The 72,089-nt window shown below is 44.9% G+C and overlaps 2 protein-coding genes and 1 pseudogene across 2 annotated transcripts; all 3 read left to right on the forward strand.

The window, feature by feature from the left end:
• Positions 1-7,836: 7,836 nt before the first annotated feature.
• LOC136471767 (ABC transporter G family member STR-like) lies at positions 7,837-10,980 on the forward strand. The gene is made up of 4 exons (XM_066469522.1): positions 7,837-8,400; positions 8,491-8,670; positions 9,028-9,296; positions 9,426-10,980. The coding sequence occupies exons 1-4, from the start codon at positions 7,837-7,839 to the stop codon at positions 10,978-10,980; spliced, it is 2,568 nt and encodes an 855-aa protein (XP_066325619.1).
• A 33,758-nt stretch (positions 10,981-44,738) lies between these two features.
• LOC136468943 (noroxomaritidine synthase-like) lies at positions 44,739-54,059 on the forward strand (annotated as a pseudogene).
• A 3,873-nt stretch (positions 54,060-57,932) lies between these two features.
• Positions 57,933-59,070, forward strand: LOC136471768 (xyloglucan endotransglycosylase/hydrolase protein 8-like). The gene is made up of 2 exons (XM_066469523.1): positions 57,933-58,265; positions 58,348-59,070. The coding sequence occupies exons 1-2, from the start codon at positions 57,996-57,998 to the stop codon at positions 58,915-58,917; spliced, it is 840 nt and encodes a 279-aa protein (XP_066325620.1). The 5' UTR covers positions 57,933-57,995; the 3' UTR covers positions 58,918-59,070.
• The last annotated feature ends 13,019 nt before the right edge of the window (positions 59,071-72,089 follow it).

Genomic DNA, 72,089 nt, shown 5'->3' on the forward strand with positions numbered 1-72,089 from the left:
AGCCGGCTTATATCAGCCAAACAGCTCTGCAGGACGTGCCGTGGGGGCCCAATGTTCTGGTCCGGACGTGTTATCCGTATATTGTATTTGTATATATACTATAGGAGGAGTAGGCAGTACTAGGACTGGTACGTAGAGTAGCTATTGTATACTAGTAGTAGTGTATTATGATGATTTGGCGGCACAAAATCTGGTGCGATGAAATGCTTCGATCCGTTTGCAGGTTCCCTATAGCATAATAAGTACATGTACATGTTGGAGTAGCATTCATTGACTTGGCATCGTGCCCACCGCCTCGCAGCCACTAATTACGTTGCAACGATCTGCATGTTCGTCCCAGGAGAGGATGCGGGCGATTCTCTCTGTGCGTGGCAACGAACGGGGCGGCGCTCGCGACATGCTCGATGAAATGCATGAAAGATAAAGGTTAGATTATTATATATAGGACTAAAGCTTAGTCCAGCGTGGGATGATAGATTGAAGATGGACCAATCATGAACTAATTTTTTAGTAGTTCTAACTACCAATTTTTTAGATGGACTAACTGACATTGATCAGTTCATATTTGGCCCTCCAATTGTTGATATCCAAAATCAGTACTGATTTTAAGTCGAGGGCCGGACTTCATTCTTCAGACCTAACGTCCTTCTCAACCTCACTACGCGTGTCTTTGGTTTTGGGACGACGTGGGATGGGTTGGGCCTATCTCAGTTTTAAGGATTGGGTTGAACCCATTATGTGTTTGGTTTGAAGGATGGAGCAATTTCAATTTTTATGGATTAAGTCCACTTTTGCCCTCTTAACTATTGCTAAAATGAACAGTTTTGATAGTTGTAGTACTGGTACTAGACGGTTTTATAGTTAAGGATTAAAATTAGACCGACACAATAGTTGAGGGACCAAAAGTGGACTTAATCCTTTTTTTTATTTGGTGTAAGGGATAGAGTGAGATGGAATTGATAATTTTTTCAACACCGTTAGTTGCTTGTCATCATGGGACCAAGCTGTCATCATGGGCCCATGTTGTCAGCCACTCCTATGTGTTCTTCCACCTCTAGCAGGAGACAAAAGCCGATGACGAAGCTGCCCTGCGTCGTGCCACCATGGACGGAGCTCACGGCGCGCCATGGCTGGGGGCCTAAGCTCGCACCGCGTTGCGCTACCCTGTAGTGCACCGCCTTGCGCCATGGTTGGGGGCTGGAACTCGCCCTACGGGGCTGTGCCGCCATGGCTGCGGGGCCGAGGTCACCCCGCGCCGGGGGGCCGAGGTCACCCCGCGCCGCCGAGGGTCAAGGCTGGAGGTCGCCCCGCGCTGCGCCACCCCACACCATGGCTGAGGCTCGCCTCGCGTGTGCCACCCCACGCCATGGTCGGGCGCCAAAAGTTGCGTCGCGCCGACATGCCTAGGAGCCAGAGCTCGTCCACGTCGGCGATGGAGAATGCCCCGAGCAGCCTTTCGCCCACGCTCGCCAACGGAGGAGTCGACGGCGTCCATCTGGGTCGAGATGATTTCTCTGATTTAGAGTAACCATGTGAACCCTCATCTAGAGGGAATATTCCCTGTGCGGGATGAATCCAACCCACTAGTCATAACCAAACACTTTAGAAAATGGTCTAACCCATCCCAACCCACTTGATCCAAACACATCGGGACAGAAGGTGATCCAATGGTAGAAGGTGAAGCAAATTACAGGGGATTCGAATTTAAGAAACAGGAACAAGAATTAAGAAAACATATTGAGGATCAAACGAAGCTTGAAGATTGCACTTGCTGTAGAGTAGAACAAAAGAATTCATAAAAAAGAGTAGAACAAAAGAAGAGGTTGTGATCGTCGCATCGAAAGCCAACCAACTAATTTAAAGAGGATTAATAGATCTGACACACAAAACTCTCGGTGGCCCTTTGTCGACGCTAGATCGGACGTTGTCGAGGTAGGGAGAGACCGAAGAGATCTTACTCCAAAACATCATCATTGCCACCACCTCGCCGATGACACTAGAAACCAAACCCTAAATCAATAAAGATTAGCAAACCTAACCAAAAATTGTAAAGGAAATGGATTAGGTCCCTGCTCCTCTATCTACCGGCAAGATCCCTGGTTAGGAGAGAGGAGGGGGACCGAGGCTGTATCATGGGGGATGATAGCGGTGGCAGCGGTGGCAACAGTTGGGAGACATCCGCTTTTATCCGCTTGTGCCAGAAGTACTATTGGGCCTTGAGAAATTGATTTGGGGGTAAGGGGGGGTTGAGAGCCTAGTTTTACATCTATTGGGCTCTGGCCCTTGTGACCTCGTCAGTGACCTCCCCGTCTGTCGTCCACCCTCCACCGTTTCTTCCCTAACCTTCCCTAATTCTAATCGGCAACCTCATTGGTAACTCCTCACTCCTGGCGTCAGCTCTAGCTAACTAGTTGTCCCCCATTGCCCACTCGCCATCCCTCAACCCATCACCGCCCATTCCTCTTCTAAGGCCACCGGTCTTGGAGTCCTCTTGAATTCCAAAATCCTAACCTAAATCCGGAGACGCCACCTCATCCACCGTTGCCAAGCCCGCGATGACCTCATCAACAACTCTACCCATCGCTCCCTCCCCTAATTCTAGTGTCATACATGTGCGTGCGTCTCCTCCGTAGTGTAGCAACGCACGCGCGCTCAATATAATAAAGATTTTGTTCAAACACCTCGTTGATAGCTAGGAAAATGTAGCCTCGCCTCACCTCGTCAGCATAGTAGATAACAAAGAACTTGCATTGCAAGGCCAGGCGAGCACGAGCTAATTTGGCTCACTAGTCCACCGGCTCAACATCCAAAGGATGGCCTGATCGGTTGGTGCTGTAATTTGCCACGTAAAACCTTCGGCAAACCGTGGCTATGACAGAAAGTTTGGCGAGCAAAATTGAAGCCACACTTGTGGCGAAAGTTTGGCAAGAAAATGAGTCTATGACATGTGCGACATGGTTTCAAAAAAGTGTGGTACGCCGTAATTGTGGCAGCAAACCAAACAGATGCACAAAAAAACCATGACATGACTAACTTGTGGCGTGACAGTTGTGGTCACGAACCAATCAGACAAGGTATACAACGCCGAGCGATGGAACTAAATACACCCATAGGTATCCCGTCCAAAGAGCAAGGGAATTAAATGCGCCTAATCCATAAAAAATGCAGGGATGATACCATCCCATGTCATCTTATGCCTAAATAAACTTATATCTCCCATATATAGCATTGTGCATACAGCTCTGATCGTACCTTTCCGTGGGTTAGTTTAGAGTTGACTTCAAATTCGTCCAACATGTCAGAGATGTCCAAGGCGGCGTTCTTGAGGCGCTTCAGCCACAGGCGCACTGAATCCTCCCTAATTGACCTCCTCTCGGCGTACTTGAGCACTGCCGCCATGGATTCCAAGGTGTCCTTCATGTCCTCCAGATCGCGGCTGAAGTTCCACACCAAATTGGCTTGCTGTCCGATGGTGGAACCCAGCTTATCGCCCACGATCTTCACTAAAGCTGACGTGAGTAGTCCCGCTACTCCCGCCATGGCTGCACAGCTCTGAATCGCCCCGAATAGCAATAATGAGCTCGAGCCGCTGCTGTTCTTCAACACCTGGGAGTGATTGCTCACCGTATCTGGACTCTGGTGAGCTCCCTGAAAAAAATCAGAAAATGTACAAAACAAACAAAGTGCAAGGAGATTAGCAACCTCAAGTAAAGGATAACGCTGCGTCTTTGGTCGAAACGCCCGTCACTACTTACAAACACAAGCTGGAAGAATCTCAACACCAGTCTATACTCTATAATCTTTGAAAACTCTTACAAACAAATTAATCTGCATATATTACATAAGAATGGCCAACAACAGAACCCACTCAAAAGGAGATCTCCCAATCCGCAGAAGATTACCAGGTGCTAGGTGAAGAGCTTTGAATCAGCTCGGACAGGAAAGGAGAGGGCGTCCCGCGTCCGTGCAGCCTTCGGGTTCGGGAGGAGCTCCGGCAGTAAGGCACCGATCGGCAAGGCTTGTTGACCTAACATTCGATGATACACGGAACAGGATGGGTGGGGTGGGTTACAGCTCACTCAGAAAGGCGCTGCTTGATAACATGCCGACATCACGACATGCTGTGTTGCTCTAGTCACGCCTCACGCGCTCACGGCCTCATGGCCATTGACTTTGACTCCACAGCATGCGACAAATTAATAATGTAATGATTTTAACATTTATAATTTAAAAACAAGCAATAATAATATATATCAACAATAAAGTAGCAGTAATAGTGCATTTGTGCTTACTATTTCTCAAAATATAGTTAGAGAATCCCACAGTTATTACAAACAAAAGATTGTAAATGTCAATAAACCAAGTGTGTATTCACCGATCCGGTTACTAAGAGATGTTTCACAATCTTTATCTCCGAAAATATTCTCTCCACTATTGCAGTAGTAATTGGCAATACCAGCACAAGTTATAAATGTCGATAAACCAATGGATAACAATGATGTTTTCTTGTTTCCACCATTTTTTTGTGAAAGCTCACCGATAGTATTTATGTTGGAGAATTGATTATCTTCTCTCACATCAGCAATGTAGAGGCCAAGGTGGTGGCTAAGATCCCTCAAATCTCCAGAGTTATAATCACTAGGATGTAATGTTGCTAGGTTTATCAAACTCTCTACATTAAAATCATGAAATGATTATCTTGGATTGAAAGCGACTGAACAAACAAGCAACCGAGAGCTTATCTCATTAAAGCGACTATAAAGCTCCTGAACTAGCCACTTTATAACCTCATTAAAACAATCCACTTTATAGTGATGCTTGTTTGTAATTCTAGATGCCTTCCTAGATTTTGTGGGATCCATATATGCATCTTCCATTTCTAACCTTGCAATATCATGCATCTCACAATACTTGTTTACTTCATCTAATATTTTGCCCCAACCATCTCTTCTAAGGTTACACATATGTAATCTAGATGATTTCAAACACTTATCATAGCATTCACAATGTCTTGATCCTTGCATTGCAATGCTAATGACAAAGTGTTTATGATGGTTAATGTGGTCAATAAGAGATGCAGGTAAAATACAAAGTCAAAAGATTGGAAGTAGACTAGAAGATTTGATGCTTGGTCTCTATCTTTCCAATCTCTGTCGTCCTTGTCCTTTTACACCGGCCTCCCAACCAGCCAAGCCGGTTCCTTCAGGGGGCCAGCCAGGGCTTCAGCAGGGCATGTAGTAGAAGTCAGCCGGCCTAGCCGGTCAGCAAGGGGGGCGGCCACAACAACCAACCGGCCTAGTCTGTCCACTAGGGGCGCAACAGTGGCAGCCAGCTAGCCATGCTGGTTCCATGGCCGGCTAGGCCGGTTTAAGGGGAGGCCGGCCTGGCCGGATTGAGGACTAGCCAGGCCGGTTTGGTAGGGTCTTAGATGTCCCCTTTTTCCCCCCTTCTTTTCTCCTCCGGATACTTGCACAACGTTGCAAATATACTTGACTTTTGTTACTATATTATCACCAGAAACATTGTTCGAATGCCATCATATGTCTTCAGTCATTTTTTTATCATCAACATATGTCCCCCTGTTTTTAGGTGAAGCATTAGATGAACCTGAAACATAAGAAAAACTAAATAGCAACGATGTCCAACTCATCGGCTACCTAGCAACTAAGGGCGATGTAAACATCGGCCATATTTGTTCTATGGGCAATAGACGTATCGGTCATTGCCTAGATAGTTTTCAAGCTTCTTGCCAGACACTTGGAAAGTATTGTTTCAAATACCTCCCATTAATTGCTCTTGGTAGACACTCACCTTGCAAGGTCTCCAGCACATATGAATTTCCAAACACCACTTTGATCACTTTTAATAGACCCACCCAGCTAGGTGACCACTTGCCAAACTTGTTACTTTTCACCCCAAGAGGTAGAATAGTTTTCCACACTAAATCTCCAACTTGAAAAGATTTGTTTTTCACTTTCTTGTTATAAGCTCTCGCAACTTGTTGCTTTCTTGTTATAAGCTCTCGCAACTTGGAAAGATTTCAAACTTGTTGCTTTCTTGTTATGGGCTTCACAGAGGAAGAGTTCAGGGTACGAGAGTTGTGCCAAGGAGGCCGTGAAACTGAATCAACACCCATTGCATACAAGTATATATGAGCTTGGCAAAGATTTGGTGGACCCAAAAGAGCTCCATAACTTGTCGACAAGAACGCATGATTTGCACGATTGGTACAATTGGCAGAGCAATGTGTGTCAAACTATGTTCAGGGCTAGAGTCTCACCTGAGTTATATCATAGAGGTGTAGATACACCGTGGGTTGGTCCAAATACCTCTTTCATGTTTTGTAGAAGTGCGGCCGTGTCGTTAAAATATGAGAGCTTGTGGACCATGGTGATTGGGGGTTTAGAATTGACGTTGGAAATATATGTACAGCAGTGATGGGAAATAAAAAAAAACTAGATATGATATTTTCTAATATAATTTAAAGAAGGTTAAATATTTAAACAAAATCTGTTGATTAGTTTGATTTGCCTTTAATGTGGATGCATGCATCAATCTTTTCTTCGTCATCAAGTTCAGCAAGCTAGTGTGGTGGTGCAGGACCATATGGGGAGGTGCCTGATATGCAATTGTCAGTCTTTTCATTGTATCACTTCGCTGGAGGTTTTGTAGCAGCACTGGCTCTTTGATGTGCTATGCTTTTTCACTGCAGGTTTAGGTTCCCGCAAGGCGATCTTGCTGAATGATTGCTTGATGATGATCTGAAAAGTGGGTGCTTCCGATTCGATTACCGGTGATATTGTTGCTTATATGTCAAGTTTTTGGCAAGCAAGTTTAATTTGTTTCGTTCTCTTTTCTTAAGACGTGGCGTGACTGAGATGTGGCACATCTATCGGCCAGAGCGAGTGAGTGCGTTGCTTAATTACTTCAACCATCCAGCAGTGTGTTCCTGTTTGCATATAGGATGTTCTAAACTCCAAATGTTTGTGTTAACGAATGAAGGCAGCCTTGATTTTTTTTGGGAAAAAAAGAACACTACAATCGTAGTCAGTTCAGAACAGTGGGGCATCGAGGCATGCAGAGTGCGTCCAGGAAACCGCATTGGGTTAGCCAATTCTAGTCTAGAAACAAAAAAGATCCATGCCATGTGTGTCTCACTGTCTGTCTCTAGAGTAAAATCAAGTCCAAGCTGTAGCAGTAACTATCACTGCTGTTACAAAACCACAAGCGGCCAAGCGCATTGTTGCAGATCCCAACGATCCGGAGCTATGCACCAAAGAGGCTCCTGCAAAACCAAGGCCAGCGGAAACATCACTTCCAATGCTGCGAATACCAGACAAAACACCCCATTTTTGGCTGTGTTCGGCCGCGGCCAACACCACCACATGGCAGACTCAGAAACCTCCTTGTTCGCAGGGAAAGCAAGGTAGCACCAATATAATTATAATATATATAATAATTAATAACCCCTATAAGATCAGAGCATACTAGCAGAGCAACAGCTGCAGCGCAGGCTAAGCTAGCACAAGCATGCATCGCCAGCAGCAGCAGCAGCACGAGGTGACGGCGGGCGCTCGGAGGCACGGCCGGGAGCATGCCAACGGAGGCCACAGAGCGGCGGCCGAGATGCCGGCTGGCGGTCACCGCGCGGAGCGGGCAGAGAGGCCAACCGGGCACCGCGTGGAGCGGGCCGAGATGCCGGCCGGCGGTCACCGCGCGGAGCTGGCAGAGAGGCCAGCCGCGCACCGCATGGAGCGGGCCGAGATGCCGGCCGGCGACGGTCAGCGCGCGGACCGGGCAGAGAGGCCAGTTGGGCACCGCATGGAGCGGGCCGAGATGCCGGCCGACGGTCACCGCGCGGAGCGGGCAGAGAGGCCAGTCGGGCACCGCATGGAGCGGGCCGAGATGCAGCATGCCACCCACCACGCCACGGAACGGGCGGGCGACGCTCGGAGGACTACGACTACAGCTGCGGCTGAGATGCCCGCGTGGCAGACGACGGAGCGTAAGAAGAGCCTCGAGAGCCTCCTCGATGCCGCGGGGGACGCGCGCGGCAGGCAGCAGCAGCACCACCACCACCACCACCGCGGCGGCGGCGGTGGCCACGTCCCCGTACGGCCGCCAGTGCCGGTCCCTGGGGAGAAGGTGATCAACTTCCCCGGGCAGGGGCTGGAGTTCAAGGAGCTGTCCTACAGCGTCATCAAGAAGCAGAAGAAGGACGGGGTGAAGATCAAGAAGGAGGTGTACCTGCTCAACGACATCTCCGGCCAGGCGCTCCGCGGCCAGGTCACCGCCATCCTTGGGCCCAGCGGCGCCGGCAAGTCCACGTTCCTCGACGCGCTCGCCGGCAGGATCGCCAAGGGAAGCCTCGAGGGGTCCGTCAGCATCGACGGGCGATCGGTAAGAGCAACATCGTCACAGTGATGTTCTGTTGCATTGCGTGTTGTATTGAGGACAAAAGAAGGTTTCTGATGATGATCATTCATCCAGGTGACGACGAGCTACATGAAGCAGATTTCATCCTACGTGATGCAAGATGATCAGCTGTTCCCCATGCTCACGGTGTTGGAGACGCTGAGGTTTGCGGCCGAGGTCCGCCTGCCTCCGTCGCTCTCCAGGGCTGAGAAGCTCAATCGGGTCTGGGAGCTCATTGAGCAGCTGGGTTTACAGGTTAACCCCTTTTGTCCTCTGCTCCACTAGCATCCGTTTCTTTTTCTTTTTTTTTTCCAAAAAAAAGAGATTAATTGTACAGTAGCATTTGGTACGTTGTCCACTCAAACTAAAGACGTCCCATATGGCATGACTAGTTCAGAAATTACACAACATCATATTTTTCATCGTACAGTACAATTGACAACATGCAGTCAAACTGATGAATTGTCACTATGGACTTCATATAGTGCCCATTACCTGTCCAAATGTGATCAATAACACCTCAACAATATAATTTCATTTGTTTCCCTGCTGTAATTTCACTTGATGGTATCATTCACAATCTTGATTAAGTTCTGAATGTCAAAATAACAGACAACAGCTCACACATGCATTGGCGACGAGGGGATACGAGGTGTCTCTGGCGGGGAACGCCGTAGGGTGTCGATTGGCACTGACATAATCCATAAGCCATCTCTGCTGTTTCTTGATGAACCCACCTCTGGCCTTGACTCCACCAGTGCATACAGTGTGGTAGATAAAGTGAAAGAAATTGCAAAGGGGGGAAGCATTGTGCTAATGACAATTCACCAGCCATCTTTCAGGATTCAGATGCTTCTCGACAGAATAGTCATCCTCGCAAGGTAATTACAGACAAAAGCCTTTACTTTGAGGAAAACTAAATTTCTGAAAGGACATTTAATTACTCATCAGTTGTGTAGGCACTTCTTATGGCATTCTAATTAACTACCTACTACACTTCATGCATGCAGAGGAAGGCTAATCTATCTAGGAAGTCCTATCACACTCCCCGCACATCTTGCTGGATTTGGCCGACCTGTACCTGATGGTGAGAACAGCATCGAGTACCTCCTGGATGTCATCAAGGAGTACGATGAATCAACGCTTGGACTCGAGCCTCTAGTTGCCTACCAGAGGGATGGCAGCAAACCTGATGAAGCTGCCAAGACACCAATACCCAAGACACCAAGAACACCACACCAGAAATCAGTGCAGTTCCGACAGATGCAGCTCAAGAGCAACCAGTTTTCGGTCACAACGGGAACACCTCATGCTAATACTTTCTCAAACTTCGAGTCCTATAACATCGATGACGAGGAGGAAGAATTCGACAATTCTCTTGAGAGAAAGTCACATACACCCTTGCATACCGGAACCTCAACCTACCATCCAAGGCTTGCATCACAGTTTTACAAGGATTTCTCAGTCTGGGTTTACCACGGTGTCACAGGGACGCCCCACCGTAAGCCTACATGGAGTACTCCTGCTCGAACGCCAGCTAGGACCCCAATGTCGAGCTACCAGCAGCGCAGCCGTTTGGCTACGCCACACCATGCACCTCCTCCTCAATCACCCCATGAACCAGTTTTCAAGCCGGAGGAACCAAGCTATCATGAGTACCAGCTTGAACTGGAACCACCACTAGATGCTCCTCAGGATGGCCCCAAGTTTGCTAATCCTTGGCTCAGGGAGGTCGCTGTGCTCTCATGGCGTACTGCTCTGAACGTGGTGCGCACGCCGGAGCTATTCCTCTCCCGGGAGATTGTCCTCACAGTTATGGCACTCATTCTTTCGACCCTGTTCCACCGCCTCAGTGATTCCAACTTCACAACCATCAATCGCCTCCTCAACTTCTACATCTTTGCAGTCTGCCTTGTCTTCTTCTCCTCCAATGATGCTGTTCCCACATTCATCCAGGAGCGCTTTATCTTCATCCGTGAGAGGTCCCACAATGCTTACCGTGCATCATCCTACGTGATATCCTCTCTAATCGTCTATCTCCCATTCTTTGCCATTCAGGGGTTCACCTTTGCAGTCATCACAAAGTACATGCTCCATTTACGAAGCAACCTGGTTAACTTTTGGATCATCCTGCTTGCATCACTTATAACAACCAATGCATATGTGATGCTGGTCAGTGCACTTGTTCCAAGCTACATCACTGGATATGCTGTCGTGATTGCGACAACAGCTCTCTTCTTCATCACTTGTGGATTCTTCCTGAAGCGGACGATGATCCCTATGGCATGGAGGTGGCTCCACTATATCTCTGCCATAAAATATCCATTTGAGGCATTGCTTGTGAATGAGTTCAAAGGAGACCATTGCTATGTTGGCACACAAAATCAACTTTCACCTGGACCTCTGGGGCAAGTCAGTAACCTGAATGCCACCTCAGCGACATGCCCCCTGGTAGGCCAAGATGTGCTGTCCACCATGGACATACAAATTGATAACATCTGGATAGATGTTGCAATTCTCCTTGCGTGGGGCGTGCTCTACCGACTCATCTTCTATGTGTTATGACGGTAGGATCATCGATCTAGACTTTGACCATTCTATTCGGTACAACATGTAAAACGGTAGATCCTAGGACATGTAGAACGGTCTACAGAGAGACATGGAGAGAAAAGGAAGGGTACCGAACCTGAGACCGCAGGGGTGGAGGATCCAGTAGCCTCCATCAGGTTCGTCGATGTAGGCTGCGCACGGGCAGCGACGGTCGGTGAAGAGAGGCGACGCAGTGGAGACGATGATGACGGTGGCGGCTTCCCGTCGCTGGCTGCGCGCCCTCTTCGAGATCGGACTAGGGTTTTGTCGGTGGGTTTGCGGCTCACGGCGAACCTCGTGGTTTGAGCCGCCGGCCCCCACCTCTCTATATAGCGCAGTGCGACGGGGGCCCACCAACCATGTAGGGTTGGGCGCCCCCGATCAGGGCGCGAAACCAAGGCCCAATAGGCCGTTGGGCCTATTGGTCAGGAGATCAATCTAACATTCTCCCCCTTGATCTCACTATTACTTTTATCTTTAAACTTTAAACTTCAATCCTTTAAACCTTACTCATTTCTTCACAGATGATGCATAGAGCATGTTTCATCGTCTCGGTCAATCGCTGATAGATTTGACAGCTACAATGCACGTCTCTGATCTGAAATAGTTACTTTGACTTTTGGGCCCTTTATAGTCCAGGAATCATAGGCTTTCCCTTAAACCCATGCCGGCTACATGTTCTCTGAACACGTTGGGTGGTAAGCCTTTTGTAAGCGGATCCGCGAGCATCTTTTCGGTACTTATATGCTCAAGACTTATCATTTGATCCCGGACTTTATCCTTCACAACATAATACTTTATGTCAATGTGTTTGGCAGCACCACTTGACCTATTGTTGTGAGCATACTGTACTGCTGGATTATTATCGCAGTATAACTTCAGTGGTCTATTGATGTCGTCAACCACCTTCAAACCGGGTATGAACTTCTTTAGCCAGTTCACCTGCCCCGTTGCCTCATAACATGCTACAAACTCGGCATACATTGTGGACGATGTAGTGACGGTTTGCTTTGAGCTTTTCCATGAAATAGCTCCCCCTGCGAGAGTAAACACATATCCAGACGTGGATTTTCTATTATCTCCCGCATAATCAGAATCTGAATATCCCACTATATGGAGTGAATCAGATCTTCTATACGTCATCATGAGGCCTTTCGTTCCTTGCAAATAACGCAAGACTTTCTTTACCAATTTCCAATGTTCTATTCCAGGATTGCTCTGGAATCTGCCAAGTAACCCGGTAACAAATGCCAAGTCAGGGCGCGTACACACTTGAGCATATTGCAAGCTTCCGACAGCTGAAGCATATGGAACCACTTTCATTTGATCGATCTCATATTGGTTCCTGGGGCATTGAAAATCCCCATATCTATCGCCCTTGACTATAGGAGCAGGTGAGGGACTACATTTGTGCATACTAAATTTCTTTAAGACTTTTTCTATGTATGCCTTTTGTGACAGTCCTAATACCCCTTTACTTCTATCTCGGTGAATCTCGATCCCTAGAACGAATGAAGCTTCACCAAGATCTTTCATATCAAACCTTGAGGACAAAAACTTCTTTGTTTCCAGTAGTAAACTGACATCACTACTAGCAAGTAAGATATCATCCACATACAGGACAAGGAAGATAAACTTCCCATTCTTAAACTTTGCGTAGACACAATTGTCCTCAACATTATCTTTAAACCCAAAATTCTTTATTGTCTGATCAAACTTCAAGTACCACTGTCTTGAAGCTTGTTTTAATCCATAAATCGATTTCTTTAGGCGGCATCCCAAACGTTCTTTTCCTTCCATGACAAAACCTTTCGGTTGTGCCATGTAAACATTTTCCTCTAAGTCTCCGTTGAGAAATGCCGTCTTTACATCCATCTGATGTAATTCCAAATCGTAATGTGCCACTAATGCCATTATGATTCTGAAGGAATCCTTACATGAGACTGGAGAAAAGGTCTCATTGTAATCAATCCCTTCTCTTTGTGTAAAGCCTTTTGCCACAAGTCGGGCTTTATATCTCTCTATATTCCCTTGAGAGTCAAGTTTTGTTTTGTAGACCCATTTACAGCCTACTGTTTTGGCTCCTTTAGGAATTATCTCCAAATCCCAAACTTTATTTGCATTCATTGATCTCATCTCATCTTCCATGGCCTCAAGCCATTTTGATGAATGATCACTTTTTATGGCTTCTTCAAATGAGGTGGGATCATCCTCCATTTGAAATTCTTCAGTGTTGTACACTTCATAATCAGCAGGAATAGCTGATTTTCTAACTCTTTGAGACCTTCTAGGGGCCTCCTCAATTGGCACATTTTCTGTTTGAGGCTGTTGCTGCTCCCCCTCATGTGTGGCAATAGGTTCTATAGGATCCTGAGGCACAAGTTCCTCATCATCATTCATTGTTGCCACAGGCGGGATAGCAACAGGTGCTGGCACCACAGTGTCTTGTACTGTTGGTGCAGCAACAGCAGGTAGTGAGAAAAATGGCTCATGAATGATCGGAGTGGGTGCAAACACCCGCTTCTCTTCAAGGTCAATTTCTCGAGCTACCATGCTCCCCCTAATCATTTCATCCTCTAGGAAGACAGCGTGTCTCGTTTCCACAAACTTTGTATGTCTGTTAGGACAGTAGAAACGAAAACCTTTTGACTTTTCTGGGTAGCCAATGAAATGGCAACTCACTGTTTTGGGATCTAGCTTCCCAATGTTTGGGTTAAAAACTTTAGCCTCAGCAGGGCTCCCCCACACACGCAAGTGGTTAAGTGAGGGTACTCTACCTGTCCACAACTCATACGGTGTTTTGGGCACCGACTTACTTGGTACTCTATTGAGAATATGAATGGCGGTTTTTAACGCCTCCATCCACAGACTCGTGGGTAAAGTGGAGTAACTTATCATACTACGCACCATATCCATCAAGGTACGGTTACGCCTTTCAGCTACTCCATTCTGCTGAGGTTCGCCCGGTGTTGAATACTGGGCGACTATACCATTCTCCTGTAAGAACCTTGCAAAAGGTCCAGGAACTTGTCCATATGGGGTATGCCGACCGTAGTACTCTCCTCCACGGTCAGACCTGACTATCTTAATCTTTAAATCATGCTGATTTTCTACTTCTGCTTTAAATATCTTAAATTTATCCAACGCTTCTGTTCTTTCTTTAATTGGATAAATGTAGCCAAACCGAGAGTAATCGTCTGTGAATGTTATGAATGAATCATAACCATCCACACTTTTCACAGGAAAAGGACCACATATGTCTGTGTGAATAATCTGTAGAATTCCTGCGCTTCGTTTGGCATCTTTCTTAATTTTCTTTACATACTTTCCTTTTATGCAATCTCTACATTGTTCTAACTCTGAGAGCTCTAATGGAGGAAGAATATCATTCTTAACTAGTCTTTCTATTCTCCCCCTCGAAATATGGCCTAAACGACAGTGCCATAATTTCGACAACGCATCTTGAGCTCTCTTTCGTTTTCTGTTTCCATTGTTCGATGAGGATACATTTTCATTCACATCACATATGGAATTAACATTTTCACGAAGTGATAACAAATAAAGCTCGTCTTGTCGGAAGGCAAGACCAATACATTTATTATTAAACAATATCTGACATTTGCCATTTCCAAAATGGCAATCATAACCATCATGGTCCAACTTTGAAACACTAATCAAATTTCTTTGCAAAGAAGGTACATAAAGAACATCTCTAAGAATAATTATGAAGCCATCAGCAAGCTCTAACGGAAGATCACCAACGGCTTCAACATCTGCTTGTTCTCCATTTGCTACTTTAATGAAACTTTCGCTTCTTTGCAAAGTTCTCATCGAACGGAATCCCTGTAATGAATTAGCAACATGAATAGTTGCACCTGAATCAATCCACCAAGTAGATTTTGAAAACTTTACATACAAGGATTCATTTACGAACGTAATAATGTTCTCACCTTTATTCTTCATAATCATCTTTAAGAAATCAGGACAATTCTTTTTATAATGTCCTGTCTTCTTGCAGTGGAGACACTGGTCTTTAGCCACTGGGAATTGCTGGTTCTGAGACTGTTGCATGGGACCTTTTCCAGATGATTTGGAGGAAGAACTGTTATTATAGTTCTTTTTCTTATCTTTTAGGTAGTTGACAGAACCACCTTGTGAAACTTTTATTCTTTCCTCCTCCTGCACACACATGGCTATGAGCTTTTCTAAATCCCATTTTTCAGGCTGTATGTTGTAATTAACAACAAATGTGTCAAATTCTTTGGGCAAAGAAGCAAAAATCAAATGAATAAGAAACTCATCCTTGAGTGCCAAATCCATTGGTTTGAGCTTAGATGCCAGATTGCTCATTCTCAGTATGTGCTCTCTAATGCCACTGCCGCCACCAGAGTACCTTTCTGTGACCAGCTGCTTGATCAGCTGGGTTGCATATGTCTTTGAAGAGCCAGTGAACTGACTCTTTATTCTGTCTAGGTACTCTGTGACCGTGTCACAGTCTGGAATTGAGCCCACTATAGCAGGCTCAATCGTGTTCTTTATCACCGCCAGACACTTCTTGTTGGCAGTGACCCATTTCCTATGCTCAAGGTCATAGGACATCTTTACGGGAGCAAAATCCCGCTCTCTGTGCTGCCATGCAGTATCAGTCTTATCTGTCTCCCTCACCGGTGCCACAGGTTCTTTTGGGCACGGTGTGGTGACAACCCAGTCTACCTCAGCGAGGATAAAGGCCAGGTCTATCTTTTTCTTCCACTCAATATAGTTATCACCTTTTAGAGTGGGGATCTCTTTGATACAACTCATTAAGTTGTATCCTCCTGAAAACATAATTCAAATAGGGTGAGAACAGAAATAACAACAATAATTGCATGCCTTAGTTTAACGTTGGTCAAAATTAAAACATACAATTATTTTCTACACTAATTCTACATCACCGTTGGGCAGAAATAGAATTAATGTATAACAAAAATATTACAATATTGCCATTAATCAACGTTGGTCAGAATAACGACAATATTGTAATCAATTTAAAACATATCCATTTTCAAAATTAAATTCTCCCGTTGGTTCGAATTTAATAATGAAAATTACATCTTTAAATACGCAGCGGAAACTTTAACATTTAATAATCTTTTTCCTATTTTCCAGAAGCAAATTTACTATTTACTGAACAAAAATTATCATTGGATAAATTTTGTACAGAAAACTATCATGAAAATTCAATTCAAATTGATCAAATTGTTTTCTGGAAAATAAGAAAATCAAAACTGTCACTGTACTATTTTTATTTAGCCATTTCGGCCCGATCCAGCACACACGCGGCCCAGCAGCGCGCAGTCACAGCGCGGCCCACGGCCTGCTCGGGCGCCCGCGCGAGCCCTCCTGGCCCAGCAGCGCGTGGCCCACTCGCATGGCGCGCGCTCCCCCGCGCCCAGGCCGCAACCTGGGCCTGGGCCAGGATTTCGACCGAGCGCCCGATCCCGCCTGGGCTGCGGCGCTGGCCCAGTCGCTCGTGGCCGTCCATCTCCATCCGACGGCTGCCCGCGCGTGTCGCGAGATCAAAACCCCAGCGACCGGCGCGGCGCCCTTGACCTAGCGTCATTCGGCTTCGCTCTCTCTCTCTCTCCGCCCCTCACTGCTCTCTCCTCTCCACTCAGTCCCGCCTCAGCAGACACCGAGCGAGGAGCTACGACGGCGAGAGAGATCAGCAAGCCCCGGCGCCGTCTCCGGCCCCCTCGCCGGCGTGCGCGCTCCCCAGCGGGTGAGCGCGCCGCCGTCGAGCGGCCTGGTCGCGGCACCCTAGTGGCTGTTCCGGCGAGTAGTTCACCCCCGGCCGGCCCTTTTCTTCCTCGCGCGCCGGCGTGACTGTAGTGCCGCGCAACAGCGAGGTAGGCCACCCTCTTACCTTTCTCCCCTTTCTTTTGATTCTTTTGATTTGTTCGGTTTTCACCCGATTTGACGATTAGGGTTAGGGTTGGGGTTTGGGATGGCCTCTGTTTTGCTTTTCCCGAAACGATTTCGGGTTTTAGGGTTCAATTTTGTCATGAAAACGAGCCCTCAATTTTCCTTTAACCCAGTTAGGGTTAGGGTTCATCCGAACCCACTGTCGGCCGAAGCCCCTTCTAGGTTCTAGATCCGCACTGGATCTCTTCATCTTTTGCTTTTCAAACCGATTTATCCGTTCTAGATCAAAACCCTAGCCATATCTATACCTAAATCGTGGCTCCGATACCAATGTTATGACTGTAGGATCATAGATCTAGACTTTGACTGTTCTATTCGGTATAACATGTAAAACGGTAGATCCTAGGACATGTAGAACGGTCTACAGAGAGACATGGAGAGAAAAGGAAGGGTACCGAACCTGAGACCGCAGGGGTGGAGGATCCAGTAGCCTCCATCAGGTTCGTCGATGTAGGCTGCGCACGGGCAGCGACGGTCGGTGAAGAGAGGCGACGCAGTGGAGACGATGATGACGGTGGCGGCTTCCCGTCGCTGGCTGCGCGCCCTCTTCGAGATCGGACTAGGGTTTTGTCGGTGGGTTTGCGGCTCACGGCGAACCTCGTGGTTTGAGCCGCCGGCCCCCACCTCTCTATATAGCGCAGTGCGACGGGGGCCCACCAACCATGTAGGGTTGGGCGCCCCCGATCAGGGCGCGAAACCAAGGCCCAATAGGCCGTTGGGCCTATTGGTCAGGAGATCAATCTAACATGTTATGACTGTAGGATCATAGATCTAGACTTTGACTGTTCTATTCGGTATAACATGTAAAACGGTAGATCCTAGGACATGTAGAACGGTCTACAGAGAGACATGGAGAGAAAAGGAAGGGTACCGAACCTGAGACCGCAGGGGTGGAGGATCCAGTAGCCTCCATCAGGTTCGTCGATGTAGGCTGCGCACGGGCAGCGACGGTCGGTGAAGAGAGGCGACGCAGTGGAGACGATGATGACGGTGGCGGCTTCCCGTCGCTGGCTGCGCGCCCTCTTCGAGATCGGACTAGGGTTTTGTCGGTGGGTTTGCGGCTCACGGCGAACCTCGTGCTTTGAGCCGCCGGCCCCCACCTCTCTATATAGCGCAGTGCGACGGGGGCCCACCAACCATGTAGGGTTGGGCGCCCCCGATCAGGGCGCGAAACCAAGGCCCAATAGGCCGTTGGGCCTATTGGTCAGGAGATCAATCTAACATTCTCCCCCTTGATCTCACTATTACTTTTATCTTTAAACTTTAAACTTCAATCCTTTAAACCTTACTCATTTCTTCACAGATGATGCATAGAGCATGTTTCATCGTCTCGGTCAATCGCCGATAGATTTGACAGCTACAATGCACGTCTCTGATCTGAAATAGTTACTTTGACTTTTGGGCCCTTTATAGTCCAGGAATCATAGGCTTTCCCTTAAACCCATGCCGGCTACATGTTCTCTGAACACGTTGGGTGGTAAGCCTTTTGTAAGCGGATCCGCGAGCATCTTTTCGGTACTTATATGCTCAAGACTTATCATTTGATCCCGGACTTTATCCTTCACAACATAATACTTTATGTCAATGTGTTTGGCAGCACCACTTGACCTATTGTTGTGAGCATACTGTACTGCTGGATTATTATCGCAGTATAACTTCAGTGGTCTATTGATGTCGTCAACCACCTTCAAACCGGGTATGAACTTCTTTAGCCAGTTCACCTGCCCTGTTGCCTCATAACACGCTACAAACTCGGCATACATTGTGGACGATGTAGTGACGGTTTGTTTTGAGCTTTTCCATGAAATAGCTCCCCCTGCGAGAGTAAACACATATCCTGACGTGGATTTTCTATTATCTCCCGCATAATCAGAATCTGAATATCCCACTATATTGAGTGAATCAGATCTTCTATACGTCATCATGAGGCCTTTCGTTCCTTGCAAATAACGCAAGACTTTCTTTACCAATTTCCAATGTTCTATTCCAGGATTGCTCTGGAATCTGCCAAGTAACCCGGTAACAAATGCCAAGTCAGGGCGCGTACACACTTGAGCATATTGCAAGCTTCCGACAGCTGAAGCATATGGAACCACTTTCATTTGATCGATCTCATATTGGTTCCTGGGGCATTGAAAATCCCCATATCTATCGCCCTTGACTATAGGAGCAGGTGAGGGACTACATTTGTGCATACTAAATTTCTTTAAGACTTTTTCTATGTATGCCTTTTGTGACAGTCCTAATACCCCTTTACTTCTATCTCGGTGAATCTCGATCCCTAGAACGAATGAAGCTTCACCAAGATCTTTCATATCAAACCTTGAGGACAAAAACTTCTTTGTTTCCAGTAGTAAACTGACATCACTACTAGCAAGTAAGATATCATCCACATACAGGACAAGGAAGATAAACTTCCCATTCTTAAACTTTGCGTAGACACAATTGTCCTCAACATTATCTTTAAACCCAAAATTCTTTATTGTCTGATCAAACTTCAAGTACCACTGTCTTGAAGCTTGTTTTAATCCATAAATCGATTTCTTTAGGCGGCATCCCAAACGTTCTTTTCCTTCCATGACAAAACCTTTCGGTTGTGCCATGTAAACATTTTCCTCTAAGTCTCCGTTGAGAAATGCCGTCTTTACATCCATCTGATGTAATTCCAAATCGTAATGTGCCACTAATGCCATTATGATTCTGAAGGAATCCTTACATGAGACTGGAGAAAAGGTCTCATTGTAATCAATCCCTTCTCTTTGTGTAAAGCCTTTTGCCACAAGTCGGGCTTTATATCTCTCTATATTCCCTTGAGAGTCAAGTTTTGTTTTGTAGACCCATTTACAGCCTACTGTTTTGGCTCCTTTAGGAATTATCTCCAAATCCCAAACTTTATTTGCATTCATTGATCTCATCTCATCTTCCATGGCCTCAAGCCATTTTGATGAATGATCACTTTTTATGGCTTCTTCAAATGAGGTGGGATCATCCTCCATTTGAAATTCTTCAGTGTTGTACACTTCATAATCAGCAGGAATAGCTGATTTTCTAACTCTTTGAGACCTTCTAGGGGCCTCCTCAATTGGCACATTTTCTGTTTGAGGCTGTTGCTGCTCCCCCTCATGTGTGGCAATAGGTTCTATAGGATCCTGAGGCACAAGTTCCTCATCATCATTCATTGTTGCCACAGGCGGGATAGCAACAGGTGCTGGCACCACAGTGTCTTGTACTGTTGGTGCAGCAACAGCAGGTAGTGAGAAAAATGGCTCATGAATGATCGGAGTGGGTGCAAACACCCGCTTCTCTTCAAGGTCAATTTCTCGAGCTACCATGCTCCCCCTATGTGGTCCTAAGATTCTACTCCAAGAACGAGAGGAAGTAAGCGAACGATGTTTTCAGCAAATATGTATGCGGCATATCCATATATGGTAGATCTGTTTGCAACAAGCAGATTTTCTACTCATAGAAGCTTAATTTGTATTATGGAAAGCTTGTATTAAGAATTTCTAGTATTTCATTGAATGACAAAAAAGAGACAATTTTTCATGTTAAGGCCAATCTCAATGCATAGTTTCATTTTCTTGTCTCCAAGTATGTCACATCAGTAAATAGGATTTGCTCCATGGTTGAACTAACAACCTTCTATCTACCATGCATAGTTTCAACTTTTGTGTTTAATATGCTCTTTGTAACATATTCATACATGGAAACAATGTCCATCCGGTTTTTATCTTGATGAAACTCATTTCAGCTCTCTTATTTATTTCTTTGTCATGTCAGCAAATTTGCTTAGGTGGCACCCTATTAAATGAGAATGAAACTCCCATTTATAGTGGCCTAATTATAATTGAAGCACATGTCAATGTCATCAATGTTAGATTGTTTTCTTCGGACCACCCTCATTTCTTCCTTCTAAAAGAATTGGCTATATGCTAGTGTGCGACTCAACAACATAGATTGTTGGAAATTAATCTTGACCTTCAAGTGATATGGAGCGGCTGCATTTAGTCCTGCCTATGTTTATTTGAGCCCTCTTGGAGTGGCTTCTGACGAACTGGATTGCGCTAGGTGTTCCATCAGGTCGTGACAACGACACCGAGAGATGGCCACAACCAGTTGACTACAGCTGTATATGGCCTTTCTTGCGCACGCCCATGGGTCATCCGTATCAACCTAAAAGAGCACCAGTTAGAAACCGCGGCAAGCATTGTTATTCGTCGGGTGTCACTGAGTCTGGGTCTCTGGTGGCTCAGGTGGACTCAAGAACACAGAGAAGACATAATGATGTATCATGGTTTGGGCTATCAGGGCCCTACGTACAGCAGTAGTAGTTCCTTGTATTCAAGAGCACCCAAATCAGGGAGTTATAACAAGAGTGTGTAAGAGATTTATAAGGGGATCGCTCGGTGCTACCCTAGGCTCGTCGGCGGTGAGGTTTCTTCCCCGGTACGGTGATGGAGTAGAAGACGATGGAGGAGGAGCTCTCGGTGCTAGCTCCTCTCTAGGTGGCTCTGCGCTCGGTGCAGAGCTCAGAGTTGTCCCTGAGGACTCTATTGGGTTTTGGCCCTCTGGTTTCCGTCCTCCCCCCTCTATAGGATCCGACCTCCCCTTATAAATTGAGGTAGGTTGGGTACAAGCACTGCTTGGAATATCCACTTCTATGACGAACAACTTTCATCACTAGAGCCAAATTCGACTTCTATGACAAACCGTTTTTCATCATAAATTCGTCATAATTTTAGTTTTATGACGAATTTATCATGAAAAACGGTTCGTCATAGAAGTCACGTCATACTTGAACTTCTATGACGGATCCAGCAAATCATCATAGAATTGGCTGGATTTGTGACGAAAACAGACCGTCATAAAATTGTTTTGGCACGTGTGGCAGGGGGTTGCCACGCTGGTGGGTGCTTCCATTGAACATACTTTCCACGTGTACATGCTATAGCCAGTTTCATTGGAGATGGTTCAGGTATGTGTCACCTTCTTATTGGACAACACCATCTCTGGTTCTTGCACGTTTTAGGTTCTTACTGGACCACGTGTCGGGTCCCTATTGTTCCACATGTCAGTTTTCTACTGGCACACATGTCGTGTTATCGTTGGATCATGTGTTATTTCTTCATTGGATCATGTGTCATATTTTTATTGGTCCACGTGTCCGTTTCTTATTTGACCACGCGTCACGTTGTTGTCCGTCCACGTGTCATATTTTTATACGTCCAAGTGGCTTGACGATTTCGTTCCACGTGTCAGATTTTTAATAGCCCACGTGTCGTGCCCTGGCCAATTCACGTGTCATGCACTGGATGGTCCATGTGTCGCATTTTTATTTGATCACGTGGTTTGTCCTGGTTCTACCGCGTGCACGACAATAATTACATCAGAAAAGTAATTCAAGATCGTCACTACTACACAGATTGACGACAACATAATTATTCAACCTAGTAATCAAATACCAATAATTAACATTTCAAACGTCAGCAGCAAGCCACTGACAGAGTATCACCACAACAAACCATCACATGAGTCCACACAACAGATCACAAATGTTCACCGCATGAAGCCGCAGGGGTTGAAGACTGAGAGTTAATTACCAGGGGAGGTTAAGCGCATGACTTGCTCACAGAGCCTATTGTACTTCTTTTGTTGCCGTTTCTTGAATTCCTCAAACTCTCTTTCAGATTTTTTTGTCTTCCTCTTCAATTCATCCACTAGTTCAACGAGGACAACGAAACTTTCCTGTTCACCAGCAAGCTGTTCCTGAAGCGTTATCTCTACCGATGTCTCTGCTCTGGTGGAGCTTGTCGAGATACCAGTATTTTTCAAAGAAAGGTTTTTGCTGCTTGCCTAGGAGGGGGGCTTGCCCTGGGAGAGGCAGAGGACCTTGGAAACAACATCAGTACTAGTCATTGGTTGCTGCCCATCATCAATAGGTTATGCTTACATAGCTTCCATAGCTTCCTGCGAAATTCAATCAGTAAAACATTAGGTTACAGATAGTGGAAGAGGACTTCAATTGAAAACCCAAGAGATTAATTTATAACAAGTAATGCATAGGACACGACCTCTTCCCCGGCCTGGGCCGAACACCAAGGCAGGGGTTGGCCACGACCTCTTCCCCTAGCCTTCACCACGTGCCATGTGGCTCCTCACGACCTCTCCTCTGTCCCGACCTCTAGGAGGAATAGGGATAGGTCGAGCCCCGCAAAGCACGCCTTGTCTATCAAGAGCAGGCAAGCTGCACTGACCCCGCAAGGATCGAGGTGACAGCAGTCCCCTCAACTCGGTCAAACGCCATCCCTGCACCACGTAACACAGATAAGACAACACCGCCCGGCAAGTGTCGGCCAGTACAGTGACCCACCATCCAAATACGGTCTGACGAGATGGATGTACGACCCCACCCACTACGGGATGGGGTTCACGACAGCAGCCTTGACTTCTGAGGCTATCTAATCCAACAAGGGCCACGACCCCGGATCCTAGGATCGAGGCCACCGGCTCCGCAAGCAACAAGACGACCAACGACTCGGGGGCAGCTACCAACTCCCGTATGACGCCCCCGGGAGATCAGGAGGCGATGAAGAAGGCCACAACAAAGACCACATCGCATAAGATGGCTGGCGAATCACCACCGTGCCTATAGTGCTGCCACAACCGGCGCAGTAGCACCATGCCACGACGTCGGCACAAGACCATAACGACAACCACACCCGGACGTGCGCTACACCAAGACAAGATGGCGTTACTTGCAAGCCAAGTTAGCTAGGTCCCCTCCCTTAGGCTCACAATCCCTCGGTCAGGAGAACCTCCTTCTTTGTATGTGCCCAGGCCCCGAACTCTATATAAGGGCAGCCAGGGCACCCTTCCTAGCCATCGAACCCCTAAAGCTCTAGCTCCATCTCCTACCTCTTCCACCATTCTTGCACCCCCATTGTAAGAACTTCAGAGCATTTAAGCAAGGAACACACACTCGATCATCTCTGAGACTAGACATAGGGCTCCGTCCTGAACTAGTATAACTTCTCGTGTCTTTTGGATGCTACCATCGTCTTCCTGGAGCAGCGTGACATTCGTATAAATTCACTAGTCGGTCTACAAAACACCGACACTGCCGGTATGCCACTGTCGGTTCAAAATTTGGCAGTGAAGGGGGGTTTTGAACCGGCAGTGATGGGAAGAATTGGGGTTGTGGATAGGACTCTACTGTGAATTATATGCTCAAGAACATCTCTATATGATTCACGTGTGCATATATATGCTTCCTATTAACTACACTCCATTTCATTTCCCTATATATGCTTGTTGAAGGAGCGATGGCCTGCGTTGATGACGCTGGTGCCGACAGAGTTGTTGGCGGAGTTGCCAATGGTGAAGACACAACGGCCACTGGTATGACATCTAGGACTTTGCTAGTGGCGAAGGAGGTGATGCCCGCAGATGAGGTGGTGTTGCAAAAGCCAGTGTTGTGGGGGTGCTGAGATTGCCGCAATTGCCACAGAAGATGCAGGACCCACGAGCATCAGGGTGGGTGTGGTAGAGGCTACCGGAGATGAGATTGCCAGAGTTGTGGCAGCTTGGGCCTTCGCTGGAGGAGACACAATTGTTGGGTTAGGGGTCATTCATGCTGGAAATACCGATGGCCCGGAGACGATGTCAAACGCATGTTCCACTCGCGCGATATGTCGTTCATGAGCATCAATGTGCTTGTTGAGGTTGATGAACTGGGCCAAGATGAGGTCTTGCTTGGTAGAAATGGTTGCAGGATCGGTGGTGAGGCCGGCCATGGATGGCGATGCCTCGGTAGTGGTCTCTAATACCGATTGATATGGATTGGCTAGGGTAGCAGGAAGAACTCTTTCGTCTGTAGACTACTTCTTAGGTGCTTATTGCTTGATTACAATCGATATTAGGTTCTCTCTTTTATGGAGATGCTTGACTTGACTCCTAAATAAATTTCCTAACCAAATCAATCTAACTTATCTCTTTCCTAACAGGACAAACCAATCTAATCTAACCCGACACTGTTCACATGATACAATTCCACGTGGGCCCTTGGGCCGGCTCCACTTGCCATAACATTTTTAACACTAGTAGAAAAGCAAGTTTCACTCCCAGTTAGTAAGGGCCTTTAATCCCGGTTGTCCAACCGGGACTAGGAATCTGGGACTAAAAGCATGACTCTTTAGTCCCGGTTGCTTTAAACCCGGACTAAAGGTCCTTGGAGACTAAAAAAATAAAACCACCCGCCCTTGTGCCTCACGGGATTCGAATCCAAGACCTCATGTATTGCCTCACGTGTACCTCTCCACCCCACCTACACAGCACATGTGAGTCTAGATGGGATGCTTTTCTTTTGAATTAACCCATCAGAGGACCTTTAGTCTGGGTTCGTAACACCAATCGAGACTAAATGGTCCTTTTGTCCGGGTTGGTAACATCAACAGGGACTAAAAGGTCAAGGCTCTTTAGTCCGGGTTCGTAACACTAACCGGGACTAATGTAGATCCTTTAGTCCCGGTTGATGGTTGGTGTTACCAACCGGGACTAAAGGTCTTCTGACGCCCAAGAAACTTGGACCCGGGACTAATGATCACATTAGTCTCGGGTCCAAATTCTAGCGGAGACTAATGTGCTAAACCGAAAGTCTGTTCTCTACTAGTGTAAGGGCAATCCTACTATGTTGGAGAAGCCAAGATCGATTGAACTTCCAATTTTATTTGATGCAAATAGATTAAACAAGCTGCTCTTTGCCGAACAATCAAGTTAGCGAGGAGATGACAGAACTTGAAAGGGTCTAATTGTTTAAGTGGAAATTAAACATATGAAATGTACGATCGATGCAAATCTCGGTTGTGATACAGAGATTAACTAAGTGAAACACATACTGGACATGCTATCACAGTGGCCTTCAATTAACTGGTGATTTGATTTGTGGTGTGCAACCCTATTTCAGCAAGAATAATTTGAATCTATACAGAAAAGTAGACTATCATAATATTGCAAATAAAAGAATATGCATATCGAATATAAGCTTTATATGCACAAGTCACAAGTTCACAATTATACAACAGCCGTAATAGAGCCAGTGTAAAGGGATACTACTTCAGATGATTGAATCTTGCGCAGAAGTGTTAGATATTTGGTTAACTAATATAATCACAATTGCAAGATTCAAAATGTTTTATTAGTGATTCTTCCTACATGTTGCAGGATATCCAAGAAGTTGAGAACAGGAATGACAATCACAACCAATAGCTGCAGTAGTACCTGAGAGAACAGATTAGCCAGGCAAGTTTTAGGATGTTCTCTTCAACATCTCTGGTGTTTTTTTAGTGTTTGCATAGTACTCCAGCAACTGATCATGGAAAGGAAGTATACTACTTTTCATTTCAGATGAGCATGAATCATTTTCAGACAAATTCTAATTTTTTGACTTGTGCATAAGGAAGTATGCTATTTTCAGATGAATGCACGATCATTCTTGCACGAACGGACTATATTATGAATCAACATACCATTTTTTAATGATATAATGCGTGCCTTAGTTGAGATGTATACTCCTACTTCAATCGATATACCCCTTTTATGGATGATTCAGTTCAATTCCTTATAAACTAGGAACACCCTTTTTCAAAAATATACAATTTTTCCTAACAAAAAGGTGGTGATGATTCTGTGATGCCATGCAATGTGGTCTTCGCACACTAGAATATATTTCCATTGTTTTAAAGAAACATGCTGCTGTACAAAATCTCAGCACGGTGTAACCCCATTTTTCAGCATTACCATGTGATACATGTCGACATTAATCACCGTTGTGTGCGCAAACAGGTGTCTGTCGACAATTCCACACTCTACACGTGCTATGTTCCTCACTGTACATTATGTATATGTGAAACAGATGTCAACATGTTTGTTGTTACTAGTTACATTTTGGACTCACTCCTCACATGTGTGCGTGCGTGCATATATATGTTCACCAAATTCTTTGTTGATAAATTGAGTTGTTCGTAATTATCAGAGATAGTTTGTTTTGCTGAACTCTATCTCAAACACCTTAATTTGCTATCAAGTGTTATAGACATGCTAGTGATACTGAAAAAGTATACAGTTGCAACCTAGTTATTCTTTGAGGTCCTTGTGTGGCTACAACCTCTTCTCTTCTGGATCCTATTTTCTCCTCATCAACCACCAAAAAACTAACAAATCTTGATAAAAATTGAAAGCATAGTGACAAAAATCCATATCATTATTTCTTTGGATGACCTACATGGTACTTTAATTTCAAGGATGTTTGTAAGCCTTGGAGGCTTCTCATTATTGAAAGAAATCTGAATAGGTGGTTGCTGTTATGAACCTTCATATTCATTATGTTTTTTTCAATTTCTTAAAATCAAATTATTTTTTTAATTAAACACATTAGAGTATTTTTGTGTTAATCCAAAGACAAGCTCATCAAATCCAAGTTTTATCCAACCGATATTCAGTCCCTTATATTAAGGGCTAGTACGTATACAAAGTTCATTAAAAAGCCTAAGAGAACCACTTGGCTTCTAAACTCTCACATGTGAATAGTAAACATATGCAAAACACCATGTATAAGTGTGAATGTGGATTCAGGAAGTAGTCCTTGCAAGACTTATTGCCCATAGATGTTGATGGTTGCTCCCTTTATTGATTTGGAGAGGAATTGAACCTTCTATATAAACTAGCTCCTGCTTCTCTATTCATTTCACTTAAATAAAAATACGTGATTATTTTGTATAAGGAAAGTAGTTGATGTACTTGCCATGTTTTGTATAAGGAGATTGAGAGTTCACCATTTAATCATACGGAGTAGAATCATATTTCAATAATTTAGGAAGTTAAGCGAGGGGTAAATGCATCTATTGCACTCTCCCTTATTTTGTCTGAGAATGGTCAGGATGCAATATATTTCCGGTTGGAGGGAGTATGTGATATGACGCCGAATATGATGTGGACAAAAGGAGAAAGGGCACAGGCTTTGTGTGTGCATGCGATCTATCCGTGATACAGGGTTTGGGTGGAATCTTTTTCTTTCTTTTTCTAGTTCTTTCTGATGTTTAACTGTTTTATATAAATTCTAAAAACCAATGGATATGATCTGTTTAAGCTATTATCTCTTACTCTCTCCGTCCTAAATTTTAAGCCATTCTAACCTTTTTGAGAGTAAAAGCATATCATGTTTGACCAAATTTATATAATAAAATAATAATATTTATGATACCAAATAAGTATCATTAGATCCTTTATTAATTATATATTTTCATAGTACACCTACACTACTACACAAAATCTTTTGCGCAGCGTTTGCAAATAGGTCTCAGAGGCGGGTAGGCTTTTAAACCGCCTCGGTTAATGCCTAGATTAACCGAGACGGTCATTTTTTATTAACCCGAGGCGGGCCTTATCCAAAAATACCCCCATTTTCGGAGGCAGACCTCTTATAAGGCACGCCTCGGTTAATAGTGGCCAAGCCCACTAGCAATCAGAAAAGACCATACCAGCCCGATATCACCCCTGAGTATATATACAGTGACCTAGGGTTTCACATCTTTAAATCATGCTGATTTTCAACTTCTACTTTAAATATTTTAAATTTATCCAACGCTTCTGTTCTTTCTTTAATTGGATAAATGTAGCCAAACCGAGAGTAATCGTCTGTGAATGTTATGAATGAATCATAACCATCCACACTTTTCACAGGAAAAGGACCACATATGTCTGTGTGAATAATCTGTAGAATTCCTGTGCTTCGTTTGGCATCTTTCTTAATTTTCTTTACATACTTTCCTTTTATGCAATCTCTACATTGTTCTAACTCTGAGAGCTCTAATGGAGGAAGAATATCATTCTTAACTAGTCTTTCTATTCTCCCCCTCGAAATATGGCCTAAACGACAGTGCCATAATTTCGACAACGCATCTTGAGCTCTCTTTCGTTTTCTGTTTCCATTGTTCGATGAGGATACATTTTCATTCACATCACATACGGAATTAACATTTTCACGAAGTGATAACAAATAAAGCTCGTCTTGTCGGAAGGCAAGACCAATACATTTATTATTAAACAATATTGACATTTGCCATTTCCAAATGGCAATCATAACCATCATGGTCCAACTTTGAAACACTAATCAAATTTCTTTGCAAAGAAGGTACATAAAGAACATCTCTAAGAATAATTATGAAGCCATCAGCAAGCTCTAATGGAAGATCACCAACGGCTCCCTCTCTTGTTCTCCATTTGCGACTTTAATGAAACTTTCGCTTCTTTGCAAAGTTCTCATCGAACGGAATCCCTGTAATGAATTAGCAACATGAATAGTTGCACCTGAATCAATCCACCAAGTAGATTTTGAAAACTTTACATACAAGGATTCATTTACGAACGTAATAATGTTCTCACCTTTATTCTTCATATCATCTTTAAGAAATCAGGACAATTCTTTTTATAATCCTGTCTTCTTGCAGTGGAGACACTGGTCTTTAGCCACTGGGAATTGCTGGTTCTGAGACTGTTGCATGGGACCTTTTCCAGATGATTTGGAGGAAGAACTGTTATTATAGTTCTTTTTCTTATCTTTTAGGTAGTTCACAGAACCACCTTGTGAAACTTTTATTCTTTCCTCCTCCTGCACACACATGGCTATGAGCTTTTCCAAATCCCATTTTTCAGGCTGTATGTTGTATTAACAACAAATGTGTCAAATTCTTTGGGCAAAGAAGCAAAAATCAAATGAATAAGAAACTCATCCTTGAGTGCCAAATCCATTGGTTTGAGCTTAGATGCCAGATTGCTCATTCTCAGTATGTGCTCTCTAATGCCACTGCCGCCACCAGAGTACCTTTCTGTGACCAGCTGCTTGATCAGCTGGGTTGCATATGTCTTTGAAGAGCCAGTGAACTGACTCTTTATTCTGTCTAGGTACTCTGTGACCGTGTCACAGTCTGGAATTGAGCCCACAATAGCAGGCTCAATTGTGTTCTTTATCACTGCCAGACACTTCTTGTTGGCAGTGACCCATTTCCTATGCTCAAGGTCATAGGACATCTTTACGGGAGCAAAATCCCGCTCTCTGTTCTGCCATGCAGCATCAGTCTCATCTGTCTCCCTCACCGGTGCCACAGGTTCTTTAGGGCACGGTGTGGTGACAACCCAGTCCACCTCAGCGAGGATAAAGGCCAGGTCTATCTTTTTCTTCCACTCAATATAGTTATCACCTTTTAGAGTGGGGATTTCTTTGATACAACTCATCAAGTTGTATCCTCCTGAAAACATAATTCAAATAGGGTGAGAACAGAAATAACAACAATAATTGCATGCCTTAGTTTAACGTTGGTCAAAATTAAAACATACAATTATTTTCTACACTAATTCTACATCACCGTTGGGCAGAAATAGAATTAATGTATAACAAAAATTATAATATTGTCATTAATCAACGTTGGTCAGAATAACAACAATATAATCAATTTAAAACATATCCATTTTCAAAATTAAATTCTCCCGTTGGTTCGAATTTAATAATGAAAATTACATCTTTAAATACGCAGCGGAAACTTTAACATTTAATAATCTTTCCTATTTTCCAGAAGCAAATTTACATTTACTGAACAAAAAATATCGTTGGATAAATTTTGTACAGAAATTATCATAAAAAATCAATTCAAATTGATCAAACTGTTTCTGGAAAATAAGAAAAACAAAAACTGTGACTTTTTTTCATTTACCATTTCGGCCCAGCCAGCACACGCGCGGCCCACGCCCCCAGCGCGCGCGCGCGCCAGCGATCGGCCCAGCAGCGCGGCCCATCTCGCGCGGCCACACCCAGGCCGCAACCTGGGCCTGGGCCGGCAATGTCGCCGGCGCCCGCCGCCTGGGCTGGCGACTTGGCCCACTCCATCTCAGCCGTTCCTCTCCATCCGACGGCTGCGCGCGTCGGAGGATCAAAACCCCGCCGCGGCGCCCGTGAACCCTAGCGCCATTCGGCTTCGCTCTCTCTCTCTCCGCCCCTCACTGCTCTCTCCTCTCCACTCAGTCCCGCCGCAGCAGACACCGAGCGAGGAGCTCCGACGGCGAGAGAGATCAGCAAGCCCCGGCGCCGTCTCCGGCCCCCTCGCCGGCGTGCGCGCTCCCCAGCGGGTGAGCGCGCGCCGTCGAGCGGCCTGGCCGCGCGCCCTAGTGGCCGTTCCGGCGAGTAGATCACCCCCGACCGGCGGCCTTTTCTTCCTCGCGCGCCGGGCGTGACTGTAGTGCCGCGCAACAGCGAGGTAGGCCACCCTCTTACCTTTCTCCCCTTTCTTTTGATTCTTTTGATTTGTTCGGTTTTCACCCGATTGACGATTAGGGTTAGGGTTGGGGTTTGGGATGGCCTCTGTTTTGCTTTTCCCGAAACGATTTCGGGTTTTAGGGTTCAATTTTGTCATGAAAACGAGCCCTCAATTTTCCTTTAACCCAGTTAGGGTTAGGGTTCATCCGAACCCACTGTCGCCGAAGCCCCTTCTAGGTTCTAGATCCGCACTGGATCTCTTCATCTTTTGCTTTTCAAACCGATTTATCCGTTCTAGATCAAAACCCTAGCCATATCTATACCTAAATCGTGGCTCCGATACCAATGTTATGACTGTAGGATCATAGATCTAGACTTTGACTGTTCTATTCGGTATAACATGTAAAACGGTAGATCCTAGGACATGTAGAACGGTCTACAGAGAGACATGGAGAGAAAAGGAAGGGTACCGAACCTGAGACCGCAGGGGTGGAGGATCCAGTAGCCTCCATCAGGTTCGTCGATGTAGGCTGCGCACGGGGCAGCGACGGTCGGTGAAGAGAGGCGACGCAGTGGAGACGATGATGACGGTGGCGGCTTCCCGTCGCTGGCTGCGCGCCCTCTTCGAGATCGGACTAGGGTTTTGTCGGTGGGTTTGCGGCTCACGGCGAACCTCGTGGTTTGAGCCGCCGGCCCCCACCTCTCTATATAGCGCAGTGCGACGGGGGCCCACCAACCATGTAGGGTTGGGCGCCCCCGATCAGGGCGCGAAACCAAGGCCCAATAGGCCGTTGGGCCTATTGGTCAGGAGATCAATCTAACATGTTATGACTGTAGGATCATAGATCTAGACTTTGACTGTTCTATTCGGTATAACATGTAAAACGGTAGATCCTAGGACATGTAGAACGGTCTACAGAGAGACATGGAGAGAAAAGGAAGGGTACCGAACCTGAGACCGCAGGGGTGGAGGATCCAGTAGCCTCCATCAGGTTCGTCGATGTAGGCTGCGCACGGGGCAGCGACGGTCGGTGAAGAGAGGCGACGCAGTGGAGACGATGATGACGGTGGCGGCTTCCCGTCGCTGGCTGCGCGCCCTCTTCGAGATCGGACTAGGGTTTTGTCGGTGGGTTTGCGGCTCACGGCGAACCTCGTGCTTTGAGCCGCCGGCCCCCACCTCTCTATATAGCGCAGTGCGACGGGGGCCCACCAACCATGTAGGGTTGGGCGCCCCCGATCAGGGCGCGAAACCAAGGCCCAATAGGCCGTTGGGCCTATTGGTCAGGAGATCAATCTAACATTCTCCCCCTTGATCTCACTATTACTTTTATCTTTAAACTTTAAACTTCAATCCTTTAAACCTTACTCATTTCTTCACAGATGATGCATAGAGCATGTTTCATCGTCTCGGTCAATCGCCGATAGATTTGACAGCTACAATGCACGTCTCTGATCTGAAATAGTTACTTTGACTTTTGGGCCCTTTATAGTCCAGGAATCATAGGCTTTCCCTTAAACCCATGCCGGCTACATGTTCTCTGAACACGTTGGGTGGTAAGCCTTTTGTAAGCGGATCCGCGAGCATCTTTTCGGTACTTATATGCTCAAGACTTATCATTTGATCCCGGACTTTATCCTTCACAACATAATACTTTATGTCAATGTGTTTGGCAGCACCACTTGACCTATTGTTGTGAGCATACTGTACTGCTGGATTATTATCGCAGTATAACTTCAGTGGTCTATTGATGTCGTCAACCACCTTCAAACCGGGTATGAACTTCTTTAGCCAGTTCACCTGCCCTGTTGCCTCATAACACGCTACAAACTCGGCATACATTGTGGACGATGTAGTGACGGTTTGTTTTGAGCTTTTTCCATGAAATAGCTCCCCCTGCGAGAGTAAACACATATCCTGACGTGGATTTTCTATTATCTCCCGCATAATCAGAATCTGAATATCCCACTATATTGAGTGAATCAGATCTTCTATACGTCATCATGAGGCCTTTCGTTCCTTGCAAATAACGCAAGACTTTCTTTACCAATTTCCAATGTTCTATTCCAGGATTGCTCTGGAATCTGCCAAGTAACCCGGTAACAAATGCCAAGTCAGGGCGCGTACACACTTGAGCATATTGCAAGCTTCCGACAGCTGAAGCATATGGAACCACTTTCATTTGATCGATCTCATATTGGTTCCTGGGGCATTGAAAATCCCCATATCTATCGCCCTTGACTATAGGAGCAGGTGAGGGACTACATTTGTGCATACTAAATTTCTTTAAGACTTTTTCTATGTATGCCTTTTGTGACAGTCCTAATACCCCTTTACTTCTATCTCGGTGAATCTCGATCCCTAGAACGAATGAAGCTTCACCAAGATCTTTCATATCAAACCTTGAGGACAAAAACTTCTTTGTTTCCAGTAGTAAACTGACATCACTACTAGCAAGTAAGATATCATCCACATACAGGACAAGGAAGATAAACTTCCCATTCTTAAACTTTGCGTAGACACAATTGTCCTCAACATTATCTTTAAACCCAAAATTCTTTATTGTCTGATCAAACTTCAAGTACCACTGTCTTGAAGCTTGTTTTAATCCATAAATCGATTTCTTTAGGCGGCATCCCAAACGTTCTTTTCCTTCCATGACAAAACCTTTCGGTTGTGCCATGTAAACATTTTCCTCTAAGTCTCCGTTGAGAAATGCCGTCTTTACATCCATCTGATGTAATTCCAAATCGTAATGTGCCACTAATGCCATTATGATTCTGAAGGAATCCTTACATGAGACTGGAGAAAAGGTCTCATTGTAATCAATCCCTTCTCTTTGTGTAAAGCCTTTTGCCACAAGTCGGGCTTTATATCTCTCTATATTCCCTTGAGAGTCAAGTTTTGTTTTGTAGACCCATTTACAGCCTACTGTTTTGGCTCCTTTAGGAATTATCTCCAAATCCCAAACTTTATTTGCATTCATTGATCTCATCTCATCTTCCATGGCCTCAAGCCATTTTGATGAATGATCACTTTTTATGGCTTCTTCAAATGAGGTGGGATCATCCTCCATTTGAAATTCTTCAGTGTTGTACACTTCATAATCAGCAGGAATAGCTGATTTTCTAACTCTTTGAGACCTTCTAGGGGCCTCCTCAATTGGCACATTTTCTGTTTGAGGCTGTTGCTGCTCCCCCTCATGTGTGGCAATAGGTTCTATAGGATCCTGAGGCACAAGTTCCTCATCATCATTCATTGTTGCCACAGGCGGGATAGCAACAGGTGCTGGCACCACAGTGTCTTGTACTGTTGGTGCAGCAACAGCAGGTAGTGAGAAAAATGGCTCATGAATGATCGGAGTGGGTGCAAACACCCGCTTCTCTTCAAGGTCAATTTCTCGAGCTACCATGCTCCCCCTATGTGGTCCTAAGATTCTACTCCAAGAACGAGAGGAAGTAAGCGAACGATGTTTTCAGCAAATATGTATGCGGCATATCCATATATGGTAGATCTGTTTGCAACAAGCAGATTTTCTACTCATAGAAGCTTAATTTGTATTATGGAAAGCTTGTATTAAGAATTTCTAGTATTTCATTGAATGACAAAAAAGAGACAATTTTTCATGTTAAGGCCAATCTCAATGCATAGTTTCATTTTCTTGTCTCCAAGTATGTCACATCAGTAAATAGGATTTGCTCCATGGTTGAACTAACAACCTTCTATCTACCATGCATAGTTTCAACTTTTGTGTTTAATATGCTCTTTGTAACATATTCATACATGGAAACAATGTCCATCCGGTTTTTATCTTGATGAAACTCATTTCAGCTCTCTTATTTATTTCTTTGTCATGTCAGCAAATTTGCTTAGGTGGCACCCTATTAAATGAGAATGAAACTCCCATTTATAGTGGCCTAATTATAATTGAAGCACATGTCAATGTCATCAATGTTAGATTGTTTTCTTCGGACCACCCTCATTTCTTCCTTCTAAAAGAATTGGCTATATGCTAGTGTGCGACTCAACAACATAGATTGTTGGAAATTAATCTTGACCTTCAAGTGATATGGAGCGGCTGCATTTAGTCCTGCCTATGTTTATTTGAGCGCTCTTGGAGTGGCTTCTGACGAACTGGATTGCGCTAGGTGTTCCATCAGGTCGTGACAACGACGCCGAGAGATGGCCACAACCAGTTGACTACAGCTGTATATGGCCTTTCTTGCGCACGCCCATGGGTCATCCGTATCAACCTAAAAGAGCACCAGTTAGAAACCGCGGCAAGCATTGTTATTCGTCGGGTGTCACTGAGTCTGGGTCTCTGGTGGCTCAGGTGGACTCAAGAACACAGAGAAGACATAGTGATGTATCATGGTTTGGGCTATCAGGGCCCTACGTACAGCAGTAGTAGTTCCTTGTATTCAAGAGCACCCAAATCAGGGAGTTATAACAAAAGTGTGTAAGAGATTTATAAGGGGATCGCTCGGTGCTACCCTAGGCTCGTCGGCGGTGAGGTTTCTTCCCCGGTGATGGAGTAAGAAGACGATGGAGGAGGAGCTCTCGGTGCTAGCTCCTCTCTAGGTGGCTCTACGCTCGGTGCAGAGCTCAGAGTTGTCCCTGAGGACTCTATTGGGTTTTGGCCCTCTGGTTTCCGTCCTCCCCCCCTCTATAGGATCCGACGTCCCCTTATAAATTGAGGTAGATTGGGTACAAGCACTGCTTGGAATATCCACTTCTATGACGAACAACTTTCGTCACTGGAGCCAAATTCGACTTCTATGACAAACCGTTTTTCATCATAAATTCGTCATAATTTTAGTTTTATGACGAATTTATCATGAAAAACGGTTCGTCATAGAAGTCACGTCATACTTGAACTTCTATGACGGATCCAGCAAATCATCATAGAAGTGGCTGGATCTGTGACGAAAACAGACCGTCATAAAATTATTTTGGCACGTGTGGCAGGGGGCTGCCACGCTGGTAGGTGCTTCCATTGAAGATGCTTTCCACGTGTACATGCTATAGCCAGTTTCATTGGAGATGGTTCAGGTATGTGTCACCTTCTTATTGGACAACACCATCTCTGGTTCTTGCACGTTTTAGGTTCTTACTGGACCACGTGTCGGGTCCCTATTGTTCCACATGTTAGTTTTCTACTGGCACACATGTCGTGTTGTCGTTGGATCATGTGTCACTTCTTCATTGGACCATGTATCATATTTTATTGGTCCACGTGCCCGTTTCTTATTTGACCACGTGTCACATTGTTGTCCATCCATGTGTCATATTTTTATACGTCCAAGTGGCTTGACGATTTCGTTCCACGTGTCAATTTTTAATAGCCCACGTGTCGTGCCCTGGCCAATTCACGTGTCATGCACTGGATGGTCCACTGTGTCGTATTTTTATTTGATCACGTGGTCTGTCCTGGTTCTACCGCATGCATGACAATAATTACATCAGAAAAGTAATTCGAGATCGTCACTACTACACCGATTGACGACAACATAATTATTCAACCTAGCAATCAAATACCAATAATTAACATTTCAAACGTTAGCAGCGAGCCACTGACAGAGTATCACCACAACAAACCATCACATGAGTCCACACAACAGATCACAAATGTTCACCGCATGAAGCCGCAGGGGTTGAAGACTGAGAGTTAATTACCAGGGGAGGTTAAGCGCATGACTTGCTAACAGAGCCTATTGTACTTCTTTTGTTGCCGTTTCTTGAATTCCTCAAACTCTCTTTCAGACTTTTTTTGTCTTCCTCTTCAATTCATCCACTAGTTCAACGAGGACAACAGAACTTTCCTGTTCACCAGCAAGCTGTTCCCGAAGCGTTATCTCTACCGATGTCTCTACTCTGGTGGAGCTTGTCGAGATACCAGTATTTTTCAAAGAAAGGTTTTTGTGCTTTCCTGGGAGGGGGGCTTGCCCTGGGAGAGGCAGAGGACCTTGGAAACAACATCAGTACTAGTCATTGGTTGCTGCCCATCATCAATAGGTTCTGCTTGCATAGCTTCCATAGCTTCTAGCAAAATTCAATCAGTAAAACATTAGGTTACAGATAGTGGAAGAGGACTTTAATTAAAACCTAAGAGATTAATTCATAACAAGTAATGCATAGGACACGACCTCTTCCCCGGCCTGGGCTGAACACCAAGGCAGGGGTTGGCCACGACCTCTTCCCCTAGCCTTCACCACGTGTCCGTGTGGCTCCTCACGACCTCTCCTCTGTCCTGACCTCTAGGGAGGAACAGGGATAGGTCGAGCCCCGCAAAGCACGCCTTGTCTATCAAGAGCAGGCATGCTACACTGACCCCATAAGGATCGAGGTGACAGCAGTCCCCTCAGCTCGGTCAAACGCCATCCCTGCACCACGTAACACAAACAAGACAACACCGCCCGGCAAGTGGCGGCTAGTACGGTGACCCACCGTCCAAATACGGTCTGACGAGATGGATGTACGACCCCACCCACTACGGGATGGGGTTCACGACAACAGCCATGACTTCTGAGGCTATCTAATCCAACAAGGGCCACGACCCCGGATCCTAGGATCGAGGCCACCGACTCCGCAAGCAACAAGACGACCAACGACTCGAGGGTAGCTACCAACTCCTGTATGATGCCCCCAGGAGATCAGGAGGCGATGAAGAAGGCCACAACGGAGACCACATCGCACAAGATGGATGGCGAATCACCATCGTGCCTACAGTGCTGCCACAACCAGCACAGTAGCACCATGCCACACCATGCCGCGACGTTGGCACAAGACCATAACGACAACCACACCCGGACATGCGCTACACCAAGACAAGATGGCGTTACTTGCAAGCCAAGTTAGCTAGGCCCCCTCCCTCAGGCTCACGATCCCTCGGTCGGGAGAACCTCCTTCTTTGTATATGCCCAGACCTCGAACTCTATATAAGGGCAGCTAGGGCACCCTTCCTGGCCATCGAACCCCTACAGCTCTCATTCGGGCAGTCCATCTCTTAGCTCTAGCTCCATCTCCTACCTCTTCCACCATTCTTGCACCCCCATTGTAAGAACTTTAGAGCATTTAAGCGAGGAACACACACTCGATCATCTTTGAGACTGGACATAGGGCTCCGTCCTGAACCAGTATAACTCCTTGTGTCTTTTGAATGCTACCATCGTCTTCCTGGAGCAGCGTGACATTCGTATAAATTCACTAGTCGGTCTACAAAACACCGACACTGCCGGTATGCCACTGTCGGGTCAAAATTTAGCAGTGAAGGGGGGTTTTGAACCGGCAGTGATGGGAAGAATTGGGGTTGTGGATAGGACTCTACTGTGAATTGTATGCTCAAGAACATCTCTATATGATTCACGTGTGCATATATATGCTTCCTATTAACTACACTCCATTTCATTTCCCTATATATGCTTGTTGAAGGAGCGATGGCCTGCGTTGATGACGCTAGTGCCGACAGAGTTGTTGGCGGAGTTGCCAATGGTGAAGACACAACGGCCGCTGGTATGACATCTAGGACTTTGCTAGTGGCGAAGGAGGTGATGCCCGCAGATGAGGTGGTGTTGCAAAAGCCAGTGTAGTGGGGGGTGCCTAAGATTGCCGCAATTGCCACAGAAGATGCAGGACCTCACGAGCATCAGGGTGGGTGTGGTAGAGGACTACCGGAGATGAGATTGCCAGAGTTGTGGCAGCTTGGGCCTTCGCTGGTGGAGACACAATTGTTGGGTTAGGGGTCATTCATGCTGGAAATACCGATGGCTCGGAGACTGATGTCAAACGCATGTTCCACTCGCGTGATATGTCGTTCATGAGCATCAAGGTGCTTGTTGAGGTTGATGAACTAGGGCCAAGATGAGGTCTTGCTTGGTAGAAATGGTTGCAGGATCGGTGGTGAGGCCGGCCATGGATGGCGATGCCTCGGTAGTGGTCTCTAATACCGATTGATATGGATTGGCTAGGGTAGCAGGAAGAACTCTTTCGTCTAGTAGACTACTTCTTAGGTGCTTATTGCTTGATTACAATCGATATTAGGTTCTCTCTTTTATAGAGATGCTTGACTTGACTCCTAAATAAATTTCCTAACCAAATCAATCTAACTTATCTCTTTCCTAACAGGACAAACCAATCTAATCTAACCCTGACACTGTTCACATGATACAATTCCACTGTGGGCCCTTGGGCCGGCTCCACTTGCCATAACATTTTTAACACTAGTAGAAAAGCAAGTTTCACTCCCAGTTAGTAAGGGCCTTTAATCCCGGTTGTCCAACCGGGACTAGGAATCTAGGGACTAAAAGCATGACTCTTTAGTCTCGGTTGCTTTAAACCTGGACTAAAGGTCCTCGGAGACTAAAAAAATAATACCACCCGCCCTTGTGCCTCACGGGATTTGAATCCAAGACCTCATGTATTGCCTCGCGTGTACCTCTCCACCCCACCTACACAGCACATGTGAGTCTAGATGGGATGCTTTTCTTTTGAATTAACCCGTCAGAGGACCTTTAGTCTGGGTTCGTAACACCAATCGGGACTAAATGGTCCTTTTGTCCGGGTTGGTAACATCAACAGGGACTAAAAGGGTCTACATTAGTCCGGTTGATGTTATTAATCGGGACTAAAAGGTCAAGGCTCTTTAGTCCGGGTTCGTAACACTAACCGGGACTAATGTAGACCCTTTAGTCCCGGTTGATGGTTGGTGTTACCAACCGGGACTAAAGGTCTTCTGACGCCCAAGAAACTTGGACCCGGGACTAATGATCACATTAGTCTCGGGTCCAATTCTAGCAGAGACTAATGTGCTATACCGAAAGTCTGTTCTCTACTAGTGTAAGGGCAATCCTACTATGTTGGAGAAGCCAAGATCGATTGAACTTCCAATTTTATGTGATGCAAATAGATTAAACAAGCTGCTCTTTGCCGAACAATCAAGTTAGCGAGGAGATGACAGAACTTGAAAGGGTCTAATTGTTTAAGTGGAAATTAAACATATGAAATGTACGATCGATGCAAATCTCGGTTGTGATACAGAGATTAACTAAGTGAAACACATACTGGACATGCTATCACAGTGGCCTTCAATTAACTGGTGATTTGATTTGTGGTGTGCAACCCTATTTCAGCAAGAATAATTTGAATCTATACAGAAAAGTAGACTATCATAATATTGCAAATAAAAGAATATGCATATCGAATATAAGCTTTATATGCACAAGTCACAAGAGTCACAATTATACAACAGCCGTAATAGAGCCAGTGTAAAGGGATACTACTTCAGATGATTGAATCTTGCGCAGAAGTGTTAGAGATTTTGGTTAACTAATATAATCACAATTGCAAGATTCAAAATGTTTTATTAGTGATTCTTCCTACATGTTGCAGGATATCCAAGAAGTTGAGAACAGGAATGACAATCACAACCAATAGCTGCAGTAGTACCTGAGAGAACAGATTAGCCAGGCAAGTTTAGGATGTTCTCTTCAACATCTCTGGTGTTTTTTTAGTGTTTGCATAGTACTCCAGCAACTGATCATGGAAAGGAAGTATACTACTTTTCATTTCAGATGAGCATGAATCATTTTCAGACAAATTCTAATTTTTTGACTTGTGCATAAGGAAGTATGCTATTTTCAGACTGAATGCACGATCACTTCTTGCACGAACGGACTATATTATGAATCAACATACCATTTTTTAATGATATAATGCGTGCCTTAGTTGAGATGTATACTCCTACTTCAATCGATATACCCCTTTTATGGATGATTCAGTTCAATTCCTTATAAACTAGGAACACCCTTTTTCAAAAATATACAATTTTTCCTAACAAAAAGGTGGTGATGATTCTGTGATGCCATGCAATGTGGTCTTCGCACAGCTAGAATATATTTCCATTGTTTTAAAGAAACATGCTGCTGTACAAAATCTCAGCACGGTGTAACCCCATTTTTCAGCATTACCATGTGATACATGTCGACATTAATCACCGTTGTGTGCGCAAACAGGTGTCTGTCGACAATTCCACACTCTACACGTGCTATGTTCCTCACTGTACATTATGTATATGTGCAAACAGATGTCAACATGTTTGTTGTTACTAGTTACATTTTAGGACTCACTCCTCACATGTGTGCGTGCGTGCATATATATGTTCACCAAATTCTTTGTTGATAAATTGAGTTGTTCGTAATTATCAGAGATAGTTTGTTTTGCCTGAACTCTATCTCAAACACCTTAATTTGCTATCAAGTGTTATAGACATGCTAGTGATACTGAAAAAGTATACAGTTGCAACCTAGTTATTCTTTGAGGTCCTTGTGTGGCTACAACCTCTTCTCTTCTGGATCCTATTTTCTCCTCATCAACCACCAAAAAACTAACAAATCTTGATAAAAATTGAAAGCATAGTGACAAAAATCCATATCATTATTTCTTTGGATGACCTACATGGTACTTTAATTTCAAGGATGTTTGTAAGCCTTGGAGGCTTCTCATTATTGAAAGAAATCTGAATAGGTGGTTGTTGTTATGAACCTTCATATTCATTATGTTTTTTTCAATTTCTTAAAATCAAATTATTTTTTTAATTAAACACATTAGAGTATTTTTGTGTTAATCCAAAGACAAGCTCATCAAATCCAAGTTTTATCCAACCGATATTCAGTCCCTTATATTAAGGTCTAGTACGTATACAAAGTTCATTAAAAAGCCTAAGAGAACCACTTGGCTTCTAAACTCTCACATGTGAATAGTAAACATATGCAAAACACCATGTATAAGTGTGAATGTGATTCAGGAAGTAGTCCTTGCAAGACTTATTGCCCATAGATGTTGATGGTTGCTCCCTTTATTGATTTGGAGAGGAATTGAACCTTCTATATAAACTAGCTCCTGCTTCTCTATTCATTTCACTTAAATAAAAATACGTGATTATTTTGTATAAGGAAAGTAGTTGATGTACTTGCCATGTTTTGTATAAGGAGACTGAGAGTTCACCATTTAATCATACGGAGTAGAATCATATTTCAATAATTTAGGAAGTTAAGCGAGGGGTAAATGCATCTATTGCACTCTCCCTTATTTTGTCTGAGAATGGTCAGGATGCAATATATTTCCGGTTGGAGGGAGTATGTGATATGACGCCGAATATGATGTGGACAAAAGGAGAAAGGGCTCAAGCTTTGTGTGTGCATGCGATCTATCCGTGATACAGGGTTTGGGTGGAATCTTTTTCTTTCTTTTTCTAGTTCTTTCTGATGTTTAACTATTTTATATAAATTCTAAAAACCAATGGATATGATCTGTTTAAGCTATTATCTCTTACTCTCTCCGTCCTAAATTTTAAGTCATTGTAACCTTTTTGAGAGTAAAAGCATATCATGTTTGACCAAATTTATATAATAAAATAATAACATTTATGATACCAAATAAGTATCATTAGATCCTTTATTAATTATATATTTTCATAGTACACCTACACTACTACACAAAATCTTTTGCGCAGCGTTTGCAAATAGGTCTCAGAGGCGGGCAGGCTTTTAAACCGCCTCGGTTAATGCCTAGATTAACCGAGACGGTCATTTTTATTAACCAAGGCGGTTAACCGAGGCGGGCCTTATCCAAAAATACCCCCATTTTCGGAGGCAGACCTCTTATAAGGCACGCCTCGGTTAATAGTGGCCAAGCCCACTAGCAATCAGAAAAGACCATACCAGCCCGATATCACCCCTGAGTATATATATAGTGACCTAGGGTTTCACTCAGTCACTCCTCTCTCTCAATCTCGTCGCTCCCTCTCTCCATGCGGCGCCCGGCGCATCTCCCTCTTCTCCCTAAGCGAGCAGCGGCGCATCCCTCCTCTCCATCCCTCCCTCCCTCCAGAGTGAGTAGCGGCGCGGGGGGGCATACACTCTCTCTCCCTCTCCACTCTGGCGCGACGCAGAGGGCACGGACCGGCAGCGGCATGGCGCGGAGGGCGCGGCCCCTCTCCACTCCGGCGCGACATCGGGGGCGCGACCCCTCTCCACTCCGGCGTGCTCCAACAGCAGGCAGCGGTGGGTGGCCCCTCCCTCACCCTAGATCCGGTGGTCGGCGGCCCCTCCCTCATCCCGGAGCACCTCCACCATTGCCCACGGGCTGGATCCGGTGGAGGGTGGCCGGATCCATGGCGAGACCGCCCTCCGGCGGCGGAACCTGGGCCGGCGAGGCCGGATCCGGCAGCGGGGAGTCCTGATCCTGCGGTGGGGAGGTGGATCCAGCGAGTGAGGCGGCGCTCCTCCTCCGACGAGCGAGGCGGCACAGGCGGGCTGCGGTGACGCTTCTCCTTCACCTCTTCGTTAGCTCCAGCGCTGGGGGCCGGATCCGGTGGCGGGGAGGCCGGATCCGGTGGTGGCGAGGCCGGATCTGGCGAGCTACGGCGGCGGTGCGTGGATGGGTTCAGCAGGCCCATGGATGGGCTTGTCGAGCCTGCCCATGGTTTTTTTTCTTTTTTTATTTGATTAACCGAGGCGGGCAGGGCAACTGCCTCGGTTAAGGCCACGATTAACCATGACCTTTCGACCGAGGCGGTTGCAAAAACCGCCTTTGTTAACCCTTTTTGCCCGCCACGGTTAAGATTTGTGTAGTAGTGCTATTTGATGTCATAAATATTTGTAATTTCTCTATAATTTTAGTTAAACTTGAGATGCTTTGACTCTTTAAGAAAGTTGGAATGACTTATAATTTGGAATAGAGAGAGTATGTGGCAATGGAAGTACCATAGCAAGGCCCTACTCTTTGCGGTTTTTGTGTGGCTACAACATCTTCTCATCTAGATCCCATTTTTTCCTCATCAACCATCCAAAAAACTAATAAATGCTGATAAAAAATTGAAGGATAATGATCCAAAACAAAATTCCATATCTTGATTTCGTTGGATGACCTACATGCATGGTACTTTAATTCGAAGGACGTTTGTAAGCCATGTAAGATTCTAATTATTGAAGAAATATGAATTACCCTGAAATTAGGTGGTGGTTGTTTTGGACCTTCATATAACTCCTATGTATTTTAGCTCTGTTAAAATATAATTAATTTCTAGATTTAATATACTAGACTATTTTTGTGGTAATACAAAATCATGGTCATCCAGTCCATGTTCCATTTTTATCCAACCGACCTTCACTGCCAAAATTAGTTGCTACTACCTGTAAGAGGTTGGTTAAAAAAGGCTAGAGACAAGCACTTGGCGTCTAAACTCTCATGTGTTTGTCATGAACATATACAAAACACCATATTTATTGTGTGTTTAATGAAGTAGTCCTTGCAAGATTTATTGTCCATAGATAGATGTTAGTAGTTGCTTTCCATTTAATACAACAAGAATTGAAGCTTCTCTATAAAACTAGCTCCTGCTTCTCTATTCATTTCACTTCAGCATATAATATATAGGCATCGCACATACATAGTGGTTAGACATTACAAACTATGGCGTTGTCCATCTTCCTATATCTATTCATCTCCACAGTACTAGTTCTAATTGTATCATTTTACTTGTACATAATAAAGTCAAGAGGATCAGAAAAACCCTTGCATAGACTGGCCAATATTTGGAATACTCCCTTCATTCATAGCCAATCTCGGCAACTTCCATGACTACCTCACTGGCGTCCTTGCTGCGTCAGGGTGCAACTTCAAGGTGCAAGCTGGTCCAAGCAGCACGCGATTCTTCATGACAAGTGACCCAACAAATGTTCAGCACATCTTCACGACAAACCATGGCAGCTACCTAAAGGGAGAGTCGTTCGCTGAAGTCTTCGACATCGTGAGTGATACACTCTTGACTGCAGATGGTGAGGCCTGGCGCCAGCAGAGAGCCAAGACCCAGAGCATACTGAGCCACCCAGAGATCATTTCGTTGATGGCTTCTTGTTGCCACGGTAAAGTGGTGAAGGGCCTCCTCCCCTTCTTGGCCCGTATGGCGAGCACAAGGACTCCATTCGACATGCAGGAATTGATCGGGAGGTTGGTGTTCGACCAGACTGCCACACCGGTCTTTGGCGTGGACCCTGGCTGCCTGTCCCCTGACATGCCATCCATGCATGTCGCGGATGCCATGAACACGGTGATGGAGGTTGCCTTGTTCCGTCAGATCGTGTCGTCTTCTTTCTGGAAAATGTTGAGATGGTTAAATATCGGTCCGGAGAGGAAGCTCGCGGCCGCACATACGGTGCTACATGGATTTGTCACCAAGATGATGGAGAAGAGGAATGCTGAAAGGCAGCTCGGTGTTGATGGGCATGCACTGTTGAATTAGAACTTGGACTGAATCTTATCTTAGCCTAAACATGATCACTAACTAAATATTATGCAAAAATTAATATAATACTAACCAGAGTTTGTAGATGTCATCTGAGTGCCTCCGTAGACGTAGAAGAGTTGATGTAGATGAAGTAGATCTTAGTCTTCACCAGACTGTGAAGAACACGATGTAGATCTGCAATAGTACCTGGATGTGGGTAGACGGCCTTCCTAAACCCTCCAGCGCCTAATCGATCGGTTATGTGAATAGTCACGTGGATTAGAGAGCTTGTGACACCAGGGGCGTCTCTCTTATTTATAATCGCGCTGTGGGTCAGGGGGCCAAACCCTTAGAATTTTAAGGGTTGCCGTCGATCACGGCATTTCTTATTTAGTTGGAAATAAATGACAGGTGGGTAGATGTAACACCCCGGTGTTACGATCTTATTTAGCGCCGCGATTTAGGTCTAAGTCAAATTTTCAAAACAAGTTTCTTGGAATTTTTGATTTAAAACGTACTTGCCGTGATGAGGGAATCGTGTGTGACTTAGTTCGTGGACTCAAATCAACGCTCAAGTTAAATTACGTAGTACGTAGAAATATTTAGGAGTGTCCGATAACGATTCTAGTAAATAAGTATCGAACGGCTTGTTTAATTGATTAAACATGAAAAACAGTTTTATAAACAAAATAAAATATAGTTTGTATTTAGTACTTAATAAATCGGGAGCACAAGTTTAATCAACAAAAATGCAACCCACGCCAGTTCGGCTGCTCCACGGCGCAGCTCCTCCAGCGCCGGTGCTCCCTGTTGTTCCATGGTCGTCTCGCCGTCGCTCGGCCGCAGCGCCGTGGGCACCGAGCCCTGCTGCTAACCGCGCGCGAGCACGCCCGCGGCCCTCGGGTCCACGCCGGGCCTGCGGTTTCCAGGCGTCGTCTCCCTCATGCGCCTGCTAGTCCCGCTGCGTGGTCCAGTGCCGCAACCGCACCGCGTTTCCGTCCGCACCGAGCCTCGGTGCCTCGCTGGCTATCCGCACCGGTGCCGGCCTCTCCCGCGCGCCTGGTTCGCCGGTGCCTGGGAGTTCGGTTTCGCCAGCACCGAGCCCCCGCGCGCCTCCATTTCGCCATCGTTCCTTCTCCTCCGCCGTGCGTGGCCGTCGTGCCCGCCTTGGCTCTGCGCGGGTCTGCTGCTCCTTGGTACGCCCGGGCAGCAGCACCTTGCCTCCACCGTGCCTCTCCACCAGAGCTCCGCGCCGCTCTGGTACGGCCGCTCCACCGCAGCACCCGCTGGGTCGCGCTTGCTGTCGCCCTGCCGGCGGCTGGCCTCCTCTGTTCCTCGGGATGTAGAAGACGAATTGAAGGTGAGCTGGGTGAAAGTCCAAGACAAAAATTTATACGAGGTCTTTACTGCGAATACGTGAGCCATCGGAATAGTATTGATTGTACTACGGCGTGATTTAGTAGAAGCTCAGGGGTTGTTTTGCGAAAATGCCATGCTATCAGCCGACTGGGCCGGCCTGCTATCTACGCTGCGGACTGGCTTGGCTGGGCCGCGCCCCGCCTTGGGCCGCTCGCGCCCCGCCCCGCGTTGGGCCTGCTCGCGCTGCTCGGCCGTGCGTGCTGTTCCGCGCCTGGGCCGGCCGGTGGCTGCCGCTGCTGGGCCGACCGGAGGTCTATGCGCCTGGGCCGCCGGTTGCGCTCGCCAGCTGGGCTGGCCTGGTATCGCTGGTCTCCTCTGGGCCGTTGGTGCCTGCTGGCTCCTTTGATTTTCTAAAACAAGTAGCTAATTTAGTTCGGGAATAAAAGTGTAAAATCAATATACATTTGCGTAGTTGTCCAAAAATTATGAAACCAGTTTTATCGAGTTTCTAACATCAGGACCTACCTGTTAGTATAGTCCGTTCATATAGTGTGATAATATTTTTGGAAGCGATATAATTAATTTAGGGTACTTAATATTATGAAAATATAAACTTGTACGAGTTTCCATGATAAATTGGTAATATTGTTGAATCTAAAATTTGTACAGTAGGCTCCTAACCATATTAGGTATTCACTATAAGTTTTGTAGCTCCGGAATAATTAGTTTGCTAAATAGATAATAATGTCCTATTGTGAATAATGATTAAATCGATAGAATGGGATAAAGAAACGACTTGGGTTTATGTAACGAAAATAATTGTTAGGAAATAGCGTCTTATCCGACAACGTGTATATGTAGCCTAAGTACGGTCGTCGTTAAAACTAGCTTGTTAACTTGAGAGGCGTAAAGCGTATTTATACGAGTCACGGTTGCAGCTGATTAATCACATCTTTGCATTGCATCGCATGCATATCATATAGGTACGATGATGGACCAACGGATCAATCAAAGGATGATTTGGAATCCGAAGATGATGTAATGGTATTCTCTCCAGGAGATGATGCAATGGGCTTTCTATCCAGATGATTGTGGATGATCTGAAGATGCAGCTACTAACTTTTTAATATATCTTACCCAGGCAAGCCCCGGTGCATAACCCCTACTTTCTGCAGTTTAAATTATATTTGTGCATTAAGTTTTAAGGAGTTGAATGAAACCCACTTGCATATATATCTTTATCCTATGAGTCTTACTAGTATGACAGGATCGTGTAGAAGGCTATGCTACAGGACTCCGGTAGAAGTCGAGTGATTGCCTGTCACTCGCGAGATATAGGAAATATGTTACTATATGATTATCACTTGGAATATATAAAAATGGTGAAAATAAAAAATGGTGACCGGGCAGGGATATGGTTTTGGTATTGGTGGGTGTAGGAAGTTGTGTCGCCGCGGAGGCGGGTCATAGCTTGGTTACACCGTTTTTCCCTGTCTGGTCGGTTAAGGACCGATCGTTGCATACGACTCTAGGCAGGTCACAGACTTATTATCCCGAGCACATACTTGTGTATGGGCGCTTGGAAGACTTGTTGCTCTCTTGTCGCGGATCCGGCTCTTTCCGGACCGACTGTCAGAGTTTGTTTTTGGTGGAGGAGGTCCTTGCACCGCACTGAGTCCGGGACTCAGGGGCGGGGGCTTGGAGTCCTAGTTTGGACGGGGACCTGGACACCCGGGACAAGAGAGTGATGGGTTGGTCCTGCTTGTGCCTGGGTTACAAGCTGGGCGTGTGTTTTCGGGGTACCTAGCTGGGGGCATTGATTCGCGAATCGCCAGGCTATCCGGTACGGCTTGTCTATGGTTTAGCATCGTAGTAAGAACTGAAGATGAAAGATGGAAGATGGAAAAGGAAATCTGATTGCTTACCACTTGCTTGAAAGTAGTACAGGTGCTTACGTAGAATAGTTAGTTAATGAACCAATGCGACTATTATTAAAAATCAAATATAAGGACGCACGCTTAGTAATGCTTTCTGCAAATGCAACCCACAACCAGATAGTCTTGCATATCCTTGGAGTCTGTTCTTTTCTCCTGTCGGGTAAGTCTTGCTGAGTATAATTGAGTACTCAGGGTTTTATTCCCCCTGTTGCAGGTGACAGGTGGATGCTAGAGCTGACCTTTGTGTATAGATTCCTCCTGGTGGGCTCAGCGAGGATTTCCTTTACGCTGCGATCGTAGTTGTTATTTATAACTCTCACTAAATACTTTTATAAATGAAAGTTTCATAATCTGTTGCCGTAGTCCATATATATCAATACTTCATCATGTCATTAATGGATGTTTATTTCCGCTGTAACTCTGTTCACATGTTTCTATTCCGCTGTTCAATTAAATTGTTTATAACTCTGATAACATGATTTCATTCTGCTGTTATATTAATAAATATTATACTCTGATGTTGTATTAAAAGTGATGTAAGAAATGGTTACGAATGATGTAAGCTTTATTCTCTCATTTGTGATCCTGATGGCAAAAATGTGGATTTTCAGGTTCTCTCCTGGGGTGTGTCCGACGGAACCGAGTAATCTAGTGTTCTCCCCTGAGTGCTTAGTGTCTAATGGAAGACAAGCACTCTTGTGAGGCATTAGATTAGGTGGTTCTGCCACAGTAGACCAAAAGCTTAACGCTTAATTAATCTCGTAATTAAGTTTTTGATTAGCCGAACCGATCACATTCCAACATGGACATGACAAGGTGATGTCCATCGACATCCTTTCTTACTACATCACTGACCTGGAATGCAGCGATATCATTGTAACACCTCTGGTGTTTTGACCTAGCACTAAAACTTGACATGTCATCATATGCATTGCAAAGCATTCATAAAGTAGGAAATTTTGAATGCATTCACTAAATAAGCTTTATTTCATAGTTGTTATTTTATGTGATGTAATGTGATCCAAAACTCTAAATAAAGATTATGACCTCAAGGGTCAAATTTCATGTGATCATGTGAGACCATGTGTTAATTGACTCAAATAACCCTAATGGGCCATGTTACTGGTCAAAAATCAAAGTTAAGTAAAAAGGTAAACAAATTAAATTTGAATTCAAATTCAAATCATAAAAGTCCTTTTTGCCCCTTTTGTCTAATTCAAAATCCATTTAAAATTTGGGGTTGTGACAAAAAGCAAAGTTGAAGCTTATTTGATAAGGATCAACTTTGGTATTCAATGTTTTTAAAGTTTACATATAAAATTTGGAGTAATTTTGAAATGATTCAAATGCTCAAATGCAAGCCAAATTCAAATTTCAAAATGGAGCCAGAATTTGAAAATGTTCATTAAAGCAAAGTTGTAGAGTTTTAAAAGTTGAGCAACTTTCATTTTTGGAGATTTTCAACTTCTTTAGAAAAATTGGGAGTAATTTGCAAAATAAACGCAGTGGCAATTCTGTAAATATTTCAAAAATCAAGTTGACAACAGGGCGCCACCGCCCCACTGCCGGCGTCCTTTCTCCAGTCTTCTAGGCGCGCCCGTGGCTGCCCTCGGCTTCGCGCTGGCACGAATGGCTCACTGCGTGTCACCCCCTCACTCATCTGGCCGCGCTATAAAGCCCCGACGACGTTATGTGCTTTTCTTCCTCTCCTCTGTTTCCCGATGCCGCCGTCTCAACTCCGGCGAGCTCCCCTCGCCTCCTCAGTGCAAGATAGCCCCGGAAAAGCAGTGTCCCAGTTTTGCCTGCTCCTTGTGTCTCCAACCGACCAGTTGTTACCACTTGATTTCGCCGAGAACTCGCTGTCCACGTTCTTCTTCCTCGCGGCCGGCGACCTCGACCGAAACTCCGTTTCACCGCGGCCAGCATCATCCGGTGAGCTGTTGCCCTTGCTTGTTGTCTCTACAGCTTCGTCTCGATGCTGTAGTACTTAATCCACTCTTGTTTGGTCATTTTGCCCACTGCAGTCGCCGGAATGCCGTCGTCGACGAGGTCCGCTCCACCGTGATCACCGTCACCGTCGAAACGCGTCACCATAGCTTCTCTGGTCTCGCTTGTTGCTTCAACACATTTGGGGTGAGCCACTGATGCTTCCTGGACTCTTTGTTTCACCGTTACCGGCCTTGTTTCGCCGGCGTAACGCTGCCGTGCCACCGCGTCCGCCATGGCCGGCGTCAGCCTTGTTCCGTGTCGTAATCAACCTCCGTAATGCCACAGATCGATGCGCCTAGTCCTTGTGAACGTTTTGGTACTTTGGCCGTCGCCGTTAGGCTCACCGTCGGCGAGTTAGCGCCGATCAGCGCCGTCATCGCCGCGGTCAAAGCCGAAGCTTAGGGATGACAAGTGGGTCCCGTATGTCAGCGACGGTATAGTTCAAATGGAATTTTTCTATTTCCAGAAATGGATGAATAGTGTCTGTTTTTGTTATTTTTGTGTAGATTTATTTAGAGCTCCAAAAATTATAAAAATTTTTGTGTGACCTCTCTGTGATGAATACTATTTAGGAAAAATATGAAGTATTGATTTATAGAACTTTTTGAATGTGATGAAAATTGCTCAATTAATTGATAAATGTAATTTCCATGATTTTTGTAGGCTACTGTATAATTCCAAAAATTATGAAATTTGTTTTGGTACACTAATTTGTCATGAAGAAGCTTACATAAAATTTTGAGGTCATTTGGAACAAGTTCATTTTTGGGCTTATTTCCAAATTAATTCAAAAATGAATAAAAGTAAACCCTAAGTGTTAGGTTAGAGTTTGATCTTGTTTTGGTCATGTTTTGTGACTAGTAGGGTTTCAAGATCAATTTGGTCAAGTCACTTGTGTGGTCCTTGATGGTAGAATTGCAAGTTGGTTTTGTTGGCTTGCAACTGTACCGTGAAGGAAAGTTGTATTCAAGGTGTTATTATATTTCATGCACCATGAAAGCATCATGTTTACATTATCATCATGTTGAAGCATATGTTATTATTTCGTGTAGAATCTGAGAGTGAAACGATTCTAGTTGAGCAAGTTGTGGAAGAATCCCCGGTTGTCACGGGATTCGATAATTGTGGTACTGATCCGGAACCCGAGATCGTCAACGAAGGCAAGCCCCGGTTTATGCATTAAACCATTACCTTGTTTACTTTGAAAAGTTTATCACCTATGTTACCTATTGCATTAAGTTGAATTATTCAAATGTTACCTACTTGATGCATTGCCTACCTTGTTAATTGTTTACCATCCTTGAGGATGATTTCACTTACAAAGGCGTAGAATGCTTAGTATGCTTTATGGTAGGCTTTCAAAGTAAAAGTTTCGTTACAATCAAAGATGGCATACTGGCCAAAGAAAGAAAGAAGGTAGAATGAACTAGAGACTAGTCGGGTGACTTATCTTGAATGTTGGGTAATGTTGCCGACTATGTCGCTTAAAGGCCACTCATTGTGGATCTTCTGAACGAGACACTTTGTAGTACTGGTCACATACTCCGGTAAGCCTACTTCGGCTAAACTGATACTAAGACGAATGCCCACGCACTGGGAGTGGAGAGATAGCGGGAGTAGCATGTACCCTCGTGGCTGGAATGTGGCCGGATTTGAGGTGTGCTGTACTCTCGGGTGGCGTGGAGACGGCTTAGTATAGGACGATCCGGTAGCGAGGTTGATATATGCAAGATTAAGTTCTACATATGTCGTGTGATAAGGAATCCCCAGCTGGGACTTGAATCAATTCGAATTGCCGGTGCTCCGCGGATATGGAGACTCGATTCATTACAGAAGCAATGCAGGACTGGTGAATTACTAAAACTTGAGAAAAGGAATGGAATGAGAAGGATTGGAACATGGGATATGAACACTTAGTTTGAGATAATGAATTAAGAAGACTTAGGGGTAAAACTTGAAAATAGAATCAAGAATAGTAAGCTTTTGGCAAAGAACTTTTGAATCTTACTACATCCTTACCTTGCCCCAACACCTGCATCTTTAAAGTCGTTCACCCCCTGTTACGTTGGGTCAGTCTTGTTGAGTACTTTTGTACTCAGGGTTTGTTAACCCTTGTTGCAGGTGAGTCGCATGCGCAGGCTTGTTTTGGTCCCTACTGCATGTCTGTGTTTGAAGTCAATGACGATGAGGAATGATGAATGGCCTTTGGACAAGGCACTAGTTTGTATGATAAATAATGTTAATGTAATATTATCCCGCTACTATGGTTGTATGACACTTATGGTTTTGTAAGTTTAAAACAACTGGTTTGTAAACTATGTTATCTTAAGACTTCCGCTATATTTCACTCTGATGTATATATTTGAATAAACTGTGTAATCTGCAATGTCTGTGATTGGGATCCTGTTCGAAAAAGATTCGTGGATGATTCGGGTTTTCCGAGGACACCCGACAGACCTGTTAAGTTGTTGGGAACTCGTGTACGCTACCAGAGGTCTGTTAAGACAACGATAGGTGCACGTGTGCCCGATTTCTTAGGAGGTTCTGCCACAGTCATGTTGCGCAAGACGCTTCTCAACTACATGATCGGTGGGCGGGACACTATCGGCACAGTGCCTCCATGGCTCTTCTACAGCCTCGCAAACAACCCGAGCGTCGTCTCCAGCGTTCGCAAGGAACTAACGCCAATCGCCTCTCGCATCTCCACCACTGATCCTGGCAAGATGGTTGTGTTTGAGCCAGCAGAGACAAAACCTCTGGTTTACCTTCAAGCAACCTTGTTCGAGTCCCTGAGGTTGTACTCGCCAGGCCCAATCGAGCGCAAGAATGTGATGGGCGATGACACTCTGCCAAGCGGTCATCGAGTGCGCCGTGGTGAAGCCATCTTGATCTCCATCTATGCTATTGGTAGAATGGAGAGTGTGTGGGGCAAGGATTGCCATGAGTACCCGAGAGGTGGCTCTCCGAGGATGGTACCAGGTTACAGTATGTGTGCCATTTTGCACATTTTTGGCTTTTAACGCAGGGCCGAGGATGTGTCTGGGCAAGAACATCGCGATCATGGAGATGAAGACTATTGTTGCCGCGGTGCTGTGGAACTTTGATGTGGAGGTCTTGGAAGGACAGAGCATCAAGCCCAAGTTATCGATCCTTCTGCAGATAGAAAACGGACTCATGACACCTAGTTCGCTTGATCGTATCAGCCATGCTTATCAGCCATGATATAATATTTTTCTCTCACAACGAAACAGCATCGGCCGGCTTATAAGCCACAGAAACGATCATGCGAACAGAGTACATAGTTACTGTCAAAAAGAGAACAGAGTGCAATGTGCTATAAACTAAAATTCTGTGCGTCTCCTCTCCTTCGTAAATAATCTAGTTGCACATTGCATTCCTCGCTGACCTTCGGTGTTACTATCAGGCCCGGTCCTGTCAATTTAGTGGCGTGGAGCAATGTTAAAAAAGATAGGCCCTTTATTGTAACTATAATAAAATGTTTTTAATAATAATTTTTAATGCATAAGAAAACACTTATTAAACAAATCATAAACGTTACCTTAAAATTTTCTACTAACATTTGCGGAAGCAAAGCCATTATTGATGATGGCATCAATATTAATCTTATCTAATATGTTTTTCTCAATGCATAAAATAGCAAAAAACCATCTAATTTTTGTGACGTTACGAACCTTAAATGATTCTTCAGTAATTTTAGAAAACTATTAGTAAGTAATTTACCAAAGTATGCCATACTAGATTCAACATTAAAATCAGAAGAGTTATTAAATTACAGCAAAGTTGAGAACATGAGATTATGATTATTCACTAACAAGTAGTCTCAAGTCACACTTCCCTAGCTATGGGGTTCCCAAATCCCAAATCGGAGTTTCAGACGAGTCTCGAGTCTTATGCCGTAAAGGAAAAAAACTGGGGGCAAAGACATTAAGCATTGGATCAAATAAAGAGCTTAAGGGCAATTGGGCAAATTATTAGTACCGTACAAACCTGAACCGTTGAACACTTGCATAGTCACGTGTCTTGGAACAGAGTGATCTAGTGGCCGTCGCCCTTCTGCGTTTGCCGTGATGTGTTGCTAGTCATCAAACACCGACACCATCTTGCGCCTTCTTGGTGCCGACATCAGGAGTGTGAGCCGGTGGCGGAGTCGATGCCGAGGGTGAGAAGAGAATGGGCGGTGCTCCCTTCGGGATTATTGGCAAGAGCTTGTTCTTTGGTGGTGGAAGCGCGGTACACCGGAGCCCACAAGTTGTTCTTCTTTCTCGGCCCAAAGTCAAGGGCATTGGCTTCGACGACATCCCTCTCACATTGGTAAACATTCTAGAAATTTCCTGACACCGTGGTGACACCGCATGGACCTGCCATCTTCAGCTTGAGGTAAGTGTAATTCGGGATATCCATGAACTTGGCATAGCATGGCCCGACAAAACTAGCCTAGTCGGTTTTAGGATCCGTCCTAGCCGGTTTTTTCTCGGGTTTTGCCAGAGAACGCCATATAGGGTAGTAGATATCATGCTTACGTGGTGAGGAACGACGAGGTTTACGAGAAAACCACCAAAGAATAACTAATCGTGCTTACCTGACCAACAACAACTAGTTCGCGCAAACTAGCAAAGAAACCTTCTTGGAAGGAACCCATTTGGGCAATGCAAGGACATCGATTGGTTGCCCTAGGTTGGTCGGCAAGCCTAGGACGCTATTCTTGGTCATCAAATCAATCGATGAACAATAGCATGGGGTTGAAAGGACATAAGAGAGGTAATAGATTGATTTTGTTGATTGTGTAGTTGAGATATCTCAGTCGGTCGTGGTCCTCTCATATATAGAGGGATTGGTCTTATCCCAGTAGCAAACACATCCCAAACCAAATATAGAAGTTTTCCATGACATTGGTCAAGTTTCCAACGAGTTAAATACAACTCAGGTTCGGTCCAGCAAAACCGGTCCGAGTGGTTTTGGCAGGTCCACAGAGAAAAACCTTCGTATAATCATAATTAATTCTTCCGGACTCCAAATGATGCCATTCATATATGTTTTTCGATCACTCAACGAGGCGAATACAATAGTTCAATCCATTAATTCAATTTGAGGAAGTTGCAAAACCCATCCTGTACGGTTTTCGAAACCGGCCAGGCTGGTTTCCGCTGGATTAACCCCCGAAAACCTGTTTTCTTCACCGAACTCTAAATGAGACGATCCAAATATGTTTTTTTGACCGTCTCGTGGAAAGATGATGATGATGGAGTTCGTTGAGCACTTCGGCTAATTTTTGTTATCAACACTAACCCGCAAATGTTTAGTTTGGGTCCACAACAAGTTTTAAGTGAGGTCAAATTGCTCCTTATATCCATGGTGTCAGATCTTAATTTCACTATAACATGATCCACCTTTGCTGACACTTTTTAAAGTAGACAAATGGTACCTTTCGTGGCAGATAGCCTGCCACTATAGGTTCTGCCGACCGCTTAGAAATAGTCATGGTAGAAGCAGTCGGCGAAAGTTTTGCCAAGAGTTAAAACATCACCAACAGTGAAAATTTTATAATTAGTCCTTAGGTCCACATCTTGACTTGTTTTCACGCACCGTAAAATTTCTTGCAATGTGGTGTGTAAGGGTTTATTTGTTCCGATTTGATGGGCTTGGAGCTACCAGCCAAACAAGTTGTATGTCACGATGTTTTGTTACTCTTTGTTTTATTTTGTTTTTCTGATAAAAATTGTTGGCAAATCTTATGCTGCTCTTTTGAATTGAAGAAAAAAAAAGACCGAAGCATGAGCACCTCTCCTCCTGCGCAAGCATCCGCAGCAACCACACGCGCCAAATAAGCGAGGAGGAGCCGGAATTTTCATCTTGTCCGGAGGTGTAGATAGATTATAATTTTTATTTTACAGAACTTGAGAAGCTACTTCCCTCCGTTTTTGTTTAATTGACACCGGTGACCAAAACACAGAAACCAAGGTGGACGTCTGTCCTATTCAAAATTACCATAATACCCTTGGTCCTGTTATTCATACACGTAAGCACCTTCTGGACGTTTCAGCTCCCACCAAAGGGGACGTCGTTCAAAATTTGAAATGAGTGGCGGGCTTGCCCAAATACTTGAAGCAGTTCTCTATTCTTCTTGAAGCCAACTTTTCACATAGGCCCACAAAGGGTAAAATATATTAAAATTTTCACATAGGCCCACAAAGGGTAAAATTGGAATAGTAAAATTCGGTGACAAGTATTACCAAATAAAAAAAGTGGTCATGGGTGTCAAGTAAACAAAAACGGAGGGAAGCAGAAGCCATGGATGGATGGGTGGGCCGATGCATGTGAGTTTTCCAAGACAGCGTGCTAGGAAGAGAGGTAGGTAGGCGGAGAAGCTTCTGCCGTGTGGTGGGGCGTCTGTGAATGACTGCCAGCATCAGTCGTCGCCGCACCAGACGAACCAACCGTACTCTGCTGCACCTCCAGGAATCAAATCGAAAGCAGAGCAAGAACCACATGTATGTATTGTCATGCAAAGGCTAGAGGACCTCAGCCTTGGCCTTGTTTACATCAAGGCTGGATTTTATTATAATAATGCATCTTACTTTCCAAAAAGTCAAACGAATTAAATTTTAACCAAATATATATAAGAAAATATTTATGTTGACGGTACATAGTTAATATCATTAGATAATCGTGAATCTATTTTTATAATAAAATTATTTGAAAATACAAATGTTGCTAATATTATGTATAAATCTAGCCATAGTGTCGGCGACTAACGAAATATAGCGACGGAACATTTGATACCGTTTTCCTTGCGTCTGAAACGGTGCAAATCCAATTCCTTAGAAAAGTTTCCCCGACCAGGCAGACTATTCGTAACTTAACCATCCAAATCCAATCCCTGCACGGACGGACGTGAACCGAGAGAGAGAGCGAGAGAGTTGGCGGCAACCCGACAAGAGTAAGCAAATGCGCCGCACAGCACTCATGGAAAACGCAACTTGTGCGCGCGGTGTCCGGTGCGCCACCACCAGAGGACGCTGCCACACTACAAATCCCGTGCTTGGCTTGGCTTGGCTGCACCAGATCAACCGCACGTACTGATGCTACCCACAGCTTGCGTCTGATCAATTAAGCTAAGAAGCCGACCCACGTACAGCTATGGCGCGGCCGACGTGGACTCTGGTTCTCGTCGCCGTCCTCTGCCTCGTCGTCCGGTCCGCCTCGGCAGAGTTCTGGCTCGACGAGTTCACCACGGACGGCGACGTCCGCAAAGACTACGACCGTTCCGGCCGGCAGGTGGCGTCGCTCGTCCTCGACCAGCGTTCCGGCGCTGGCTTCAACTCCACGCGCAAGTACCTCTTCGGCGAGTTCAGCGTCGAGATGAAGCTCATCCCCGGCAACTCCGCCGGTACTGTCACCTCCTTCTACGTACGCCGCCATCATTCCGTTCAGATCCTGTACGTTTTATTATCACATTCCAGCAGGGGTGACTCTATCTGTGCATGTGCAGCTGACGTCCGGCGAGGGCGACGAGCACGACGAGATCGACATGGAGTTCATGGGCAACTCCAGCGGCTCCCCGACGGTGCTGAACACGAACGTGTGGGCCAGCGGCGACGGCAAGAAGGAGCACCAGTTCTACCTGTGGTTCGACCCGGCCGCCGACTTCCACAAGTACAAGATCATCTGGAACGACATGAACATCATCTTCCAGGTGGACGACGTGACGGTGCGCGTCTTCAAGCGCTACGCCGACCTGCCGTACCCGGACGCCAAGCCCATGGCGGTGCACGCCACGCTGTGGGACGGCAGCTACTGGGCCACCGAGAAGGGAAAGGTGCCCATCGACTGGTCCCGCGCGCCCTTCGTCGTCTCCTACCGAGCATACACCGCCAACGGCTGCGCCGTCGGCGGCTCGTCGTGCCCCGCCGCCGGGGGGAACGAGTGGATGGACAGGCAGCCCGACGACACCGACCGCCTCACCGTGGCTTGGGCGCACCGGAACTGCTTGCAGTACAACTACTGCGATGACGGGTGGCGCTTCCCGCAGGGGTTCCCCGGCGAGTGCGCCCGGAACTGATCCATGCATCTGCTGTCGAAGTCTCGCCGGCCTCATCCGATCCTTACTGCAGATATTAGGCATAGTCCAGTACGTGTTCTCGATCGATTTTATTCTTTTCTTTTCTTGGATTGGATCATATATATATTCTTGTAATTCTCTTGGACGTCCGTACATCGTGTCGTCTGACTCAGAAAGAGCCCAGCAGCGTGCGTCCTGGATCTGGATGCAGATCGCTGGTACTAGTAGTTATGTGACGTCTGAAAGAAGAAGGATCATTTCTGAGGGTTTATTAGTTGTCGTGTAAAACCTCATTGCAGAAACTGAGGAATAAACATCAGAATTCATAAATCTAGCTAGCCTGGCACTACAGTACAGAATGCGACCATAGGTCTTGTGTGCGTCTCGATCAATGCCAGATGGCAGATGCTGTCACGACTCAGATCATGCAAGCTCCTGCAGATTCATGTGCGCCCACGGTACGGTCACCACCGACAGGCGACAACATGCCATGGCATGTGCTCTCTCCATCGATCCGGTGAATTGATCAACAGAGGATATGTATGGTTGGTGGTGGGTGAGTAGGTGAGCTGGTCAACACCGAATGGACAAAACGCGAAGGATCCAGCCAGGCGCACATCATGTCAACACTCCTCTCGATCCGGACTCCGGCTCACCCCTACCATGCCCATGTCAACACTCGACACAGCATGGAAATTTGGCCCTCCGCAATGAGCCAAGAAACAGGTGAGAGAAGATTGAAGCATCACTTTACATACTACAGCACCCGATGCTAGTTTCAACCAATGCTCAAAAGACAGAGAGTGAGGCAAGAACAGGCGTCGGTGCTCACAGAATATAAGAGCAAATATAATAGCAGGCTGTAAACCGACTAAATGCTGAGGTGGAGGAGAGAGAGAAGAAACGGGCGATAAGCTTACAGCCGGCTTGAGCACAAGAACTAAGAAAGTCTGTGAGAGAGACAAGTGAGCCATGTATTAACTGTAAAGAGCCAACTACTATATGAGTGGGCTGAGAAAAGGCTGTAAGGAACCTTACAGCCAGCAAGTCGGCTATATTAGGCTAATAATACAGCCGGCTTGCTGGCCTTCTCTTAGCCCACTCATATAGTAGTTGGCTCTTTACAGTTAATACATGGCCCACTTGTCTCTCTCACAGACTTTCTTAATTCTTGTGTCCAAGCCGGCTGTAAATTTACAGCCCGTTTTTTCTCTTTCTCCTCCCCTCTCTCCTCCACCTGGCTTAGCCTGCTATTATACTTGCTCTAAAACGACGATTATTATCTCCGTCTCTGCGTCGTTGCTCGGTAGTGCAGGACACCAACGCAGGAACATGTGTCGCTGCCCTATTCACTTAACTTAACAGCCCGGCTATCTATTTTTTTTATTGTTTTGCTTGTGGGTCCTAACGATGCCTTTGAATGCTCAGCATAAAAGGTGTGAAGGGGTGTGAAGGGCAATGTCTGATTCTCACATGTGAGGTCCTAATTTCTTTTCTGGCTTCACTCAAACACAGCGGAAGGCTAGGACGACCTCGGCACGACTGCTGACGTGGTCCATCGAGCTCACTGCTTGACAAGGCATTTTTGAACGTCCAGCTCCCCGATGATGTGCCATGAGGCTCGTATCTTACCTTATGTCTGGAACAATGCAAACAATACTATGTCCATCAAAGTTTGTTTCTCCCACAGAGATGGGTTTTCATTTACGTACCTCCGGTTTACGCAAAGCAAACTAACACAATTAAAATCAATGGCTCATAAGTCTTCCCCATAGGCTTCACCACGATCCTAGGTTTGATCCCCACTTTCTTCATCTCGATTTCTCTAGAAAAAAACGCAAAACTTCATCCACGCCCCCACCTCGCAAAACCAAAGCAACGCCCTTTGAGAACCCATGGGGACATTAGTCCGGCGATGCCGGAGCACGCTGACTACGAGGTGGAGCTACACGATGAGTGCGAGGTGGAGCTGCACGACGAGGACAAGCTCGGTGAGGGCGGCCCGGGCATCACGCGATTGTGCACATATGCGGCGAACATGGATTCTCGGAGTGCCACGGTGCAGGGCTCCAGGTCGGCCGGGTTGGCGTGGATCGGCGACGACCTCGGGTATGGCGTGACGTGACGCCGCAGCACAGCATGGCTCCTTGCGCCATTGGTGGACTGAGCGGCGGCGGCGACTCGAAGCCTGGGGCGCGCGAGATGCTCACGCCCTAGGGTTTCTCCTCGTCTGCCGGTAGTGGGCCTTGGTGGGCCTGCAGGAGGGTGCGGGCCACGACCTAGGTGGGAGTAGAGAAGGGCGAGTGGGCTAGCTGCTGCGGGCCTTTTTGATTGGATGCAGCTAAACTGTACAGGGTGTAGGAGCCGGCTGGGCCGCGTGGCTGGCTAGAGAGGTAGGAATGTCTTGACCTGAAGGGAGGGAAAATGAGTAGGCCGAGCCTAGGCGGTGGATGGGGGCAGGCTAGCTAGGCCCGTGGGATGAGGAGGTGCTGGCCTTGTTTGGGAAGAAAGGAGACAGACTAGGTGATGCTAAAAGTATAGTGCAGATTTGTATGTAACCGGAAAAGTTACTTAATGTGTCCCATAGTGTTATCAATGGATTTGGATAAGGGTTTTTAGCAGTTTTGCAAGCATGGAGAATAGTGAAAAGGAAAATAACGATGCAGGTGATAATTATGTGCAATGACGTAAATGCACCGATGATACAAATAATTATGTGTGTAGAAAAATACAGTCATTTTTGTTTTTACCGTAGTGTTAGCACAGACATACTAATATTATTACTAATCAAAGACTCCACTAGTCATATTAAACCTCGCGGGACACTCTTAAAAAAATAAGATACGTCACTAAAAAACTATTATCAGAGACAAGCAAATACTACTGTACTTCCTCCATCTGAGGCTGTGTTCGGCTGGCTTGTTTCCAGCCAGCTGGCTTATTTTTCCTCTCACAGAATCACTGTTCACGTCCTGCCAGAACAGTATTTTTCTCTCACAACAATCAGCCGGAACAGTATTTTTCAGTCCTGCCGAACAGGCCCTGAAATTATAAGATATTTTGGTATTCTAGATTCATGGCTTTTAGACATAATACCACGACCCAAAGTCTTTCCAGATAAAACTTTTTCTAGAAGTTCCTTGATAACCTTACACAGTCCCTCTTAGCCAAAGAATCACCTCATCATCCTCTTCAAAAGTTTCCTAGTACTGTCTACTAGGGTGAGGACTCCAAATTCGCTAATCAATTACCTCATCAATCATCCCTAATCAAACCAAGTCAACTAGGAGTCAACCCTAGTCAACCTATAGTAGACTTTGAGAAGGTACTAAGAGAAAGTTGCCGAGTAGCCTTCCAAATCTTTCTACAGGTGTTTATCAACCCCCGGCGCAAGACCAAGGACCCCAATGCTAAACCCCGTTTCTCGAAATCAAATTCTCCAATTTCAATGATCTATCAGACCATCCGTCAATCTAGCGAACCATCCATCTCTCCTCCCCCTTGGACCCACATGTCAGCACAAAGTGGAGACTTATGCCAGCAGAATCCACCCACCTCCACTCACTCTCTCACACACCCATTCATTCCCATTCCCCCCTCTCTCTCCACAAGGATAAATAAGATGAACTAGATCGAGAAGTGAGGAGAAGAAGAAAAGGAAGAGAAGAAAAAGAAAAAAGAAGATCAAGAGGATGCTCAGCACCACCATCTCAAGATGAAGGTGGAGAGCTTCATCTCCATCTCCATCTCCATCCATGGTGAGCTCAAAAGCACTCTCTCATTTTCTTGAAATCATCTCCCAACCCTAACTCTTGAATCTCCCTATGCATGGATGCAAGATGAAGTCTCCTAGTTGCTCCATCATCTCAAGTGTAAGCTCAATGCCATCTCTCACTCAATCTTCTCATGAATCTCTTGGATTTCTCTCTTATGCATTTCTATGTTTTTTGCAAGAAAAATCATGAAAAGGCCAAATCCATCTCTTTTTTATTGGAAGCAAGGATGGATAAGGTTCAACGCTTGATCTTGGTGGCCTAGAGGTCACCCAATATCAAAGATAAGTTGCCATGCCCAAGTTCATGAACTTATCTATCTTTTCTCAAGATTTATTTGATTCCCAAATCAATGCACTCCATAACTGGAGCTCAAGCCCTAGCATCACTAGCCTAACAAGTCACCTAAACAACCCTAGCGACCCCTACACATGCATGGTAAACATCATCCATAGTCTAGAATTTATCACTTAAGAACATCAAGAACAATGAAGAACATTGGTTCTGTCAACGTTCATGTGGATCATCTGCCATTTCACCCGATCGTCTGCTAGAACAAACACTTCACAAAATCACAACCAACACTCAGTCTCCACAGTCGATGTCCCTGTGGACCATCCGTGAGAACCTCAGACCTGAACCGAATAAAAGTAAATATTCATTTTTAGAGAACCCGAGGGCACCTGCTCAGAATTGTGCACCCGTGTATCATTCGCCGGATCCTCGGATCATCCACAAGAACAACCACAAAATTGACAAAGTCACTACATGCTCGGATCATTCTGATAAACATTCCAACGCACCCGCAGACCGACCGGCAGAACATCGAAACATTCCGCTATAGCACTTAGAGCCCAAACCAAACTTCCCAGCATGGGGTTTGATTGCACAGACTGTCTACCTGCACACTGGATCGTCCCAAAAAATACATGAATATTTTCTTCATGTTGAAACATAACCCTAGGACTTGACCACCCTATCACATAATTACACTACTAGAAATATCCATTTCTATGATGAAACTCTTAATGACGAATCCGAAACTGTCATAAAAATCGCTTTTTATGATGAAAATTTTAGTTTCGTCATAGATCATCAGTGACAATCCTTGAACCCCCTTATCTATGATGAAATCGGGTATCATCACAAAAAACATCACAGGATAGCATAGGGTTTCGTCACAGATCACTCGTACAACTGTTCCTGCTCATCTGTGATGATCTTATTCAGAACTGTGACAAACAAGGCTTTGTCATTAAACTAATTACTAATCTATGACGAACAATATTCGATCTATAATGATGGTGCTTTGTCATAGATCTCCACATGGTACGGTACTTTCTCTATCCAGCGTGTACCTATAGGACCTACAGTTATTGATCTGTGATGCTTGTAATTTGTCATAAAAGTCTGCGCTCCACCTTTCTCCATGCGACGTGTACCTATGGGACCCTTCTTCATCTGATCTATGGGACCCGATGGCTTATGTGTCACGTGTACCTGTGGGCCTTTCTCCATCTCCATCCGACCTATGGGACCCGATGGCTTATGGGTTACTTGTGCTAGTGGACCCTTCTCCATCCGACTTGTGGGACCCGATGGCACCTTTCTCCATCTCCATCCGACCTATGGGACCTGACGGCTTGCGTGTCACATGTCTGATGTGTGGGACTTGATGACACATTGCTCTATCACCATCCGACCTATGGGACCCGATGGCTTGCATGTCACGTATACCTATAGGACCCTTCTCCATCTCTATCCGACCTATGGGACCTAACGGCTTGCGTGTCACTTGTGAACCCTTTCTCCATCTGATCTATGGGACCCAACGGCTTATGTGTCACTTGTGGACCCATTCTCCGTCCGATCTATGGGACCCGATGGCTTACGTGTCATGTGTACCTGTGGGACCTTTCTCCATCTTCATCTGACCTATGGGACCCGATGGCTTGCGTGTCACTTGTTGCCGCTAGGGTTTAATAAATTCAAACTCAAAAAACCCATGAGACCTGGGAGTCAAACCTAGGACCCATAGCAAGGAATAGACCGCCTTCACCATTGCGTTAGATGCCTGGTTGTGTGGACATGTCTTTGGAGTAGTATATGTTCTTTGTGTGGACAGGTTGACTTATATATTGGATAAATCCCCTGCAAGTGGAAACAAATCTATGCCCGTTGGACTTGCGGCGACGGCGGCAACAGAGGATCCCCAGCGTGCTGTGGTGGCTCAGGCATCCTTTTGAAGGCTAGGCGGTGGGTCTTCCCGGTGGAGCGTGGCGACATTGGTGTCTATGTCCATCGTGTGCCGCGGCAGAGGCGACAGATCCGATCCACATGTCTCCTTTCTCGCCTTTTCCTGTTTGCTTCACTATTTTGGTCGTTGCTTGAACATGAGGTATACAAGAAACATTGTAGCGTTTCAGATCTGGTTAGGCCAATGATGATGAAAAGAACTAGGAGGTGGCATTGGTTGGTTTTCTACCGGCGCGTGTCACTTACAGATCTGCCTAGGCAAACAAACAGGGCCTTCGCTTTTGCCTTAAACTATTTTCTCTCTCCAGTGCTTGCTTGATTCTACATTTCTGTTTCGTATGCTCTAGTGCCACCAGTGAGTCCTTATGTTATTTTGAACTTGTAACATATCTGAGGCCACATTTCTATGCTAATGATGTCTACATGGTTGTTGGATGTATTAGGATGCAGCTCATATGTTTGCTTTCTGTGTCTTCTCTTTGTTGACAACGAAGTTATCCATTTGGTTCCAAACAAGATGAAGGCATCGAAAGGAAACCAATGCTTTGTGTCCATCATTCACATGACTGAGGCCACTAATGTCTAAGGTACACATGTTGCTACTAATGCCAATGATGATCACTACCACTTGTTCACTGACATTCTACTTGTGAAAACTGAGGCAACCTGTTCAGGTTGTGCAGATTTGAGATGGGTCACCCTGCTATGTTGTGTTCAATGGCCATGAGCCAGGAGTTTACTACAACTGGCCTGACTACCATAGACAAGTTCATAGGTTTCGTGATGCTTGTTATAAAAAGTACAACTCCTATGAAGAAGGAATTGCTACCTTCAAGTCAAGAACCAACTCAAATCTAGCCTTAGCTCATGATGATGACTTCTATCTTCAAAACCCAACAGCTGCTCCACCCTCTTTGTCCTTCAAAACTATTGTAATTGTAGTCCTCTTAATCTTTGTCTGTCTCCTATGGAAGAAGCTCTAAGCTCGTGTACTGATTGTAAGTGTGATGGTTAGAATTGATTTAGTTGGAATTCTAATGATTACAACTCTATTAACTGCTACTCTAGTTTGAGTTTTATATATCTATGTGGTGCTACTCTAAATTTAGATGAGGTCGTACCATAAAAATTGTTAATATTTGTTAAAGTTGCACTTTGATATGAGTTGTGGACTTCACTGATCGATCTTTGTTGGATTATTTTCCTCCTCAATGATATCATTACTGAGCAAGCACTCATCCTACGGCATGCACACTGATGAAATGGAGGAGGCCCCCAACAAGAGGAATGCACTGGCCAGCCTCATGGACGATGTCTTTGTCGAGATCCTCCGCTGCCTCCCCGCCCGCTCCTTGTTCTGCTGCAAATGTGTCTGTCGCTCCTAGAAATGCCTTATCTCGGACAACCATAAGTTGATGCCCTAGACTGTGGCAGGCTTCTTCTATAATGGAATCTATGGCCAACGAAACTTCACTAGCATCACTGGTGTTTACCCCTCCTTGTCCTTCTTGCCCTTCAACATGAACAACGGCCTCATCCTATGCTGGTGCCTTAGGGATGATGGATGTCACTATGTCATCTGTAATCCGGTAACCCATGAGTTGAAGGTACTGCCGCCTAGAATCCATTATGTTGGTGAGGCTCGATTTGCGTTCGATCCGACAGCCTCCTCACACTTCCATGTGTTTGAATATATGGAGAAGGATGGTCAGTGCGTGGGTGTCGACATCTACTCATCTAAAACTACAGCATGGATCTTTAAGAAATCTAAATAGGGCGAGGAGGCTGAGTGGACATTTTCAAAATCAGCAGTTGTGTTTCTTAACGGTTGTCTGCACTATATTAGGTTCTACGAGGGTTACCGTCGTATACTTGCTGTGGATATGGAGGAAAAGGCATGGAGGAAAATTCCTAACAGGCCGTGTGGTTTTTCACGCTCCATCCATCAAGCTTAGGGTCACTTGTGTCAATGTACTATTGGTGGTCGCAATATGTCCAAAACTTTTGATCTAGATCCTTGAAGACTATGGTACTAATAATACATGGACATTGAAGCATACTATCAGCAAACGTAAGTTGTTTGGAAACACTAAGGAACAAATGGGTTACTTTGATTTTGAGTCGTGTTACATAGCGGTTATAGTTCACCCAGAATGGAATTTGGTTTTCTTTATTGGGGTTGGGGTTGGGGTGGAAAGAGCCATCATCGCATATAATATGGACATCAGAAAAGTTCATGTCATCCCTACACATTACATTCCGTATGGTAGACGTGACATCCTGTCAGAAATCATCGGCAGACCTTACTATCTTCCCTATGTTCTCTTGCTCTTAGAGTTGGAGTCATTAGCAGACTAGGAAATAAAGCTACATTTGATGTATCTCTCTGTCATGACATGTTTAAATGGATCAATGTTGTTTAATTGTCTATGGACATGTTAATTTCCTCTTGGATGGATGCTGTCATTATTTTGCAGCAACTTTAACTTGTTTGCAATGTAAGTGTCTGTGCAGTGTGTCAGACTTGTTCAAACCTATAGAGGTCGGACTTTCTTGCGCGTGCAGTAACATTACAACACCAATGGCTCCTCTTTGTTCCCAAAAAAGCTCCAATGGCTCCTCTATAGTAGTGATATATTAACTGCTGTGATCTCTTCTGCAACTCCGCTTATTTTCCTTCCTTCCTCGAGCCCTTTCATTCCCACTACAGATCTAAAATCACCAGTAATGTGTGGTTGCCTTCTCCAAACCTACTTCACTCTTAGCCACCGCCATGGTGAAGGGCGAGCCTTCTGCGAAGCGCGCACTGGAGGGGGATGACGCCGTGCCCGTGGTGAAGGAGGATGACGCCGTGCCCGTGGTGAATCAAGATGAAGCTCCGGTGGATCCCTTTGGAGATAGAGACGATTGGGCCATTGGCATCATGAGTAAGGCTTTCTTGAAGATCAGGCATGTGCTATAGAATATCGGTCTGGGCACCCTCAACCCGCCTCAGGAGGAAAAGATGAGCAGTTACGTCTTCATTTTTCACCAACTCGCTGATGTCCTAGAAGAACTGCCAGTCTACCTGAACAAGAATCGCACGGACAACGCGGAATACATCCTCGCCTGCTACTGGAGCTGGATAGATGGCTTCGACACTAGCGTCGCGACGCAGAGAATCAGCACCGCCCATAACACCGAGAAGCACTAGCGCAACCTGGTTCGTGCCAATGCTGAGCAGGTGGCCAACCGCATCACCACTAACAAGCAAAAGAGCTTCATGGCTATAGAGGAGACGTTTGCCACCAGACTTTGCATGTTGAGCTATTTACACGTACGTCCAATGAACATATTTGGCCACGTCAATTCGGTTGATATATGGCTGTATACTACTAGTGCTAGAGTACGAGATGCACGAAGAAAAGGAAGCCAGTCGGGATATATATTATTATTAGCCAAGTTGATCAAATCATGTGCATAATATGCGTTGTAGAGGAAAAGCGTCCCAAGCACATGGTTATCATTGGCTAGTATGCGACCGTTGTGCGTACACGTTTACCTGAAGGAGTCAAGGGGAAGGAAAGAGAGACATGTACGTACATATATTGTATGGCTATGTACTCAAGTCTGTGCATAAAGGGAAAGGAAATAGATGCAAGCCAAGAAAGATGAGATCAACCAGAGGATCGGAGGCACATATATGCCTACACGTTACCGCGGATTATTTGGTCGATGAGTTGCATGGCCAATTAAAATAGATTTGAAATATTTTATTCAGTTTGTAACCAAGAGAGAATTATGTATCTTTCGTTTTTAGAAAAGGTCGTGTCATGTCTAATTAGGACTCTTATTAGCCCAGGATATAAATATTGGACCCCGACTATTGTAATGTACATCTTATCCACACATCAATCAAAATCAGTCTTTACTTTTTTTTGCTTCGCGTCAATCCTTATGAGTAGAAGTAATATAGCTTTTTCGGCGAGTTCTTCAGCAAACAGGGCTGCATCGACTGATCAACCTCCAGCTTGCTTGTGAGTACCATCACGACTTGTATTGTGCTTTGTAAAGTTGCATCAGCTGATTGATCTTTTATGAGCCATAATATAAGTTAGTTATCGATCTGTATCATAGTTTGTAAGGCTGCATCAGTTGATTGATCTCTTACGAATCATAATATAGATCAAAGTTATCGATCTTGTGTTAAATAACTTGTTGTTTAATACAATATCATCGGTCATCGAATCTACTAAGATTAGTAAGATTTTCCTTGTTGTTTTTGGTTGACTCACCAGCTATTGATCTTGTTATAATTAATGTTTTATTAATTATAACAAATCACCTGATTGAGATAGAGATAGATCATCATCATATCATCTTAATTGGTCGTCCATTGATCTGGTCATGCTTTAAATATCATAATTGACGACTTAATTCCACTTGATCGACTGTTTTATATCTATTCCAATCAAACATAGTATACATCCAAAGACATGTTTCAATCTTGAATAAACTAGTTAATGAGATATAATCTAATGACACTACCTAGCTGTATCGATCCGGTTGAACCTCACTGGTAAGACTTTAGATCGGAAATTATCGATTAGTGGTTTTGTTCATGATTGGGATATGTATTCTGTTTGTTTGTTATGTCTGCATTGGCTGTTTTAGCCGATTGCCTATGCTCTCACACATATAGCATGCTTTCATGAATCTATCAACATATAGATGGTTTCATAGATTTTCTAGCTTTAGTTTGTTATCATTATCACAGCTGCATCGATCCGATCGAACCTTACTGTTGATGATAATAGATTGGGTTCAGATTGTTTATGGATTCATTTATGGTAAACAGTCGATTATTCGCGTGTTATACTCTTTTCATCAAACTTATCGGCTCAACGTTTTATATTGATCATGTTCTATTTAGCCGATGATGTTTTCTGATGTTCCATGAGCATCGTTTATTTCGATTCGTATCATTATTGTTTAATATTTGCCGATAATCCTTGATTCAAAGGTCTTCATTCCATGAATACGCTGGATATCGACTATTTAGTCGATAGCCCCATTGAATCAGCTATTTGGCCACATATTGGAACTGTCTAGTGCAACACCGATATATTCTACCTTAAACTACTGATTATTCTCTCCTTGTCAATTGTAGGATCAAATTGACTGGCACGCCTTTGGCCTCGAAACCAACCGTTCTTGTGTTGAAGCTAAGCAGATCTTTGGGTTCACTCCGTCAAGATCATCTGGCTTGATGTGTGTTGATCATATCGCCACATTTTTGTGTCAAGAATATTGTTCATCACATATGTGAAATTAGTTCAATGACGAAGTCCTGTTCGTCACAGTTTTAAAGGAGATCATCACAGATGAGTCGCGCGAGTGATCTGTGATGAAATCCTGCGCTCTTCTATGACATTTTTGTGATGATGTCTGATTTCGTTATAGAAAGGGTGGGTTGCAGGATCATCATCACTAATCTATGACGAAATGGAAATATTTGTCATAAAAAGCGATCTTCTATGACAGTTTCAGATTCGTCATTAAGATTTTTGTTATAGAAGTGGATATTTCTAGTAGTGACCAGACGGAGCCAATGAGAAAGAAGCTAATGAAACAATCTAGTTTAAGAAGAAAAAGACAACAATGTATATGATAGCACTTTCAAGCGATATTTTCAATTACAAGAAGTACTTCAAGTGATCCTCAACTTTAAATGATCATATCAACCTCCAAGTGCTATCTCTCTCATATTTCAAGTGGTCATCACTCATATCCTCACTAGAAGCATCCTTTATGGTAATTGATGACGAAGGGGGAGAGAACGGAACAAAGATGTATATGAAGAATATGACAAAGGGGAGAAGGATAATGCAAGATTGAATAATAGAAGGTGATCAAATTTTTTGAACAACATGAAGCACACAAGTAGGGAGAGCAAGCTCATGGACTTTGTTTGTATCATACATTTGGTTGTGCATAACATATGTTTGCTTGCATTAAGGATTTAAATTCAAATATATATATGCTTGTGTGATGTTTGCTAACCATAGCTTGATTGATGTATTGAGTAGTAGATGTAGTTATTTTATCCTTTTTGTGCTGTAATATGTTGTTAAGTTTTTAATCTAAGTAATATCTAGTTATTCCAAGTGGTATCTAGGAAACAATAATGCTAAGGATGTATTTCACAAGTGGTGTTCATGCTACAAAGGTACATTCTAATCTTGTAGAACTTCCCCACAATTTTTATATTTATACATATGTGCATGACTCGAAGACAAACTTAGTAAGTAGATATGTAGGGGAAGTTATCACTACCAAGTTGAATTTTGTCCAACATATAACATGTTCTTCATGCTAAGGATAAAAAGTGCAAAAAATCCAAAGCAAGTTTGCAATATATGTGTGTATAGTGTGAACTTTGAAATTTCACTTATTTTCATATATTTGCAGGGTTTTCAACAATTACCAAAAAGGGGGAGATTGAAAGCCTGGTTTGGTTTTGTTATTTGAGTGACAACATTAGGTGGCCTAAGTGAAAGGATCTAGATGGCTAGAGGGAGGTGAATAGCCTATAAAATTTTACTATACAAACTCACAAACACTAGAGCAAAGTGGTTAGTAAAATAATAAATCCTAATAGCCCCTACTGTGCCTATAGCTCTAGTTTACCCAGATCAAGCTCCTACACAATTCTAGTTGCAATAGAATTCTATCACTAGAGTACACAACCACACAAGTCTATCAACTAAACTAGCCACACTAGAGACCTAAACTACAAGCAACTACACTACACAAGCAAAGTATGAAAGAAAGCACAAGTGTAGTAATCAATAATACCGAACCAAGCAAGAGATGAACACAATATTTAACCCCGAGGTTCAGTTGCTTGCTGACAAACTTCATCCTCGTTGTGGTGAGCCTAAATGTGATGATTCAAATGCTAACTAGATGTTCAAGCTAGCCCCACAACTTGGGTGCTGCAACAATCACACAAGGAGCACTCCAACAAGTCATGAGCATTCCACTAGAGTTGTTCTTCGCGATCTCCCGCGGGGACAAACACAAGAGCCCCTTATACTTAAATCGATCGAAGGAGTCAAACAATCACCACAAGCCCCTCAAAGATCCTTCAATCATCAAGTC

The sequence above is a fragment of the Miscanthus floridulus genome, chromosome 8 (genome assembly GCF_019320115.1).
Source record: "Miscanthus floridulus cultivar M001 chromosome 8, ASM1932011v1, whole genome shotgun sequence".
In the NCBI taxonomy this organism is placed as follows: domain Eukaryota; kingdom Viridiplantae; phylum Streptophyta; class Magnoliopsida; order Poales; family Poaceae; genus Miscanthus; species Miscanthus floridulus.

Coding starts and splice junctions, on each gene's coding strand:
- LOC136471767 (XM_066469522.1), top strand. CDS start 7,837: ATGCCGGCCGACGGTCACCGCGCGGAGCGGGCAGAGAGGCCAGTCGGG. Junction 8,401..8,490: donor TCAGCATCGACGGGCGATCG/GTAAGAGCAACA, acceptor TCATTCATCCAG/GTGACGACGAGCTACATGAA. Junction 9,297..9,425: donor AGAATAGTCATCCTCGCAAG/GTAATTACAGAC, acceptor TCATGCATGCAG/AGGAAGGCTAATCTATCTAG.
- LOC136471768 (XM_066469523.1), top strand. CDS start 57,996: ATGGCGCGGCCGACGTGGACTCTGGTTCTCGTCGCCGTCCTCTGCCTC. Junction 58,266..58,347: donor GTACTGTCACCTCCTTCTAC/GTACGCCGCCAT, acceptor GTGCATGTGCAG/CTGACGTCCGGCGAGGGCGA.